The sequence below is a fragment of the Panicum virgatum genome, chromosome 1N (genome assembly GCF_016808335.1).
Source record: "Panicum virgatum strain AP13 chromosome 1N, P.virgatum_v5, whole genome shotgun sequence".
Taxonomy (NCBI): Eukaryota; Viridiplantae; Streptophyta; class Magnoliopsida; order Poales; family Poaceae; genus Panicum; species Panicum virgatum.
The window spans coordinates 20,489,806-20,550,958 of NC_053145.1; the positions used below are offsets into that span (position 1 = coordinate 20,489,806).

Consider the following 61,153-nt stretch of genomic DNA (forward strand, 5'->3'; position numbering starts at 1 on the left):
GTAAAGATGAGTATCTATAAGGTTTAGTATTCATAGGAGTAGTGTTGGGCAAAAGTGGAATAGTGTGGTCATAAACTCTAGCTTGTGCTAGCTTACCAGGTTTGTGAAAAACATCTTTGAACTCATGCAACAAATTGTGAACAGTGGTGGGTGGAGAATGAGCAGGTTCAGGAGCAAGGAGATTAATTATGGCCAAGGCACTGATATCATTACCTTTATGCAGCTTAACAAATTTGGGAGCAGGCACTTAGAGAGAATCATGGGTGTTGGCTTAATTCCCTGCAATTTAATGGGTCTTCTAGAATCAGAAAATTCCACCATTCAAAAGTTGTGGGCTTTTAACCAATCAAAACCCAAGATGGCATCATAAGCTCCCATGACCATTTGATTAGTTATCATAGTCTCTCTGTTGTCTGGTGGGGAAATTTTGTGGCTTGCCTTCTCTCCCACAGCCACTCTCTTCTCCTTTCTATTCTTTCACTTTACACAATAGCCCCTACATATTTACTTATTACAGCAACACACCAACACTCCCCCTCAAGATGGGCTAAAGATATTCAACATGCCCATCTTGTTACATGCTAACTCATTATCTTTAGGACCTAAACCTTTCGTGAGACAATCAGCTAATTGATCACAAGACCTGACATACTCTAGCTTCAAAGCACCACTGTCCATCTTCTCCTTGATGAAGAACTTGTCGATTTCTACATGCTTCATACGGTCAAACTGAACTGGATTATTTGCTATATTGATCGCTACTACATTATCACAATGAAGCACCATAGTCTCATTCTTCAACACTCTAAGCTCCTTCAGAAGACCCTTCAACCACATCATCTCACAAAGTGCTAGAGCCATAGCTCTCTGTTCGGCCTCCGCAGTAGACCGAGACACAACAGCCTGCTTCTTGCTTCTCCATGAAACAAGATTACCACCCACAAACACACAATATCCAGTTGTGGACCTCCGATCATCCCTGTTGCTAGCCCAATCGGCATCACAGTAACCTTCCAGTTTCAGGTGTTGGTTTGCTCTAAACCACAACCCCTTACCTGGGGCTCCCTTCAGATATCTCAAAATTTGATATACCACCTCCATGTGTCCAGTTCTAGGATTATGCATATACCTGCTCACCACACTTACTGCATAAGAAATGTCAGGTCTTGTATGGCAAAGATAAATCAACCGACCGACAAGCCTCTGGTATCTTTCACGATCCACTGGGTCACCTGACTCAGCACACATTTGATGGTTCCTATCAATGGGTGAACCACATGGACGACATCCAAGCATTCCCGTCTCCGCTAATAGATCCAGGACATACTTTCTTTGGGAGAGAATAATTCCCTTTGGTGACCTAGCAATCTCAATCCCGAGAAAGTATCGAAGTGGTCCAAGATCCTTTACCTCAAAGGCTTTACCTAGACTTTCCTTTAGTTTTCTGATTTCCTCCACGTCATCTCCAGTGATCACTATATCATCTACATACACAATCAAGATAGTGATACAAGAGCCCTAATGTCTATAGAAGACAGTGTGATCTCCATTGCATTGAGAGTACCCCATATCACACACTGCTCGCCTAAACCTATCGAACCATGAACGTGGTGATTGCTTCAGGCCATAGAGTGATTTCTTGAGTCTACATACCTTCCCAAGAGTTTGTTCATTAGCAAATTCAGGTGGAATTTCCATATAGACTTCCTCCTGCAAATCACCATGGAGAAACGCATTCTTCACATCCAGCTGATGAAGTGGCCAACCAAAGTTGGCTGTACATGAGATCGAAGTCATCAATGTGCCCATTTTTCCACTGGTGCAAAGGTTTCATTATAGTCAATTCCATATGTCTGACTATACCCCTTTGCAACTAACCTTGCTTTGTACCTATCAACTTTTCCTTCAGGGGTCTGCTTTACTGTGAAGACCCACTTGCAACCAACCGCCTTCTTTCCTTCTGGAAGATGAACAAGCTCCCAAATCTTGTTTTTTTGAAGAGCAAGTAGCTCTTCCTTTATTGCATCATTCCACTTTGGATCCTGTTTAGCACACCTCCAATCCTTCGGGATAGGCACAGTTTGTAATGAAGCAACAAAGGTCGTATATGCAGGCGAGACACTAGAATACGAGACATACTTAGCAATGTCATATTCAAACCATATCAAGAAGGAGGTTTTCCAGCATTAGGTCTAGGATCTTTATGCTGTGCAAGGGGCAATTCTACATGCTCAAGGGTGGAAGGACCATTACCAGTCAAGAGTGGCGAGCCTGATGGAGAGGAGTCAGGAGAGGGATGTGGGACTGGAGCTTCAACTTGTTCAGGTTGTGATTGCTCCCCCTGCTTCTTAAACCGCCTTCGAAAGTACACTATGGGTTGCTCCCCCTGCCTAGGTTGCTCCCCCTGCTTCTCATTCACTTTCTCCCCCGTTGGACATGGAATTGTTCCAACAACCACAACATCATCATCCCCCATCTCCTCCATACTATCAATATTTGGGTCATCATTACCATCACCATTTCTTTCATCATAATTTCCATCATTGCTTGGCATCTCCGGGCTTATCACCTCCACATCTTGTGGAGCCACACCACCAACAATCACTCTTGAGACCCCACTATCTAGGTCACTACCTTCATCAGTTCTTCCATCCTCCCCCTCTCTATGGTCACTCTCACTGACCAGAGAGAACTCTAGAAACTCATCCATATCATTCTTCTTTAGATAGTATGGTTCGTCCTCACAAAAAGTCACATCCATACTCACAAACAACCTCCTACCAATAGGATCCCAACACTTGTACCCTTTCTGAGTAGAGGCATAACCCACAAATACGCATTTAACAGCTTGAGGATCCAACTTTCCCACCATAGGCCGATGGTCCTTCATAAAGCAAACACAACCAAAGACCTTGGGTGGGACTTTGAAGTCATTCGCTCCCAATAGAAGCTCAACAGGTGATTTCATGCTAAGTATTCTTGATGGCATTCGATTGATAAGATATGTGGCTGTCATCACTGCCTCGCTCCACAAATACTTGGGTACATTCATTTGAAACATGAGTGACCTTGTTACCTCCAACACATGACGATTCTTTCTCTCAGCTACACCATTCTGAGGTGGAGTTCCCAGACAAGTTGTTTGATGAATGATTCCTTGATCTGAAAGATATGACCTGAATTCATTATTCACATACTCTGTTCCATTATCAATCCGAATAACTCGAACCCTTGCATTAAACTGATTTGCCACCAATCTATGGAAATCTTGAAAACACTTGAATACCTCACCTTTATTCTTAAGCATATAGATCCAAGTCATACGAGTAATACAATCAATAAAGGTGAGGAACCACTTAGCACCACTCACAGAAGTGACTGAACAGGGACCCCAAACATCTGAGTGTATTAGAATAAATGGTTCACAACTGCAGAGGCCAATGCTAGGATAAATGGATCTAGTATGCTTGCCAAGGTCACAAGCATCACAAACATGTTTACTTTTGTCTACTCCCTTAAACATAGCAGGGTACAACCGACTTAGGCTTTCAAAAGACACATGTCCTAACCGACAGTGGAGTAACTGAATTTTCTTCACATCTCCTTCAGCAGTCGCTGTCAATACTGACTCCTCATGGCTGATGAACCACAACCCATTACGCCTGAATCCAGTCCCAATCCTTCTCCCAGTCCCCCTCTCCTGAAAGGCACAAGAGTTTTCATCAAATGTTACTATGCACTTGAATTGGTCAATTATAGAACTCACAGAAAGGAGATTGACTGGAAATGATGGAACATGCAGGACTGATGATAGACTAAGAGATGGTGTGCACTCTATAGACCCTACACCATGAACTTGTCAGGATGTGCCATCAGCGATTTGAACAGACTCGGAATGAGTATATGGATTGTATGTTTTGAATGGACTAGACATGCCCGTGACATGCTTGGATGCTCTTGAATCTACGATCCATTCTATGTGATGCCTACATGAGGATGCAAGTGCCTGTGCCTGAGTACCTTCGCTCATATGGGCATAGTTGGCAAAGTTACCGAAGTTGGTGGTGGTGTTTCCATCAGGTGGAGTAGAGCTCTCAGGAGATTTGCCCTTCTGCCATTGTTTCCACTGCTTAACTTGTTCTCCGGTCAAAGTAAGAGTGGGAGTCTCTTCAGTGGTAGCTACATTGGCTCTAGGGCCTCCACGGCCTCTACCTCGGCCTCCGCCACGACCACCGTGAGCTCCCCCATAGAACGAGCCTGCTACCACGAGACCCACCTCGGCCACCACTACCTCTAGGATTGGGACAATTGTAACTCAAGTGTCCCTTTTCCCCACAATTGTAGCACTCCCTATCTTCCATTGCAACATAAGTCGGCTTCACAGAATTGCCACTACTCATCACACGAAGCCTGCTCTCTTCATCAATCATGGCTGAAACAGCCTCATCCATGGTAGGAAGGTTCTCCTGGTGACAGAAAGTAGCTCTCCTACTCCTCAGAAAGTGGGTCACTCTCCTATCCTCCACCCACTTATGAACAGCCTGAGCATCTCGTGGATCATACATTTGGAGAGGAGCATAATGATCTAACTCCTCCCACAAATACTGAAGCTCACTAGCATACTGCTCCACTGGTCTCCCAGCTTGTTTCACTGCATCTGCCTTGCCCTGAATTTCCATCATTATCATCACATTGCCCCTTCGTGAGTATATGTTACTCAAGGTCCTCCACATCTGAGATGAAGTACACATAGCTTCCACCCTCTTACTAACTGTGGGAGACATAGAAGCCAACAACCATGCCACTATAACCGAGTTTATCGTATGCCCCGTATGCCAAACTCTCCAATCAGTGCTGAGCTTATCAGCCGCCTCAACACATGTCTCCTCCAAATAGTGATCCACTCCCTTACCTCCTAGAAGCACACTCACTCTCCTGGACCAGCTCAAGTAATTCTTACTGCCTTCTAGCCTCACATTATTCGGCACAAGCTCCAATTTCAACTCCGCTGGACCTACATTCGCCTTGGCACTAATCAGACCTAACCCCAAGAGCTCCTCAATCATACACCTCATCTCACTTCTCATTTCACTCTTTGTAATCCCCCCTGCAGCCTCTTCTTCCTTCCTCTTCGCTTCCATCTCTTCCGAACTCATTCTCACCGCAACCTGCTCAAAAACCACACACGAACCAGGCTTCCTTCCCCCTTCTTCCTCCTTCCGCTGTTCAATCCTCTTCCTGCACCTAGCGCCTGGAGCACCAACTGCAACTAGTAGGCCAGCACCCGTGCCGCTGCACAGGTCTAGAAGCTCCGCCGCTTGCCTCCGCACGCGCACCAGCGGGCCCACACGCACCGGCCGCCTTCAACTCGCTTGCGCGCCCACACCGCCACGCGCCCGCCCCACGCGCCTGCTCGTCCTGCGCCTCCGCACGGTGCGGCTCGCGCGCCTGCTGCGCGCAGCCTCGCACGCGCGCCGCCAAGCAGCACGCGTCCGCGCTGGCCGCCTCCGGAGCAACAGCCTCACGCGCCGGCCATCTCGCGAGCTCCGACGATGGGTACCCTAACCCTAGCTCCAGCTCTGAATACCATGTTGTCTGGTGGGGAAATTTTGTGGCTTGCCTTCTCTCCCACAGCCACTCTCTTCTCCTTTCTATTCTTTCACTTTACACAATAGCCCCTACATATTTACTTATTACAACAACACACCAACACTCTCCCTTCATAGTTCTGACACATCTTGGAGCTATTGGAACAGATTGGATGCCCACTTAGTTCAAAAATGCAGAGCTTACAAAGCTGTCAGAGCTCCCACTATCAATCAAAATTAATATTTTCTTGTTCTTGATTTTGGCCCTGATCTTAATGGCATCTTCAAATTCAGTACCAGCCAATGCATGAAGAGATAACTGACAAAAATCTTTGGCTAAAGTGTCCTCTTCAACCAAGTGTTGCAAAACCTCCTCAGTTAGGGGCATATCCAAATCTTTTACAACTAGAGCATTAACTTGGGGTTGGGGCCTTTTAGTACACACAACAACATGAGTAGGGTCATACTACTCACCACAGTAAAAGCATAGATCATTGACTTTCATGTATTCCCACGCTTCCTTTCTTTCCAAAGAGGAGCAAACTTCTGTGCAACATTTCGACCATCAGGTTTAGCAGAAGTAGCATTACTCTCGTACTGAGAGTCTTGGAGGACTTGTACTTGTTTCTCTCCAATACTTGCAATTGCTGCTGGTTTTTGCCAACAATTTTGCTTTAATCATAGTTGGAGGCATATGACACTGTACCACATCTCTGATTTCTAGTTTCAGACCTCTGATAAACTGAGTAATGAAGGACACATCATCCAAAGTAGCGCTATGCATGGATATCTGGAATTGCAAGTTTGTGAATTTAGAGATATATTCCTCCACTGAGGCAGTCTATTTCAAGTCCTAGAGACCATTGATGGCTGAGTTGTAGTCTTGAGAGCCAAACTGCACCTCCACTGCTGAAATAAACTAATTCCAATCCCCCAACCCATGTCTGAGTTTGTACACTTTCAGCCACTTAGCAGAAGGACCATCCATGTTCATGGATGCTGTGGTGGTCCACAAACTCTCTGGTATCTCATACAAGTGAAAGAAATCAAGACACTTGTCCTTCCAGATGCGAGGGGTTCTCACCATCAAACTTGGGAAACGACAGTTTGGGGAAACTATGACGGTGCTGCCGCAAACCTTTTCCAAAACCCTAAGAGATGCCAGAATAAGCCTGAGAAGAATGTGGATCTAGAGGACGATGAGGTGGGATCTGTTGTGAGGAGTGATTGTGGAATTGCTCCTGGCTAGAGGACTATGCATGTTCCTTCTGCAAGAGATTTAGTTGAGCCACTGCCTGACCAGTAGTCTCCATTTTCTTGGTGAGTGTGGTCTGATCCATCAGAACTTGCTCAATCACTAACACACTGACATCAATCTGGGCAGCCAAGAGATGCTGATTATGTGCCATCTCACCCATATGTGCGTACAATAGGTCGAAGCTCTTTATGAAATGATCCCAATGTGTATCGTCCTTGCGCACCTCCCCCTCCATCGCGCTCAAGATGAACTATGTCTAGATAGATGGCTTGGGTGGTGCCATGATTGATCTCCTGCAAACCGACCTCATGTGATTAGGAATTAAAGGAGGCAGTTCACCCCGCGATGTGCTGAGGGAACTCTACTCACCAACCCAAATCATGTGCAAGGTCAAGGTCGACGGTGTACCTAAGATTGAATCCCGTACCAAATCCGCCATCGCCAAAGAGAAAACCAATCTTTCGCCACCAATATGCCACCAGAAGATCACCAGAACACCACAGTTGCATGCCGCTAGTCTACTGCCGCTCAATCGCCACCAATCTCCCGCCGCTTGCACCTTCGGCACCGTTGAAGACTGCCACCCCCACACGCCGAGAACCGCCAAATCTGATACCACTATAACTAACCTTGGCCGCTGATGATCGTCGGGACATGAGCATGAGAACAACACGGGGATTTGGGGATGGAACGAGGAATGGTTCCCCTTCCGAGTTCTTACTTTCTTCTCAAGTTCGAGTCTGAGTTCTCCCTTACACGTGGGTGGCTATATGCCTCGCGAGTCCGCGACTGGCCTTAGGCCCACATGACAGCTACGAAATGTTTTTACAACAAAAGTGTTAAGTAGTAAACATCTCTTCCTTCTTCACTTCTCGCTTCATGCCACGGTACCGGTCGTGACAAAATGGAGCCTAATAAACAACATGAGAGCTGAATGGAATGGAACACTTCAATTTCCACACATACACTACACGGGGCTTCTTGGTCAAAGCATAGGCATGCCGAGTCAAGCAACCAGTCAGCCAAGAAGAGTACAAGATGAATCTGACATGGCACTCACGCCTACTACGAGTCAAAATGGATCATCAACATAGTGTTTTTTTTTCACAATAAGTTACTGGATATACATGCAAAATCCCATTTGCCATTATTATATGAAGAATATAATAAAAAAACCTATTGATACCTATGAAGGATGAACAATTCATCTGGCTGCACTTTATATAAGGAACACACTCTGATATATGTGCACTGAAATGAAATATGTACTAACCATCATTAAAATCGTACAACTTTATATAATATATATGTGATCAGGAGGAAGTCGAATTTGATGTGTTAGCAATAGCTTGAAGCAATCTTGGAATGGGAGGCGTGGAGAATTCAACTAGGCCTTCGAGAATTTGAACAACCTCTCCCATTGTTGGGCGATCAAATTCATTATCTTGGATGCACCAACATGCAACTTTGCAAGCTCTTTCGACCTCATCAAGATTGATATCACCATGTAACATGTGATCTGCCAAGCTCCCAACATCTCCTTCAACAAGCTTTTGTGCTACATACACCGGGAAATAAACATCATGATCTTCCCCAGTAAAACTTGGTGTTTGTGAGTTCCTCCTTCCAGATATTATTTCTAGTAACACCATACCATAGCTGTAAACATCGACTTTTGGCGTTATAGGAGTGCCAGTGATCCATTCAGGTGCCAAGTACCCAAAAGTTCCTCTCATCGTCGTCAATGCTCGGCTAAAATCCCGTCCCATGATTTTCGCCATCCCAAAATCTGCGATTTTTGGGAAAAATGAACCATCAAGGAGTATGTTTTCAGGCTTGATATCGCAATGTATAATGCAGTGTCGACAGCTCTCATGCAAATAAGCTAATCCTCTAGCAACTCCTATGGCTATCTGATATCTAGTATCCCAATTCAATACCATAGAATTCTCTCGAAACAAATGAATATCAAGAGAACAATTTGACATGTAGTCGTAAACAAGCAACCTCTTAGAACCATCACAGCAGAAACCAACTAGCTTAACTAAATTGATGTGCTGGACGGTCCCAATGGAGCTTACTTCAGCTCTGAATTGCTTCTCTCCTTGAAAAGACCGATCAAGCCTCTTCACTGCTATGGCAATTGAGTCATTTAGAAACCCTTTGAACACAGAACCAAAACTGCCTTCCCCCAACTTATGTTTGAAGTTTTTTGTTGCCTTTTGTAAATCAGTGTATCTAAATGCAATGATCCCATTAGAACCTTGAGCACCATTTAATATGCGAGGAACGCCCTTCCTTTTGTTGCTCCAAATAATTAGGAGAATGATGAGTGCAGCAGAAATACATGTAGCAATAACAACTCCAATAACAATACGTATTCTATTGCTTTTCGAACCCTGAAGATCTTTAGTAGAAACACGAATGTATATAGTTTCTACATCTGAATTGTTTGTGCTATTACATTGTAGTTGCCTTATGTCGAGTAACCCATTATGCCAGATAGAGCATTCTCCATTGCTGAAGGAATATGCAGTGCAAGAGCAATTATTCAGGCAAAACTGTGCACAGTTTCTTATGCTTGTTGAATCTTCTACTTTTTGGGCATTCCTGGGTGGTCGAACACATGGCAATGTGTAGAATTTGTCTGTTGAAAGTGTTGTGCTTTTGTTGCTAATGCACTCTAACGAATTTTTTCTCATGCACCCACCACTCCGATCATCTAGCTCCCATTCCTGAGGAGATGTTACAGTGAACCCATCCATACAACTGCAGTGTGGAAGCACGTCATCGTTGCATATAGTGAAATGTCCACAAGCACCATAGACGTCACACTGAGCTTTTGGTTGGGCATAGGCCATTGCCCAGTCTTGTGATCCCTCGAACCAGAATAACTCCTTTGCTTGACCAGAAGCTTCTATCACAAGACGAAAAACAACATGTTCATCTGATATGTTAATTGCAAAGTACTTCTCCTGATCATTCTCGACCATAGCCATGTTATTCATATCATTGCTGATGGGGCCTAAATACCCAGGAGTTTCAGGTGAGGAAAAGTATTTGCCATTCCATACACCACTCGACCAGTATGGTACAGAGGAGTTCAATGGTGTAATCAAGATCTGATTAACACCACTTGGGTCTAAATCCAAACAGTACAGACCGGTAGCTGGGTTGATAGAGTTTCTCGAAGAAACAAGACGGCGCTTGAGGCCTGTGATCTTGTTCCATCCAATCTTTGCCCCAGGGAGAAGTGTATCAGTGGGGTGGTCAAAGCTTTGCCAGAATACCTTTGATGAGTTTGAAGAGTCCCTTAATATAAGATTTCCAGTACTCGAAAGAATAGCAAGGGTGCTATTTCTAGTGGCATTTGCTTGGGTAGACCAGATTATGGATTCAGTAGACCGGTTTAAGACAACAAGGTTGCCATTGTGGGAGATTGTGAGCTCTAACGAGTTGGTGTGGTTGAAGGGGCTATCCCTGTTTGCAACCCATGCAGAAGTGAACTGCGGGACTGTATTGAACCAGATACCTAAGTACCAGTTGAACGTGATTTGGGTAGATCCAGTGCTTGTATTGAAGAAACCAAGTGCATACCTGCCATTCTTCGAGATGAGCTTGTCGCTAGCGGCATGAACTTGGCCAGGTATGATGGTGTCCATCCCAACACACCTTTGAGGGATGCTTAGATAGAATAGTGAAGTGAACAAAATGAGGAGAGGCATCATGAAGTTGCACTTCGCAAGTACGATCGATGGATGGGTGCCCTTAGTGCCGTTGAAATAAATAGACATGCTGTGATATCAAGAAGCAGGGTGCTATCAGCGGCCAACTCATGTAGCATTGGAAAAGCACGGTCGAATTCCAAAAAGTCAAGCGCGTGGGTTGAGTTTGTCAAAAGATACTAACTCCACTAGTGACTTATTAAGACTAGACAGTGACCAGACCATTGACTTTGCCATAAGAATTAGTAATGACTAATGACCTCTGGTCATCTACGTGTTGATTACGTAGTCATAAGAACTAGTAGAATGCACCAGTCCGCCTTGGAAGAGCTGGCCAAATACAAGACGTCACTTGTACGTTGAGATAAAGAGATAGAGGCCATCGCTAGCACAAATTGATGAGCATCGTTCACAATTAATAATCTTAAGCTCAAACTTGATATTAACCAACATATGAAAATTCAAATAAACATACTAATAATATAAAAAAGTATAGGCTAACAAATAACACTAGCAAATAAGTTCAAATTCATAGCCGTTTGGCGACTCAAAATACAAATATATATATTTAAACTAAAGTATTTTGTGTGAAAATATGGGGTAAAAAACAACACAAATAAACAAATTCCAATTTTTATGTAGTACTTTCTGATGCACTACAATAGAAACTATTTGTAGGGATGGTCAAAATAGTATTTGTATGGGCCATTTCACGACCTGCTCCAACTTTTCGCATCTAAAAAGTATATTTATCGTCTCTAGAAATCGATTTTTAGGAGTGGATCACAATATGACCCTCATCCTAAAAATCAATTTAACAATCAGACTAATATCATAATAAATAGAAAATGTAAAATAAAAACTTCATGTATATACAAGGAGGCTCCATGGCTGCACCAAATATTACTAATTATACATGCAGAGGTCAAGAAGGGTGCTATCGGTGGTCATGTACTCACGTATCACGAAAAATCAATTTAAAAATCAGAATAATATCATAAATAGAAAACAAAAAATAAAAAAAAATTCATGTATAAATGTATATACAAGGAGACTCCATGGCTGCACCACATATTCACTTATTATACATGCTGAGGTCAAGAAGGGCGCTATGGTCATGTACTCATGTAGCACTCGAAAAGCATGCACGGTCAAATTTGAGTACCAAGTGTCTTTGGTTTTAAGAATGTTAAGCACGCTGCGTTGAATTTGTGAAAAGATATTAACTCCACGAGTGACTTATTTGCCATAAGAAATAGTAATGATCTCTTCTGGTCATCTACGTTTCGATTATGTTGCCATAAGAATTAGTGGAATGCATAAGTTTCGGAAGAGAGCCGGCCGGCCAATTACAAGGCGTGACTTGTATATGCTGAGATAAAGAGATAGAGACGATCCCACGCTAGGTCAAGCCTTAGCATCGTTCACCATTAATGTTAAGATCAAATGTGATACTAACCAACATATACAAATTTCAACATATTAATAACATCTAAATGTATAGATTAACAAACAGGGAACATATCTGGTGGAAACCGCAACATTCTTGAAAATCTGTGCAAATCACGGCAAAAAAGTCGTCTAAATTCACCAAAACAATCACACATGTAGATGATATGATGATACACATGTACGACATACCTAAATCATGAAATAAAATCATATTATCTAGTCACGTAGCTGTAGGTAGCTGGGGGGAAGACGACAAAGGCACTAGGCAGCAGCGGGAACCGGGAATGGTCGGTGAATGAGAGAGAGGTCTGGGGGCTTCCATATGGGCCGGATCGGGACGATCGAGAGGAGGGAAGGGAGTTAGCTGGTTGGGCTGGGATGGAAATGGAGGAAGCAGCCAGGCCGGATTGGGTTTGGACCTGATTAGAGCATCTCCAAGAGTTTGCCATATTTTACTTGGCATATCTTGTGTTTTGCCAACTTCTAAAAAGATATGCCAAGTAAAAAAAGAGCTTATCTCCAACAGTTTGGCATAATTCACTTGCCAAATCTAGATCTAACTTACATCAGGAACCCTGAGAGAGAAACAAAATTATATTTATGCCCTTCCACCTCTTGAAAACTTAAATCAGGAACCCTTCTCTGTTATTTATTTCTTTTTTCACCCTCCCACCTGACTAGAAACCACGATGCCAACCGCGCGCCTCGCACGTATATTTACACGCTGGAGGCTGGTTTTTCCCAAGTTGCCAAAAATTGCCAAGTCTTTTGCTAAACTGTTGGAGGAGTATTTTTAACGTTTTTGTCAAAAATCAAAGATGGCAACTCGATTTGCCAAACTGCTGGAGATGCTCTTAGATTTAGGAAAAAGAAAAGGTTTTCATTTTTTGTCTTGATTAGAATTCGAGTTTGAATGCATTTCGAATCTGAATAAGTAGCAATGACTAACTTATCATATCTATGCAACTAAGATATGGTATGGAAGAAAGACTCCTGCACTTTTTCCTAAGGGGTTTGATGTTTGGCATTTATATGTTCTTTAACGTTTACAAGCAAGCGCCCCACTTAGCGGTCTTTTTTTTTTGACTTCGCCCAACTTAGCCATCATAGTCCATTTAGTTCTCGCTCCAATGCACTTTCAAGTTTCATAGATATCTTGGAAATATGAATAAAAACAAGTAACATTATCCACACCGGGTCTAAATCCCTCTTCACCGCTAGTTTAAGGGGGTGTTGACTTTAGTTTGAGGTAATATTATTGATGTAGGACTGGCCCGATCTTCTGATAGGTATGATAGATTTAATTGGTGGAGAACTCAACGTTGGCAGTCTGGGCTTCTAATCGTACACGATATGAATCCCTGCAACCATTACATCGTGGCTCCGTTGGTTATCAATCAAGTACAACTCGATTGACCTCGATAAGAAGGCATTTTCTTTGAGCAACTCAAAGAACACAAGCAAGAAAGAGTAATGGCGCAATCTGAAATTGCAGATGTATATGAAGCAAAGAACAAGATGGGGTTCACGTTCTGATCACAAACGAACTAATCATCACAGTGGGTTGGAACAAGAATGGAGCACTAGATCACAGTTAAAGGACCTATCGCCACAGTTACAATAAATCAATCTCATTTTCTCGATGAAAAACTAGAACTAATCAAAACCTCCAACCCTAATATGGCAACTACTGCTGAATATATTCTCCAAGGGTCGACGTAGAACCCCCGGACACGTCCCTATTGGGCTCCAACACGATACACGGGCCAACAGCCCAAAAGATGGTGGTGCAACACCCTGACAGATTCTAGACATCCAATTGTTTCGACGATTCCTAATGACACAGACCTGATATTGAGATGGGACTGGTGCCATAGGAAAGCTTATCTTCTTAGATTTCCACACATGGGTAGAACGTCTAATTTGAACTCCGTATGCGACCTGAGCGTCGTTTTTTGTGAGACATGCTCCTGGACTCCAAGGTAGGCACGAACTTGAATTGCTTTGGTCATCCTCCTTGGCAACTCGAAGTGAATTAGCCTTGGACCTCCCTCTTTACTCGGACATCTTATCTGGACTCCTTTGCCATGACTTATGCCATTGATGGTCATATGCATCGGTTTCTAGGCATGACTCGTCTCTACAAATCGAATTCTAGGCATGTTACCCGCTTATGCAAACAGCTATTTGTATCTGCAAAAATTAGGTGTGGATACCACACCCGCCTCGACACCACTCTCTGGTCGGGGTTAGGTCCCGAGATCTGAGGCCTTATGTTAGCCTATTACATGTATGCATACATATATAACATGTGTCAATTTCACTTTTATAAAAAAATACTAAATAATCATGTGTAATTTTACCTCCATATGTGTCAATTTAACCAGTTTAGATCAAACCCAATGGTTCTTAACCTTTTCCTCCATCCGGCAGCAAGTGCTCATGTACTTTTACTTAATGACACGGAGCTGTAGCTCGCCTCCTAGCTTTTGCATTGTTTCTCATGTAGGAAAATTATTTGAGATAGCTGATTGTTTTTCCATAATCGTTGCCTTGGCCTTTTTATGCTTTTTGAGTTTAGCACTTCGTGATTTGTCCGTATGTTTTTTCAGTGCCCTTTTTTTGGATGCTGTAATATGGATTGGTCTGTACATGCAGCAACAATAAATTCCACGACTTGCAGAATAACAATACCTTCTTAACATTTTTTTTCTCATACCTCAGATAATTTTGCTTTTTTTTACTTTTTGTAGGCAACTTGTCTGAAAACAATAAGCATATTATGTATTTTGATTTAGTATTTTTGGTGTTTTGATTAGCATTTTTGGTGTTAAGCTGATCTGCCATTTGTCAACTAATTTAATTTGTTCTTGGTTGCTTATTGCAATGCATATATTAGCTTGAAAATAACACTTTCGGTGCACTTTTTGATCTCCAATATTGTGATAACCGGTGATAAATAACTATAGACAAATAACATGTTGTACTTCTGCTCAAACAACATGTTACCGCTGTTTTTTTTTGTGTGTTCATGTGATTTGGGGTTATGTGAAACACTTGGGCACATAGATCTTTTTGTTATTGGCCCAAACTACAGCATGCACTTGATGTTGTATCATTCTTTCATATTTGTTTAGTTTTTCCATTTTGGTTCTACTGATCAATTTCTGAAGGAGCAATTCATTTCACTATCTTACAATATTCACTAAGCAATTTGCAAATCTTTCTATGGATCTGCCATAGTATTTTTCTGAAATGCACATACTGTAGCTGAGATCAGTCTTGGGTCTCAAACCTCATCAAATTTTGCCCATTTCAGTAGTCATTTGGGTAAAAAGTTAGTTATCTCATCTCTTAGGAAGGTACACCATAGATTTTAGTTTATAGACGACATGAACAAGACTATGTTAATTATCTAATTATTAAATGTTAGAGAAAAAATGTAGCTATGGTTTATGCTTGTGCTGTCTTCAATGCCTTTTGGCATTATTTCTCTATCTGGAAGCAATTTGTACTGTCTTCATTTTTCTAGGCAACAATTTTTATTTCACCAGGCAATAATGTGTTAAGAACAAAGGCAACTCAGCGCATTTATCTAGGCAATTCTTCTAAGTTTATATACGCAACTCAATCCATTTATCTAGGCAATAATGTCTTAAAAATAAAGGCAATTCAGTGGGTTTATCTAGGCAATAAGTAAGACACCATTGAAATAACATGTATGCAGGAGTCTGTGGTTTTTCTAGTTGCAATAAGTCTTTTGCTATCCAGTTAGTAGCGTATCGTCGTCTTATGTCTATGCGTTGTCTAATGGTTTGTGAAACAAATCTGACTGCATCTGAAGCAGATCCACGAGATCAAGGACTTCCTTCTCACTGCAAGGAGGAAGATTGCCCATTTTGTGAAGATCAAGAGGAGCAAGGATGTTGCCAGGTTCAAGGTGCACTGCTCCAAGTATTTGTACACCCTCTACTTATTCGATGATGGGAAGGTGAACAAGTTGAAGCAATCTCTTCCCCCATATTCGCACAACATTAATTCATATGGCATTGTTTCTGTTATGGTATATGAAAAGTCAATGCTTCACTTAATATTTACTGGAATTAGTCATGCTTCTTATGAGCATTCCAGTGTTTAGAGTTGCTTCTTTTTTGTTTGAATTAATGCCATTTCTTTAGTTGTAACAATTATCTATCCCAGCGAAAATAAAGTTCGGTCCAAAGATGATTGAAGATTTGTTTTAGCTTCAAGCCATCGACATGTCTATTTGATTAACGAGTGGCTTTTGTGGCTTTAATTAGGACATGTGGCTAAAATCATTGTTATTAGTTGGGCAAAATAATATTTTTGGATAGGCAACTTTTCACTATAGAGAAAGCAAAATAGTGCACATGCCTATAGGCAATTTGTGATGAGCTTTTGAATTTCTGGTGTGTCTCTATTAAAAAATAGGATAAACAAGCTAGGTGTTTATCTTGTCCGACTTATTTTTGTTTGTTTTTTCCTTTTTTTGGTTCTCTTTTTTTGTTGTCGCATGGCAGGTCATGAAAGATGCTTACCTCGTATGAAGCACATGAACGTGCATTTCTGATTGTATGAGTCATGAATAGCTAGTTTTCCCTGTGATGTTCTTCATTTTAGGGAGGATGAGAGGCAAATCTGTTTGTGTAAATAGCATATTACAAAACCAAATTGCTAGGTTATGATCTTTTTGTAGTTCAGAATCTTGTCATGTAATCATATGTACATTCTGGAAAAAAAATGCATGCTTCGTTCATGAAGTTCTCTATTTTTTAAATTATTTGTGAAAATGTTTTTGAATTACAGCGACAGTTTTATCTAAATAAGGAAAGGGACAAAAATCTTATCGTAGTTGCCGAAAAAAGATAGGTCGTACGGCCGGCCTAAATTATGGCCGGCCATATGTTAGCCACCTCCATTGCTGTCCATTCTTTGCGTAGACCTCCATCGCATGCTCTCTGGACATTGTTCCTTTCCACCTTCTTTACAATCGCTTTGTTTGGCTGGTTGTGGCTGGTGGCTGATACTGATTTATTGTGACAGAAAAATACTGCTGACTGACTGGTGACTTGGTGATTGGTACTGATTTGTTGTGAGAGGAAAATATTGTTGGCTGGTTGATGCAAACAGAACAAATACCTTCTAGAATCTGAAACAATACGTTCACGGAATGATTGCATAAAAAATGTTATAGGTTTTTTTTTGTTAAAAATAGTATCATTGCGACATGGCCTGATAGAGCAAAACAGTACTCCCACTAAAATAGGGGATGGCGATGTGTAGAGCAATATTTACAATTTGCCTGGCATATATGTAGGGGATGCTTCTGAAATCCTCAACTCTGCTTGTCGTTGGCAATCTCCATGAGCAATTCTGAGAGCTCCCTCGGCTTGGAGAACATGGGCATGTGGTCAGCTCCCTGCAACCCCACGACTTCCGTGCCGGGGTTCCACGAGGCCATCAGCCGCTGCGTCTCCGCCGGCTTCCACTCGTCCTCCTCGGCGACGATATACACGCGCCTCACCGCGCCGTACCTCCCCGCCGTCAGGACGTCCCCGTTCATCGTCTCGTCATTCAGGAACCGCCGCGACGGCCTCACCATGGCAATTCCCAGGGTCAGATCCTGCACTGCATCGTGACATCAGAGGAATCGAAGATAGAGAGATATTACAGAGAGGGAAAACCCGATTGACTGTAACTGCAATCAATTGAAATCTGATCAGCTATATCAATTACTACGCGCTTGAGCATCGGATCAGATGGACAAACGGGCGGCCATTGTAGCATACATACCTCAGGAGGGCTCAGCTGGTACACTCTCCGGGCCATGTACTTCGGTCCGAACAGAAACGTCTTATCTGGATTGTGGGGATCACCGGTGGTTCCAAGGGTGCTATCCAAGAAGAAATCGGGCCCTTTCCCTTGCGATAGCTAGCAGTTTGTACAATCGTGCATGGTCAGAAATAAATGGGAGTTTTTCTTTTTTTTTTGGGTTGCAAGAAAGTGGAGTTGATTTACATATCCTAGCAATTCATACCTGCTTGAACGCGTACGTCATGGGCTTCCCGGCGGCGGGCATGGTGGCCGTGACGAACACGGCCACGGCGACCTTCTCCGGGTACCTCTCCATGGCCAGCGCGAGGCTCTGGCCGCCGAAGCTGTGGGCGACGAGGACGGCCTTCTCGCCCCCCGGCAGCGCGGCCACCGCGTCCAGCAGCGGCCGGCTGTACTCCTCGAAGGACGCCACCTCCTCGCCGCGCCCGGGGCTCGCGCCGCACCCGGCCATGTCGAGCGCAGTCACGCGGTGGCCGGCGGCCTCCAGGGCGGTGGCCACCCTGTACCAGCACCACGCGCCGTGGCAGACGCCATGGATCAGCACGAAGTGGTGTCGCTGCGTCTCGCCGCTCTCCGTCCCCGAGCTCGCGGACAAACTCGCCATCCGCGCGCTCGCTCACAAGAATCTTAGGAATAATCCTCTTGTGATTTTGGAGCTTCCATGATCTTCAATGTTTCCGCTTTAACAATCCATGCTGTCACATCAGCCCTTAGGTTCCGAAAATTAAGAATACTGAAAGGCGGTGCAGCAATTGGCTTGTCAGCATAAATCACATTTCCCACCACACCATTATTTTTTCTGATCGTGGATGTCCTGCTGTCGTCCATTAGAGCCGTCCTAACCCTCCGCATCATATAGTTTCTATAACATTAATTAGATTGTCATATCAGCATTTTGGTGATATAGCAATGGAGTAAATGAAGAAAGATACAAAAATCGTTTCTCAGGAAAGAAATGGCTCGCGCAGGAACCACCGAAATCCCGTTGAGCTCGACCTCATCTTTTCCAATCTCGTTTTCCCCCATCTCCGGATCTGCTATACGGTCCGCCCCCTCCTGCTCCTTCTCCACCACCGCCGCCGTGACCTACCCTCCCCCACGCGCACCAGCCTTGCAAACCAAGCTTCCCGTGTGCCCTAATTTTTCTACGTCACTTCCTCCTGCGCGCACCAGTCCACGCAGCTCCCTGCTCACTCGCCTAGCCCTCGCCGCTCGCCTCGACTTGCATGCTTCTCTCTTAAATAATTTATCTTGTTGGTTCAAAATTGAATAGAGATACAAGTATATAAAAACTTACTCAAAATAAGCTCTTTAAAAAAGTAATACTCCTTAATAAGCATTCTTTTAGCTTTAATTTTCTCTAATCAATTTTTCGGTTAGTTCCAAAAGGTTAGAGATAAAACACTATACAAAATTCACCAAATAAATACTTCTAAAAATAACATGCGAAACTTTGTCATTGTGCATTGCCAAACTCTCGGCCCAGCAAAAGATAATCGGCCCGTGGTCTACTTGACGTGCGACGCGCTTCTGCGCGTGGCTCAAAATCACCCGCTCGCGGGCTGGCTGCTCGGCCCAACAACCGCTTAGGCCCACACCCACCTGGGCCTGAAGCCGGCCCGCTAAAACTAGGTGCTGCTGGCCGTTCATCACGATGGACGGCTGTCCACCCTTCTCGGTGGATCAAACATCCAATTGGCTTCTCCACTGAAACCCTAGGGTTCCCTTTTCTCCCCCACCCGAGTGGCAGCAGCCACTGAGCGGTGGTTGGAGGAGCATGGCGGCGCCGCGGGCAGCTTGGAGCTGTGCCGCGCAACCGAGCTTCCTTTTCCCTTTCCTCCTTTCTCCCAGCGTCGCATAGAGGCAAGCACAGGCCGGTGGCCGCCCATGGCAGCAAAGGAAGATGGCTGGCGCCATCGTAGGCCCACTCGCCGATGTGCGCCTTCGCCCTCGCGTGAGCGCGTCGCCATCGAGCAGCCATGCTGCGGTGCCCGAGTTCACGCGCCGGCGATGCAGCAGTGTGCATGGCGGCGGCCCGATCTTTTCTGCATGGAGGCAGTGCAGTGCCAGTGAGCTGGTGCCTTGGGGTGCTCTATCCCACACGGCTACGACCGACAGTGGTGGCAGCAACAGGTGCACGTCCTGTCTCCTTTTTGCTAGGGTTAGGGTTTGCTCAACTTTTGATTCGAATCAAATTGAATCCTTTCTTTCTTCTCTGATTTGCATCAAAGTGATGCTATTCTTTCAAATCCGTCCCCGGTTTGGAGTTCGTTTCAATTTTTCGATCCGATACGACTTTTGTTTGATTCTTTCGATCCTAGTTCGGATCCATCCCAATCTCGATCTACTCAATAGAGTAGGCAACTAATACCATTGTTAGAATCTATTGAAACATCTAGGAGTAGATTGAGTGGGAGTAGCCTTTACAGAGGGGAAAACATTGCTGACTTCCATGGCACCACCGTGGAGGTCGGAGTCCGCCGGAGTAGTGGAAGCAGTGGTGGCGACAATGGTCGGTGTAGTTATCACTGCAGGGGACCAGAGTCGTAGAGGATGACAGCAGCATGACGCAGAGGTGGCGAAGGCGCAGTGCAGTGACAGCCAGTGGCGACGGAGAGCCGGTGACACTTCCCGTCCCTCTCAGCCCCCTCTATTGATCGGTCTAGGGTTTGAGGTGAGGAACACTGGCGGCAGCGGTGAACCTCGTACCCTGAGCCACCAGCCCCCATCCCATCTTTATAGAGTTGCGCGATGGATGCCCACCAACCTTATCTTGTGCTTGGCGCTCCCGATCAGAGCACGAGTCAAAGGCTCAGTTGGCCCAACTAGTGGAGATCAACCCAACACTGTTGTCATATTTGCTTGCGGACTTAAAAATTCACAACCTGGTAATGCTATCTATTTAGATATAATCTTATCTCTCCTAGGCACCCTAGGAAAATAGTGGTTGGTAACTCTCCCATTTGTCTGTAGTGCTCATCCCTGATTGTAACACACCACATAAAAATCTCCTGATCAGGATGATCAAGTAGAATGGGACTGCATACACACAACACACCAATTACACTTTCATTCTAACTTGGAGTAAGAGGGTTAACCTTATGGTGTTACATTTTAAACAACAAGGATTATAAGATGACCATAACACCGTAAAACTTCAAAGGTGGTGCTAAATAAACACAACAATAATTTATCCACGTGGCCTAACCGCTAGTACAAGAGGATATTGATCCGTGTATTAGGCTGTCCGCACTCATCATAGTCTAATTCAATCCTCTAAATGGAATTTTTATTCTGGTCATCGAGATTCTCTCCTCTATACCAACTTCCCCCACACCCATCATACTCTATATCTCATCCTCTATACAACAACCAGCTGGTGGACTCGCGGGTCAGATTGTTTTTCTTTTTAACCTCCCTCCCTCCCTCCTCTCTCTCTCATCGCCCACCCACACCGCCCCCTCCCCTGCTCCCTCTGTCGTCTCCCACCTGCGTCTAACCTGCACCCTCCGCCCGCGCCCTCCTCCGGCCATGCCACGCTGCCAGCTCGCCTCCAGTGGATCCACCACCCTCCATGCCCTCCAGTGGATCCATCCTGTGCCCAGCCAGCCTCTAGCTGATCCTCTTTCCACGCCCTCGGCCATGGCCCCCGCTGGCCGAATTCGACCGCACCATCGTGCGACCTCTCTCTCTCTCTCTCTCTCTCTCCCCCCCTCTCTCTCTCCGAGGTCGACGGCGGTGAGAGCGTGCCCCGAGAGGAGGTTCCCGGTGAGCGTGAGGAACCGCGAGGTTCCAGGCCCCCTGTGATGCGGCCGGGGATGAGGAGGGCAAGGCGAGCACGGGGCGCCGCGCATGAGCGCGACGACGCGGCTGTCATTGGAGGATGCAGAGCAGGACAATCCTGCGAAGCCGCAGGGGTCGGTGGTGAAGTCGTAGTACGCGAAGAAACGGGATGCCGGGAGGTCCTCCGGGTGCAGCGTCGCATATGTTGGCGGCGCCACCGGGATGAGGACGACAAGCAGCGTGGAGGAGGCGGCGTGGTGTGCGCTTGAGGCCCATAAGTTGAGCGAGGCGAGCGGCCCCCCTCCCCTTCTCCCTCCCCCGGCATGGTGGGGCACTAGCGGCAGCCAGCACGGGGCAGTGGCGGCTTCCAGTGGTGGTGGTGCGCAGGATGCGATGCTGGGCCCACCAGTAGCAGACGAACTCACCTCCATTGGGAATAGCGCATGGCAAGCCGTCCGCTTGCTTCCTATCCCGAATAGAGGACCCCGGTGCAGGCTTTCCTTGCACTATCGCATACTGGAGGATGGTTTACCGTCCCCTAGTGCGGATAGCATTACACCCTTGCTAGCTCAACACATTCGCAATAGATACCTAGAACCTTAGTACATGGTTGTGTTGGGAGTGTATCCACATGCACAAGCACATATAACACCCATGATTTTTTTTCGAAAGGGAAGCTTTATTAATTTCAAGACTATTACATTAAGGTGATAGAACATCCTGAAACCCTCCCAGCCTCTGCTAGAAGGCACACAACTCAACATACAAGACCAACAAAAAGTTCAAGGCACACTAATGACTATCAATCCGAAGACTAGACCGTCACCCATGTGCTCGGGTAAAAAACTCCTTGGCCGCCTACGCCAAATACTGAGAAGTCGCTACAATGACCTCCTGGGAAGAAGACTTCAGCAGAACAACCCAAGTATGTAGCCAATGCGTAGTTAAAGAGATGACCTGCAAAAAGAAGTGTGTTTCTTTTCAAAGATAAATGCATTTCTACAAAGCCACAAAGACAAACATAAAGTTGATGCTCCCAAAAGGATCATTGGTTTAAATTCTGACTGAATTCCATCTAGTCAGTGCCCAAACATATCATACACACTGTAGGGTCCAGGATGTCCCCAAGCTGCGTAATCTGTAGCCCAAACTAGACGAGCGAACCGACAATCAAAAAATAGATGTTGTATCATTTCATTCTCATGACAGAAGCAACACTGCTGGTTACCATGCCAGTTCCTTTTGGCCAAATTATCTTTTGTTAGAACAACACCTTTTCGAAGGTACGAAAGGAAAACTTTGATCTTGAGAGGGGTTTTTAATTTCCAAAGGTGCTTGTTAGTATTGGGGATGTTTTGATGAATCAAACCAAGATAATGTGATTATTGAAAAAAATCTCCCTTTTGATCTAATGTCCAAATAAATCCATCCTCCTCCTGACTTAAAATGACAATTGTAAGACGTGAAAGAAGATTATTCCACGTCACAAACTTGTCGCCAAAAAGATCCCTCCGCCAGGATACATTAGGTGGATACACACTAAGTACTACTTCCACCGTATCCTGTTTCCCTAGAGCAATGATGTAAAGCTGTGAGTATTGTTCTCTTAGTGGTGTATCTCCTAACCAGATTTCTTCCCAAAATCTCACTTGTGACCTGTTCTTAAACATGAAAGTTCCAAATCTAAGAAAGTCCCATTTTACCTTCATCAAGCTTGTCCAGAAATGAGAGTCTCCTTTTTTCCACTGGACCTGAACCAAAGGTTTGGTCACTAGATACTTGTTGCGTAGAATCTACTGCCATGTATCGCCTGTCTTTAACAGTCGGTATAGCCATTTACTAAGTAGAGCCGTGTTCTTCAATTCTAGATTATGTATGCCTAGACCGCCTTGTTCCTTTGGTTGACATAGTATATCCCATTTGGCTAAACGATATTTTTTTATGTTCATCACATTGCCAAAAAGAATCGAGAACGAAAGTAATCCAAGAGATTCCTGGCGAGATAGGGCAGATGGTTGGATTGGAAGAACTTTATCTTTCACACAACTTGTCTGGGTACATACCAGAAAGCATGGAAAACATGTCAACGTTGTACCAGCTGGACCTGTCGTTCAACCATCTGGTCGGGAAAGTTCCATCGCAAGGGGTGTTCAGAGGTTGTTTGGTTCTAGGGGCTAAACTTTAGAACATGTCATATAAAAAAGAATCTTGATATTTATAAATATTAAATGAAGTCTAATTACAAAACTAACTGCAGAACCCTAGGGCTAAACCGCAAGACGAATCTAATGAGGTATATTAATTCATGATTAGCGAATGGTTACTATAGCATCACTTTAGCAAATTGTGGATTAATTAGGCTCATTAGATTCATCTCGCGAATTAGCACTCATCTGTCAAAAATTTTTTATAAACAGATTTTATTTGATATCCCTAAATAAATAGGATTATCTTCAATGTGAAAAAGGCTTAAAAAAAAGCCTCTGACCCGTTTTTCATTTGAAGGGAATCTGGGGCTCCGTGGCGGTATTTACGAATTGCATTTGCCTCCATGCCTGCCAAAATCCATGGAGCATAACAGTAGGAAAATCTGGCTTATTACAAAAGTAATACTACCAGTTGTAGGCATCGTGATATGTTGTGCTTTGGTGCTCACTTCTATCTCATTGATAAAGAAAACAAAAAGTCACTCAGCAACCTTGGCAGAATTTCTTTTCATTGATGACAAATATCCTAGAGTTTCTTATGCTGAATTGGTACAAGGAACCAATGGATTTGGTAAAGATAATCTCATTGGTAAAGGAAGGTATGGAACAGTTTACAAGTGCAGTTTGCTTCTAAAAAATATGATGACTACAGTTGCACTGAAGGTTTTTGATCTTCAACAATCTGGCTCATCTGGAAGTTTCATAGCTGAGTGTGAGGCACTTAATAAGATACTCCATAGAAATTTGATCAGTGCCATAACATGCTGCTCAAGTTCTGACTCAAACCAAAATGACTTCAAAGCCCTTGTGCTTGAGTTCATGCCTAATGGGAATCTACATAGTTGGTTGCATCAAGATGTGCATGCATCACCGCAGCGCCATGGTTTGACATTGATGCAACGATTGAATATTGCAGTTGATGTTGCAGATGCAATAGATTATTTGCACAACAACTGTCAGCCACCAATAATTCACTGTGATTTGAAGCCAAGCAACATTCTTCTAGAACAAGATTTAGTTGCTCATGTTGGAGATTTCGGCCTTGCAAAGATTTTTCCTGATTTAGCGAGTAAGCAAGCGAGTAACTCAAAGAGCACGATTGGAATAAGAGGAACAATAGGATATGTTGCACCAGGTAACTCAAGCTTTCTCAGAAATTCCATACTCTCATAGCCAAGTTATTTAAATGTTAAATCATTATTGTCTGTATTTGCATTGTAGAATATGGGGGACGGTGGCCAAGTTTCTCCATGTGGTGATGTATACAGCTTTGGAATTATCATCCTCGAGTTGTTTACAGGCATGGTGTTGGGTTGTGCCCTTAAGCCAATCACTCGTGGGCCGGATATGATCCGAGTAAGATTAGAACCCTAATGGGCTTCCGGTGTGATGGCCCATTAGCGGGGTCTATAAATAGAGTGGCGGGGCTGTGGGCGCCATAAGCTACATGTGACAAGCCCTAGCCGCTGCCCCCTCTACCTCTCCATGAAACCCTAGCCGCGCGTGCGGTGCTAGCACACTGGCGCACGGCGTTCCCGCCCCGTACGTGTGGACTCCGAGGAGGTGCCGCTGCATTGCTGTGGTGTTGATCGGCGGGATTAGGAGGAGGAACCGCAAGCTGCGATCTACTTCCTCTTCATCGACGCGCGCCTACACTGGACAAGCCTACTCCAACGCACGTCGAGGGGTAACACCCCATGATCATCTACTTCCATGAGATCCTTATCGCTAGCGTAGCGTTTCCTAACAGTGGTACCAGAGCGATCATGTTTAGCTTTTGGTCTGGATATGTATATAGAGATATGCTTTGTTTAGGGCTTTGCAGTCTGTTCATATGATATGTATAGATTGATGCATGGTGTGGGATTGGTACGAGTTGAATGCATCACGATGACTGTAGATTGGTTCATGTTCTTTCTCTATTATGCGCACGACTTGCCCATACTGGCTGGAATCACCATCTGGGCTAACTGTGCAAACGAGAAGAGATTGAGCTGACATATCTGACTCGTGTGATGCGGTCTTCTCCGATGTACCCATCGCGATAGTTAATGTGATTGACTAGTGAAAATAAGGGACATTGTGAATGCCCAGATCGGTTTGATTGGATCAATCTGATGAGATTTTCATAGCGATTCTATAGATGTGATCTATGTTTTCCCGAAGACCTTTTGATAGTGGCTTTTTCATGCGATTCTATGAATGCCGTTGCAGTCTGTTGATAGCGGCTTTTTCATACCCCTACGGTAGAATACGTTCTACGCTTAACTTGTTTTGCAGGGTATGATGTGAATGGTATGGCCTCAATATCATCTGATGATCTGTGTGTAATGAATTTTGTGACCTGTGTGTCACCTGTTAACACAACCGGATTGAGGTTGTCCCATTATTGTATAACGGCCTGCGTGTTGACATGTGATGCTTGTTCTCCTCATGTAATTTACTTTACTAGCTATTAGATGTAGTAGCTTAGTATTCTTTTTCATGGAGGCTTCAAGCATAATGGCGATGATGATCACGATGGAGGCAAGAGAGATGGCGATGGAGATCACCGTGGAACCATGGAGATGGAGACCACTATGATTCAAATGGCCATACTATTCACAATATAATATGATTATATGCCTGTGATGTTTATTTTCCTGTCTTACTATTCTTTCATGTTTTCATATGGTCGATATGCTTTTGTCATGATAGAATAGCTTCCCTTAGAAAAGTTGAGTTCACTAGATGCCTTTACCAAAAGCCGCACCTATTAGATTTTGATCGTTGCGTGGTAGGTCTGCCAAAGTAGGGTGCCATCAATAATCATAATAAATGGGGTGGATGTTGGACATTCGTACGCATAGTTTTGGTTACTCAACATAGCTATCAAAACGGTTTTGGGCTATCGGCATATTGTTGGAGCCGGGGCATAGGATGCCACCCAACGAACAAGAGTCACATAGGGATGTGATTAACAAGTTTGTTGCTTACCTACGTCACTAACTTTCTAGCAGCGAAGCCAAAGCTCACTAGGAGTTTAGTGAATATGGATCTTCGTCCCCTATATGTCATTAGAGGGAAGACGATGTTGATATAGTGGGAGTGTCTTTTATTAAATTTGTTAATAGAAGAATTACATAAACTTAGTGCTGAAACTTTGCAGATTTGTGTTGTAGATTATGGCTGCTAATAACAATTCCAGTTTTAACTTGCAATCTGCACTTGAGAAAGAAAAGCTCAATGGAGCTAGTTTTATTGATTGGTATCGCAACCTGAGAATCATTCTTAGGAAGGAGAAAAAAGAGTATGTTCTTGAGCAACCATATCCTGATGACCTCCCTGATGGTGCAAATGCTGCAGCTCATAGAGCTTATGAGAAGCATTGCAATGACTCGCTTGAAGTTAGCTGTCTCATGCTTGCCATAATTTCCTCTGATCTGCAGAAGCATTATGAGAATGCGAATTGCGTGAGATGTTTGGGAACCAGGCGAGGGCTGAGAGATACAACATCTCTAGTTCCTTGTTTGCGTGCAAGCTGACTAAAGATAGTCCAGTTAGTTCTCATGTGATCAAAATGATTGGTTACATAGAGAGATTGGAGAGACTGGGTTCTCCCCTCAATGCTGATCTGGCTATAGATGTTATTCTCCAATCGCTCCCTCCGAGCTACAAGCAGTTCATTATGAACTTCCATATGAACAGCATGGAGAAAACATTGAGTGAGTTGCATGAAAACAACAGAGGAAAACATTAAACAAAATACCAATCATGTGATGATTGTATAGAAGGAGAATAAAAAGAGGAAGCTTTGGATGCCTCCTAAACGCAAAGCTAAGGGAAAGGTTCCCAATGAGCCCTCAAGCTCTAAGCAAAAGCCAAAGGTCAAATCTGGACCTACTCCTGATGATGAATGCTTCCATTGCCATGCCATGGGACACTGGTTAAGGAACTACAAGAAATACTTGGAAGATAAGAAAAAGAATGGAGGTTCGACTTCCGCTTCAGGTATTTATCTTACAGAAATTAATATTGCTATATCTTCTAGTGATTCACGGGTATTTGATACCGGTTCAATGATTCACACTTGCAAATCATTGTAGGGCCTGACAAGGATTAGAAGATTTGCAAGAGGCGAGCTGGACGTGCGAGTCGGCAATGGAGCAAAGGTTGATGTGTTAGCGGTCGGCACCTACCACCTGTCGCTACCCTCAGGCTTAGTTTTGGAATTAAATAATTATTATTGCATTCCTGCTTTGAGTAAGAACATTATATCTTCCTCATGTTTGGAGGAAGTTGATGGTTATGAGATTGTAATAAAGAACAAGCATTGTTCTATTTATTATAAGGATTTACTTTATGGAGTTTGTCCATTGGTGAATGGTTTATATGTTCTTGACCTTGAGGATAAAGATGTCTATAATATTAATGCTAAAAGGCTTCATCCTAATGATTTGAATCCCACTTTTATTTGGCATTGTCGTTTGGGTCATATAAACGAGAAGCGTGTAGAGCATCTCCGTAAGGATGGTCTGCTGAGTCCATTTGATTTTGAATCAATTGGCACATGTGAGTCTTGTCTGTAGGAATATGGGGTAGCAAAAACAAAAAATTTCTACCGCATAAACCAGGATTACTGCAGTTATAGATCACAGGATTACCACTAGACGTGCGGTTGCGGAACTTCTGTAGCGCGTCGGTGTAGTGTAGATGAAAGCCGGCAGTGCAGTTGCGTGAACCACCTCATGAACGGCTCGTCCTTGTGCAGCAAGCGCAGCACCTCCATGAAGTCCACACGTACGGGAAGAAGCATCACACTCCGGATTGCTAGATCCGCGAGAACAACTAGGGCTTGATGCACGGAAGAGAGGGCGGCGGCCAGCAAAGGGGGCTAGGGTTAGGGGGATGCCCCCCTTGCTTATATAGGCCTGGTGGGCGCCCCCTAGATAGGCTCTAGTGGGCCCCACCTTGGGCGCCCTAGGTGGGCTGCCCTTGCCCCCACCTTGGGCACCCCTCTTTGGTGGGTTGCTATGGGCCCCACCAAGGGTCCAACCTTATGGGCCTCTTAAGACCCATTAGTGCATCAAAGCCCACTCTCATTTGGATCTCATCCTCATTAGGCTTCTGACCCTAAAGTGTGTGACCCTATGGGCTCACGCGTGAATTGACATGGCCCGGTACTTGTGGCAGAACCACCAGAATTAATCCGGATTAAATGCGTTAACCATCATTAATACCGATAAAAGGGTCAATACACATTTAAAACAGAGTAATTTGACAGTCTGTCGGGTAAAATGCCGATAAAACCACTGAATTTCGGATCGAAACAACATACCTCACACGAAGGTGAGTCCAGAGATTACAATAACCATAATATAACTTTAATAGAAAAAGAGTTATTATAAACTAAGTTTGAGAATTCAAACGGAGTACCTCAGAAAATTTAAAAGCAGAAAATGACAACTAGCGACGATTTATGACATCATGATGAAGCCCGTACATGACGTCAATCTCACCAAGTATCCCAAAGAATTACCTAAAAACAAAGTCACAAGCAAAACTGAGTATACTAATACTCAGCAAGGCTTACCCGAAGAAGGGTATAAAATATCCATTTAACTAGACATACAAAGGCTTGTAAAAGCTCTGGGGTTTACTTTTGCTGAAAAGCCACAAAGAGTAGATCCTTAATTTCAAGTTTTAGCTTTCAGATTCTAGTTGTATTAATCATTCTAGGTTTACACCTATCTATACAAACATGGTAGAGAATTAATTTCATCCAACCGTATTGAAATCATCATTGTTCCACTTCTTACTCTATGCAGCAAAGGGATTAAGCAGTCTCAATCTTCATGAGAAGCGGACGATTCTGAATCGAATTTCAACCTTGCAAGGATAAACCTAACTCACATGCTTGGAGCACTGTCGAGTCACTCCAAAGCAACCTTTGGCTTCTCATTCCGATTCATTGACAGGACCACTCTCCCCGACTATAGGGCACCCACCTCGTCCCTCATAGCCGTGGTGTTGAGCAACTTAATATAACTTTCAACATAAATTAACTTCCTATCTTTACGAGAGAGTGGCAGATATGTCCATTTGCCGGGCCGAGGAGTTACTAGGCTTGCCGCGTACCATATTTACGCATGTGGCTAGTACTTTCAAATGCTTAACCACCGCTACTACACACTGCAGCCTTAGCAGATTTATCAACACAGACGGATTTCAATGAAGTTGTTGACCAAATATGTCCATGGTCCTTATAGTGATTGCAAGAAAGTAAACAATCAACTCCTATAAAGCTCGCGAGTGACAGGAAATCACTCGACTTTTACCGGTCTTATTAGCATAGCATCTGAACGGACTCATTTCTAGTGTTCAATCAATAGGTACCTAGAATTATGCATCTAAGATTTTCATTCAACTCCGATAACTTAAATGCACAATAAATAGTAATAAGTTGCGTAAAATAATAGAATTATGCACCACGGCTTGCCTTTAGTGACGTCAATAGAGTCAGTAAATCTTGATTCTCCCGAATCGAGTTCGGGTCTTTAGTTAATTCCACACTGTTGGTTTGGGCTTCAGAATATCCCGTTTGATTCCTAGATGAATCCGTGCGTTTCGTCGACTAGCGATATTATTTCTATATGCAATGCAATAGTTGGAATTAGTGAAGTGCTTGAGTATAGCTTTCCTTCACTAAAAAGTTGTTATTAAATAAAACTCAAGTCAAGAAAACAATCATTTCATTTTCTACTTACTGGGCAGTCATTTATGGAGTAAAAGTAAACATAAATTAGTTCATAATAGGAATGGGTGGTTTTCAAAACCAAGTTAAGTCACATAAAATCATACCACAAGATTAAATTATACATGCAAACAAAATGCAAGTAATGGTAATGAAATTTTAATTAAAAGTTGGTGATCCAATAATGAGCCTACTGAACATTTTTTAGATTTAAAGAAGCACTAGACCAGTCATTAAAAAAAGCAAGTTATAGTGACATAAATGAAGATTTAATTAAAACTAGAGCTAAACATGAGAAATGACCAAGAAATTTATACACTAATACTAGAATCATATGTATATGCTACCATAAAAGAAAATTTTAAAGCATGACTTGGCTCCAAACATTAGTTATTTAAAAGGATAAGAACAACCAGTCTTTATATATTATTAAACATAAATCTATTTTTGCAGCAAAATTTTTAACTAAAACATGTCATATTATGGTTCCAAAAGGTAGACATTTTGATAAGGATTCCAAAAAGTATTTATTTGCTAATTTATGATTTTTCTACAATTTCTAATTGAATTTCAAATTTCACTGCAAAAGGGGTAAAAACAAAACTAGAAATTAAGTTTAGGTCCCTGGATTTGCAGAAAAGACCCTAAGAAGTTTTAAATCAAAGCAATCCAGTCCTTGGGGCCATGGCCGGCCGTGGGAGCTCTGCTTCGGCCATGTTCCGGTGAGCTGAGGCCATGGGGCGAGGGGAAGTTTGGGGAAAACGAAGAGGGGGCTCGTGCGCACCTGCCGGTGGTCTCAAGAGAGGAAGTGGTGGCCCGAGGCAGCTTGTCCGCGGTGAGGGGCGGTCGGCGGTGGCTCTGCGCTGGTGGAGATGGCGCTCCGGTGAGATAGGGTGGAGAGGGTCGGGCCGAGGAGAACCAGGGTAGCAAGAGGAGGGTGCTGGGCGGGTTGATTTGGGTTGAGACATGGCGGAGGGGCGGCTCCACATGTGAGCAGGGGCGGCGGTAATGGAGCTCATCGGAGCTTGAAGGGAGAGGCGGCGGGTGTGTATGTCGGAGAAGAGAGGCAAGGCCGGCTAATTATAGCCAAAGGAAGGGAAAGATGAGCGAGCAAAATAGGGGATAGGCTTGCTGAGTGCTGTGGGCAGAAAACAGCGGCGGAGGAGCTTCTCCAGGGGGCGGCCGGTGGTCGTGGCATGTGCGGCGGCGTGACACGAGAGCGAGCAACCAGCAGAGAAGAAAATAGGTGGCGGTAGAGGGTGTTGGCGATGCGTGGAGTTGGCGCGGGACAGCAGGCGGCCGAAAATTGCTGCAGCGAGGCAGACCAGCGGCAAGGGGGCGGCGCCCTTGTTTCGGACAGAGAGAGAAGCAGAGAGGAGGAACGAGAAGGGTGGTTTTGAAATTTTCAAGAATCCCAGGTGTAAGGATCACTGGGGTGTCCGACCCTAGAGGGGTAGGGGGTGAATAGGGTCGCTAATCGCTTTCTATCCTAGGGCTCAATCTATTTGCATTAGATAAACCTAACACGTCCTACACAAGCTAGTTATGACTAAGATTTATCTATGCTACTCTGTACTTACCCCTAAAAGACTTGCAACCTATAGCCAATCCTAATCAAACTAACTAGGAAAGTAAAGGCACGCAAGATAGAGCAAATGCGGAAACGTAATACGGTAAGTAAAGAGGTAAGGGAGAGAATATGCAAACTCCCGTGAAGACACCAAGATACACGATTTAACATGGTTCGGTTAGGACACCAAGTCCCTCCCTACGTCCACGGCCACTTGTCCAACACGAACAAGTGTGATGCCAAGTCTCTTCGCTTGATCACCGTCTTGCGTTCGCCACCAAGGCTTCCGGCAAGCAAAGGCTAAGTGGTGCCAAGTTACCAAGACAAGGCCACCGCCACCGTCTCTCTCAAAGCGTCACCAACAGCACCGTCTTCACTATCGGAGCTTCTCACCAAGAGGGGTGTCCTTCCCCGCACAAAGTGTCGTTGCCGCTCCACACCAAGTCGGAGGGTCACACGACGAATACAATGATTGCTTGCCGCAGCAAGACTTCTCTCAAGCTTGCTCTCTCAAGAACTAAGCCTAAACAAGCACTAAGCACTCTCACAAGTGTGCTTAAGCCTATATGATGTACAATGAAGCTCTATGATGGTTGGAGATATTCTTCAAGTGTAGTATGCTTCCTTAGTCTCCAGCAACCTCAAATGACCCGGCCTTGGGGGTATATATAGCCCACACACCCCAAAAGAGCCGTTGGGAAAGACTGACAAAATTCCTTAACGTCGGTTAAACCGACGCTCCAGTTTTGCCAACACCGGATTAACCGGTGAGTGTACTTTCCCTTCTACTAGCCGTTACAGTCTTCCAACGGCTACTTGATCAATCGACCGACACTCTCAAAACTAACGTTGGTTCAACCGGTGCATGTAATCTTCAATCGACCGACGCTCTCAAAACTAACATCGGTTCAACCGGTGCATGTAATCTCAGAAACCCCCAAAAATGGAGTCTCTGGACAACTACACCGACGCTTCAGAAACCAACGTCAGTTCAACCGATGTACTTTGCTGATTTCTCTGAGTCTGTTGCACCGGTGAGTATAATTTCCCTATCGTCGGTTTAACCGGTGGTAGTAAATTGTCCCTGTTTTGATCTTTTCGACTTGGATTTCTTCACGGTCTCTCCAAGCGGAACCACCGTAGGGGCGGCCCTTCGGGCCTAGCTACGCCTATCTTTTCTTTGTCATCTCTTGAACCTAAAAGCCTGAGAATGGTCATCTCAACAATCATATTAGTCCAAGTGTTGTGTTGTCTATATCAATCACCAAAACATTATATTGAAATATGGCTTGAGAGGCCATTTTCGCTACACCAGGGGTCTAACTATAAGGTAAAATTTTCCGTTGATCTAGGGCTCAAATGAAAAAGTGTTCAACATGAAAGTTGTATAACTTGTTGTGCGAAATTTTACTAGATCAAAGGTTTTGAAAATATTTTCAGAGATTCAAATAAACTTTATTCTATTAAGGAAAAAATACTTTTGATAGCAAAATTTCAACATTTTTGGGCTAAAATGCAACAATGCAGTTAAAGTAATTATTTCAAGCATATTTGCAATAAAGCCCATAACAAAGTTGAAATTACTCCCTAAGTTAAAACTTTTGCACAAAGGGACTTGTAATTTTCATAATTACCACAATACCCCTACTTTTACACTACAAATCTTTAGCAATCAAACAAGAATTAACACATCATTCACATACTAAGCTTTAATTTAGTAGCTAGACACCTGAGGTGTCACAGTACTCCTATTCGCCAATAGTTGATGGCGGTCTCTAGCAAGACGTGTCAACTCCTAAGCACGCGCAAATCATATCTGTCGAGCCGTCACAATCTTATACATGCTGTTCCCTTTGCCTCACGATATTTGGTCTAGCTTGAAGCTGACCACTCTTTCTCGATCCTGTGAATTGGAATCCTTGGTTAGCTCTTAACCCTAGCATGGCCATGCATTTCTTGATCTGAATCACTCGAGGGGCCTAGAGATATCTCTCTCTTGTAGAGAAGGGCAAATCCCATCTTGACCGACTATGTCTCACAGCATGCTTCTTGACAGACCCGAAAACCACCTTTATAACTACCCAGCTACGGTGTAGTGTTTGATGGCTCCTAAGTAAGTCGGTTCACATCTTGAGTACATACGACGATCTCAGGTCTTAGGACACAGTGTACATATTATGTAATGAGAAGTTATCATCTCATGTTGGGTCAGTTCTGTCTCATGTCTCATATGAACCCACATTATTAGTTTGACATCCCCATGTCCATGACTTGTGAAACGTAGTCAATCAACTAATACATGTGCTAGTCTAATATTCATGTGTGTCCTCACATGAACTCCGACTAGGAACATTTTAGAATATCCATACAAGTAAAGAGTTTCACAAATACTTTACATAAGCATTAATCAATACAAGTTGTCATCCATGGATATTCAAGGAACACTATTAATCATGAATACAAGAAAATATGATTGTCTCTAGGGCATATTTCAAACAGTCTCCCACTTGCACTAGAGTCAATCTAGAATGTATCTAATACCCAATGCTCTTGTGTGCCTCTCATGCTTGGGCTGTGGAAGGGGTTTTGTCAACGGATCTGAAATGTTCAGGTTCGTGTGTATTTTGCATATCTTGATCTCACCATGATCGATGAACTCTCGAATGAGATGAAATCTCCGCATAACGTGTTTGCTCTTCTGGTGATTTCTTAGCTCCTAGGCTTGCGTAATAGCTCCACTGTTGTCACAGTAGAGATCCAGCGGGCTAGAGGCATTAGGGAACACACCAAGCTCAAAAAGGAACTTCCTTATCCAAACACCTTCCTTCGCAGCTTCCGAAGCTGCGATGTACTCGTCTTCTATTGTAGAATCGGCCACTGTCTCCTGCTTGGAACTCTTTCAGCTAACCGCACCACCATTTACTTTGAACACGAAACCGGACTGAGACTTTGAATCGTCCTTGTTGGTTTGGAAGCTAGCATCATTGTAACTAGTTACAACGAGCTCCTCCTCACCTCCATAGACTAGAAACACATCCTTAGTTCTTCTCAAGTACTTGAGGATGTTTTTCACAGCTGTCCAGTGACTCTCACCTGGATCTGACAGGTACCTGCTCGTAACACTTAGAGCATAAGAAACATCTAGGTGTGTCCTTATCATTGCATACATAATTGATCCAATTGCTGAGGCATATGGAACTTTGCTCATGCGCTCTCGCTCATCAGTCGTCGTAGGACACTGAGTCTTGCTAAGATGTATGCCATGTGACATAAGGAAGAACCCTTTCTTTGCCTCTTCCAGGTTGAACCGCTTCAACACTTGGTCAATGTAAGTATCTTCGCTTAATCCTATAAGCCTCTTTGATCTATCTCTATAGATCTTGATGCCCAGTATGTATGCTGCTTCTCCTAAATCCTTCATCGAAAAACTATTTTTCAGTGAAGTCTTTACGGACTCAAGCATAGGAATATTATTTCCAATCAGCAGTATGTCATCTACATACAATATTAGAAATGCAACAGAGCTCCCACTTTCCTTCTTGTAAACACAAGCTTCTTCGTTCTTAATAAAGCCAAACCCTTTGACTACTTCATCAAAATGAATATTCCAACTCCGAGATGCTTGCTTTAATCCATAAATGGAGTATTGAAGCTTGCATATCTTTCCAGCATTGGTCGGATTGACAAAACCCTCGGGCTGCATCATATACACGTTCTCGGTCAGATTTCCATTAAGAAAAGCTGTTTTGACATCCATCTACCAAATTTCATAATCGAAATATACAACAATAGCTAGAATAATCCGAATAGATTTAAGCATCGCTACGGGCGAGAAGGTCTCGTCGTAGTCAACTCCTTGAACTTGTCGAAAACCTTTTGCAATAAGTCGAGCTTAATAGATGTGAATATTTTCATCCATATCTTTCTTCTTCTTATAGATCCATTTGCACTCAATGGTTCTCACACCATCAGGCGGGTCTATCAAGTTCCAAACTTGATCTTCCTTCATGAATTCTATTTCGGATTTCATGGCATCTTGCCATCTCTCGGAGTCAGGGTCTGCCATCGCCTCTGCATATATCGCAGGCTCATCATTGTCTAACAATAATAATTCCCGCACTGCGCGGAGCCTTGCTGACTTCGTGGTTGCGGAGGTGCTTCTGTTGCCATAGGCATCTCAACTTGTTCAGCTACATTAGCGTCACTTGTAGAGTCTTGACCTATTGGCTCATCTCAAACTTCTTCGAGTTGCACCGTTCTTCCACTTTTCTCTCCTTTGAGAAACTCTTTCTCTAGGAAAACTCTGTTCCGAGCGACAAACACTTTGGCCTCAGATCGATTGTAGAAGGAATACCCTAAGGTCTCCTTTGGGTATCCCACGAATATGCACTTATCCGATTTGGGTGCAAGCTTGTCAGACTAGAGTCATTTGACAAATGCTTCACAACCCCAAATTTTTAGAAAAGACAAACTGGGAGTCTTGCCAGTCCATATCTCATATGGTGTCTTTCTACGGATTTTGACAGCACCCTGTTCAGTGTGAAAGCTACTATTTCTAGAGCATAACCCCAAAATGACAATGGTAGGTCTGATTGGCTCATCATTGATCGAACCATGTCCAATAGAGTTCGATTACGTCACTCGGAAACCCCGTTCCTTTGAGGCATTCCAGGCGGCATAAGTTGTGGAACAATTCCGCAACTCTTCAAATGATCGCTAAATTCGTGACTCAAATATTCGCCCCCACGATCAGATCGCAAGGCTTTAATCTTCTTGCCACACTGATTTTCAACTTCATTCTGAAATTCTTGAACTTTTCAAATGTTTCAGACTTATGCCTCATCAAGTAGATATAGTCATCAGTAAAAGTAATGAAGTATTGGAATCCTCCTCTAGCAGTCGAGCTCATTGGTCCACACACATCCGTATGTATGAGTTCCAGCAAATCCGATGCTCTCTATGAAAAACCTATGAACGACGTCTTGGTCATCTTTCCCAGCAAACAAGCTTCGCATGTCTCGTATCATTCAAAATCAGACGAACTTAGAAGTACATCCTCATGGAGCTTCTTCATGTGTTTCTCACTTATATGATCGAGATGACAATGCCACATGTAGGTAGGATTCAAATCATTTAGCTGAGGCCTTTTAGTTCTTATATTACAGATAGGAGAATCATCAAGATTTAAAATAAATAGCCCATTCTTAATGGACGCCAAAGCCACAAACATATTATTCTTAGAGATCACACAACTATTGTTTTCACTCGCAAAAGAATAACCATCCTTCATCAAACATGAAGGAGAAACAACGTCTCGACTCAAACTAGGAACAAAATAACAATTATTAAGCTCCAAGACAAATCCTGACGGTAGGTATAGTTGCATCATCCTGACGGCCAAAGCAGCAACTCTTGCATTATTGCCGACGTGGAAGTCAACTTCTACTCTTTGTCATCCCCTGCATCGAATTGCATATATGAGCAACCGATCCGATATCAAATACCCAAGAATTAAGATATGAGTCAGCGAGAAATATTTCTGTAATATGAATGACAAGCGTACCTGAGGTGGAAGAACGATTCTTCAGTGTGGCTAGGTATAGCTTGCAGTTCCTCTTTCAGTGTCTTGGCTGGTGACAACGAACGCACTCCTTGTCTGCATCTGGTCCAGATTTCGCCTTGGGTGTAGGGTTTGGCTTGGGGTTCGCAACCTTACCCTTGCACTTCTTCTTCTTCCAAGAAGAACATTTCTTCTTGAAAGTAGGCTTATTCTGGACAGCCATCACATGGCCGCCACCTATGCTTTTCTTGATGTCACTCTCTGCCATTTTGAGCATGCCACACAGCTCATTCAAGCCCTTCTCAGCCCCGTGCATGTGGTAGTTCGAAATGAAGTTTCCATAGCTTGGAGGTAAAGAGGCAAGAATGAAATCAGTGGCCAACTCTTGGCCAAGTGGGAAGCCTAGCTTCTCCAACTTCTGTGTGTAACCAACCATCTTAATTACATGCGGCCCTACTGATGCTCCTTCTGCTAGCTTAGTTTCAGCAAAGGCCTTGGACACATTGAACCTTTCAGTCCTGGCCTGAGTCTGGAACATGTCCCGTAATGCCACGATCATATCGTGCGCCACATGGTTATTCTCAAACTGCATTTGCAGCTCAGATTCCATGCAAGCTAGCATGAGACAGCTCACTTCACGGTCGTTATCAACCGCTCACCTGTAAGCATTCCTCTCGGCAGCAGGGGCATTCGCAGCAGGCTCTTCTGGCAGTGGGTTATCTAGAACATCTTCCTTGTTAGCTGCCCTGAGAACAATTCTCAGGTTGTGGATCCAATCCGTGTAGTTTGTCTCAATCAATTTGTTGCTCTCAAGTACGGAACGTAGAGCAAATGGTTGGTTTTGAGCCATTGATCTATAACAAAATAAATACAAAATACTAAGACAAAAGTATTCATGATGGAGTAAACGACATTAAACAATTTAATAGAATTTACTCCCACTAAAATCAATATCCCTCTTTTGATTCTTAGTGATTCAAGACCACAACTAACACGTCCACTAGTGAGCTTTTGCATCACCGCTAGAAGACGAGGTAGATCGGTAAGCAACTCTTGCTAATCATATCTCATACGACTCTTGTTGTTGGGTGACATCTCTATGTCATGCTCCCAACTTTTATGTCCCAAGGTCCATAACTGTTAAGATGACCTTGTCAAGCTAACCAACCCTTTATGCGTGCATGTATCCGATACAGCCTATCTAGTTAAGGAAAACCAGTGGCAAGGTTTAGTTGGTAGGGCATATTGCTCGAAATTAATGAGGGATCGTTCTACTTCTACTATGACGCACGTAGTAGTAAAACGTCAAGAACGGTAAGCATATAATTGTGAATCAGTATGGCCCTTGTTCCATAGAACTTGTTCGCCATGTAGATCTCCATCTTCATGGAACTTGTTAACCATGTTGATCTCAATATCCATGTACATGTGCACCATCCTTCATGTGATGAAAACTCCAAGAACTAGAACTTGCTATTACACCTAATAGCTAGTAAATAAAATTACATTCACGACTTGGATCATCACAGGTTGGCACGCAGGCCGTTATATCAAATGCAACAATTCATATGGCTCCGGCCGAATTGTTATAATCACGACACGCAGGTCATGAAACAATTACACACATGCATCACATACACATAGGGGCCATACCGATCACAAAACCTGCAAAACAGAGTTATGTGATTCCGACGTCCAAACTTAAAATGCCAAAAACCCTATCTTATGGGCCGAATTTCGCAAATCTAAATTTCGCAAAAACAGCATAGCTGTTCTGAACCAAGTCTAACGTTTTTGGTAGATACAAATCGATATAAAATTCGCCTCAATCCGAGTACGTATGCAAAAGTTATGACTGTTTTACAGTAAAATATGCTTTTGCAACAAAACAGAACTCGCAGTAGATCTAATCTACTGCCCTATACATCTCATGCATCTGGCTTATGCCCTAAATTTCGATTCGACCAATCATATTGATCTCCAATTGCTGCGACTGGGTTTATGTGCATCACTTAACTCCGATGGCGGAAAACCGACCGGTAAGAGTATGTCGTTGCACAACCTTCGCAGCAAGTTTACGAAATTTGGTCATAGATCGATCTGAAACTACGTATATCTCCATATGCACATATCCGAATCTATAACAAGACAACACTGCCTCTTGATACCGCTGTAGGAATATGGGATAGCAAAAACAAAAATTTTCTACCGCATAAACCAGGATTACTGCAGTTATAGATCACGGGATTACCACTAGACGCGTGGTTGCGGAACTTCTATAGCGCGTCGGTGTCGTGCAGATGGAAGCTGGCAGTGCAGTTGTGTGAACCACCTCACGAACGGCTCATCCTTGTCTAGCAAGCGCATCACCTCCACGAAGTCCACACGTACGGAAACGTATGGGAAGAAGCGTCGCACTCCGGATTGTTAGATCCGCGAGAACAACTAGAGCTTGATCCATGGAAGAGAGGGCGGCAGCTAGCAAAGGGGGCTAGCAATAGGGGGATGCCCCCTTGCTTATATAGGCCTGGTGGGCTGCCCCTAGATGGTCTCTAGTGGGCCCCACCTTGGGCGCCCTAGGTGGGCTGCCCTTGCTCCCACCTTTCGCGCCCCCCTTTGGTGGGTTGCTATGGGGCCCACCAAGGGTCCAACCTTATGGGCCTCTCAAGGCCCATTAGTGCATCAAAGCCCAGTCTAATTTGGATCTCATCCTCATTAGGCTTCTAGTCCTTAAGTGTGTGACCCTATGGGCTCACGCGTGAATTAACATGGCCCAATACTCCTATTCGCCAATAGTTGATAGCGTTCTCTAGCAAGACGTGTCAACTCCTAAGCACGCGCGAATCATATTTGTCGAGCCGTTGCCTCAAGATATTTGGTCTAGTTTGAAGCCGACCACTCTTTCTCGATCCTGTGATTCGGAATCCTTGGTTAACTCTTAACCCTAGCATGGCCATGCATTTCTTGAACCTAATCACTCGAGGGGGCTAGAGATATCTCTCTCTTGTAAAGAGGGGCAAATCTCATCTTGACCGACTATGTCTCACAGCATGCTTCTTGACAGACCCGAAAACCACCTTTATAACTACCAAGTTACGGTGTAGCATTTGATGGCTCCTAAGTAACTCGGTTCATATCTTGAGTACATACGACGATCTCAAGTCTTAGGACACAGCGTACATATTGTGTAATGAGAAGTCATCATCTCGTGTTGGGTCAGTTCTGTTTCATGTCTCACATGAACTCATATTATTAGTTTGACCTCCCCATATCCATGACTTGTGAAACATAGTCAATCAACTAATACATTTGCTAGTCTAATATTCATGTGTGTCCTCACATGAACTCCGACTAGGAACATTTTAGAATATCCATACAAGTAAAGAGTTTCACAAATACTTCACATAAGCATTAATCAATACAAGTTGTCATCCATGGATATTCAAGGAACACTTTATTAATCATGATTACAAGGAAATATGATTGTTTCTAGGGCATATTTCCAACATTGTCTACTTGGGAAGATGACTAAGACACCCTTCACTGGTCAAAGTGAGAGGGCAATTGACCTATTGGGATTAGTACATACTGATGTATGTGGACCAATGAGTTCGATTGCAAGGAGTGGTTTTCAGTACTTCATTACTTTTACCGATGGCTTCAGTAGGTATGGGTATATTTATTTAATGAGGAACAAGTCTGAATCCTTTGAAAAGTTCAAGGAATTTCAAAATGAAGTACAGAATCAACTTGGCATGACAACTAAATTCCTACGATCTGATCGTGGGGGTGAATATTGAAGCCACGAGTTTGGTGATCATTTGAAACAATGTGGAATTGTTCCACAGTGGACTCCGCCTGGAACACCACAGTGGAATGCGGTTTCTGAATGGAGAAACCGAACCTTGTTGGACATGATAAGGTCGATGATGAGCCAAGCTGATCTTCCAATTTCTTTTTGGGGTTATGCTCTCGAAACTGCAGCGTTCACACTGAACCGGGTTCCAACTAAGTCTGTGGAAAAGACACCATATAAGATGTGGAATGGGAAATGTCCCGGATTGTCTTTCCTCAAAGTTTGGCGATGTGAGGATTATGTCAAATGTTTGATGTCAGACAAACTCACTCAAAAATCAGACAAGTGTTTCTTTGTGGGGTATCCGAGGGAAACCAAAGGATATTATTTTTATAATCAAGCGGAAGGCAAAGTGTTTGTTGCCTGCAATGGTGTCTTCTTAGAGAAAGAGTTTCTCTCAAAAGGAGTTAGTGGGAGCAAGGTGCGACTTGATAAAATTTGGGATGTGCCTGAAACGGTTTCAGCCCCCACTGAACCTTCACGGGATGAACAAGAAGTTGCAGAACCCATTGTCGAAGAACCAGCCCCACGAAGGTCTGTAAGGGCACGTCGCACACCTGAAAAGTTCACGCTCCTAACCACGGAGCAGTGCGATGTATTATTATTGTATAATGATGAGCCTAAGAACTAACTGAAGCAATAATGGGACCAGAATATGAGAAATGGTTTGGAGCCATGAAATCCGAAATAGAATCCATGCACGACAATCAAGTTTGGAACTTGGTTGATCCAATTGAAGGTGTTAGACCTGTGGAGTGCAAGTGGATTTTTAAGAAAAAGATAGACATGGATGGAAATGTTCACATCCATAAAGCGTGATTGGTGGCGAAAGAGTTTAAACAGATTCAAGGTGTTGATTATGATGAAACATTTTCGCCTGTCGCAATGCTAAAGTCTATTCGGATTCTTCTAGCTATTGCCGCATTTTATGACTATGAGATATGACAAATGGATGTCAAAACGGCTTTCCTGAACGGAAACCTTAGTGAGGATGTGTATATGATACAACTTGAAGGTTTTGTCGATCCTACAAATGCTAGAAAAATATGCAAACTTCGGAAGTCCATTTATGGACTGAAGCAAGCATCTCGGAGTTGGAATCTTTGTTTTGATGAAGTATTCAAAGGGTTTGGCTTCATCAAGAATGAAGAAGAGCCTTGTGTTTACAAGAAGGCTAGTGGGAGCGCACTTGTATTTCTTGTTCTATATGTTGATGACATATTACTGATCGGAAATAATATTCAAATGCTCGAGACTGTTAAATCTTCATTAAGAAAGAGTTTCTCAATGAAAGATTTAGGAGAGGCAACGTATATTTTGGGCATAAATATCTATAGGGATAGATCGAAAAGGCTAATTGGATTAAGCCAAGATACATATATTGACAAAGTATTGAAAAGGTTCAATATGCAGGATTGCAAGAAGGGTTTTCTGCCGATGTCACATGGTGTTAGTCTCTGCAAGAGTCAGTGTCCCTCGACACCTGATGAGCAAGAGAAGATGAATGCGATTCCATATGCCTCGACTATTGGATCCATCATGTATGCCATGCTTTGTGCACGCCCTGATGTAGCCTATGCTCTAAGTGTTGCAAGCAGATACCAGTCAAACCTAGGAGAGGCTCACTAAGTTGCAGCTAAGAATATCCTTAAATACTTTAGAAGAACTAAGGATAAGTTTCTTGTCTATGGAGGTGAGGAGGAGCTCGTTGTAAATGGTTACACCGATGCTAGCTTCCAGACTGACAAGGACGACTTCAGATCGCAATCTGGATTTGTATTTTGCCTTAATGGCGGAGCGGTGAGCTGGAAAAGTTCCAAGCAAGAGACGGTGGCAGATTCTACGACAGAGGCCGAGTACATAGCAGCTTCGGAAGCTGCAAAGGAGGCTGTTTGGATCAGAAAGTTTGTTTCTGAGTTGGGGGTTGTACCTAGTGCATCCAGTCCAATGGACCTCTATTGTGATAATAGTGGTGCCATTGCACAAACCAAGGAGCCTAGATCACACCAAAAATCCAAGCACATACTGCGGTGTTATCACCTGATTCGAGAGATAATAGATAGAGGTGATGTGAAGATATGCAAGGTGCACACGGATCTAAACATTGCAGATCCGTTGACGAAGCCCCTCTCACAGCAGAAGCATGAGGCACATATGAGTTCCATGGGTATTAGATACTTGCATGATTGACTCTAGAGTGAGTGGGAGATTATTGTAATCATGTCTAAGTTTGTGTTTTAATAAAATGTTATTTGTTCCCTGAATGATAATTATTTACATTGATTAACAAGTAGGTGACTTGTTTGTGAAGCTCTCTTGTTTTATTGTTGTTCTAAATGATACCTTGTTTTCACTATTATGAGGAACAATAATAGTTCATAAACCAGCACATGTATTGATTGATGATCACATTTCACAGATCATAGATATGGAGATATCAGATCAATAATGTGGACACATGTTAGGGAACATGGTGTTGGATTGACCCACCTCGAGACACTGTAGAGGTAGTTATCTTAAATGTGCCATTAGATGGTCTCGAGTGATATACCTGTTGAACCCTTAGACCTGAGATCGCCATTGTTTCTCACTATGCGTAATGGTGGACTTTAGAGCTGCCAAACACCACTCCGTAACTGGGTGACTATAATTATAAAAGTAGTCTCTGGGTGTATCATGAAACATGGAATGGGATGTGTGTAGATCAAGATGGAATTTGCCTCTCCTAGATAACGGGTGAGATATCTCTGGGCCCTTCGATGCGGTTGGATTAAGAAAGCGCATGGCCATGCCAAAGTGATTAAAGAATTAATCACAAAGTGACTAAAAGGTTAGTCACAAGTTGTAATCCGCTGAAAGATCGAGTTAAGTGATCAAGCTATCACAAAGGTGGCACAAGACTCGCCTTGAGCTTGACTGGTATCTTGAGGCAAAGGGATTAGTGAATGCATCTATCAAAAGGTTCTGCCGATATGATCTTTTACGTGTGCGTTGGAGTCAGTACGCCCTGCTAGGTGCTTCTATTGATTAGTGATGTAAGAATGGTTCTTGCAACACAACTACTCACACATAAACCTTACGGGTCACACACTTGACAGGTTGGAACGAAAACTTACCTATGTGATTGTCTCTAGTGCAAGTGAGAGATTGTTGGGTTGTGCCCTTAAACCAATCACTCATGGGCCGGATATGATCCGAGTAGGATTAGAACCCAAATGGGCTTCCGGCGTGATGGCCCATTAGCGGGGTCTATAAATAGAGGGGCGGCGCTGTGGGCACCATAAGCTACACGTGACAAGCCCTAGCCGCTGCCCCCTCTACCTCTACACAAAACCCTAGCCGCGCGTGCATTGCTAGCACACCGGCGCACGACGTTCCCGCCCCGTACATGTGGACTCCAAGGAGACGCCGCTGCGTTGCTGTGGTGTTGATCGGCAGGATTAGGAGGAGGAACCGCGAGCTGCGATATACTTCCTCTTCATCCACACGCGCCTACGTTGGACAAGTCTACTCCAACGCATCTTCTGCTGCACTGCGCGTCGAGGGGTAATGCTCCATAATCATTTGCTTGCATGAGATCCTTATCGCTAGCGTAGCGTTTCCTAACACATGGCACCTACTGATGACGAGTTCAGAGATGTTTAAACCTGCAGAAGCATGCTGAGAATGCATTTCCTGGGATGCTAATGAAGATCATTGATCCAGCCCTACTCACCATAGAAGAAGGTTATACGGAAAATATGCAGGCTGGAAGAAATCGAATGGAAGATATCAACCAGGTAATGTTCTCTATCACAAAACTCGCAATATTATGCAGCAAGCAGGCACCATCAGAGAGGATGTGTATTAGGGATGCTGCCGCTAAGATGCACAGGATAAAGGATCACTATGCTAAAAGAAGACAATTAAAAGAAGTTACCGTGAAGTGATGCGTCGGCAAGCCGCCTGAAAATATATAGAATGTCACCTGTTTAAGCTTTCTTCTTCTATAAGAGCAACTCCAGTAAGGAAAGTAAATGGGCTACCAAACTAAGATTTAGATGGTGGACACCAAAAATCAATTTCCAGTAGGAGAGCAAATGAGCTGACATTTTAATAGGCCTTCCAAATTTCTCTTCCTACCCCCGCAATTTGGTGATCTTCTATTTGGGCTGACAACTGTGGGCCCAACCGATTTTTTTTCTTCGTTTCCCTTGACCGAGCGGTCTTGAACCCGATCCCCAGCGGCGGCCCCCGCCCCGCCCCGCCGACGCCACACCGCCGGCCGCCCTACCGCCCCCGCCCCAGCCCCGCCCTAGCCAGGACGGCGGCGGATCCGGCGTCCGCGCGCCCCTCCTCCCTCCTCGCCGGCGCGGAGGTCGCGGGGCCATGGTGGGCGCCGGTGAGGACGCCGGGCCTCAACCTCCGCGAGCATGCCGCGCGGCCCTGCCACGCCCCGGCCCCCGCCCTAGCCGCCGCGCGGCCCTACCGGCCGAGGAGCCGCCGCCACCGGCCGTCCGAGCAGCGCCACCGGCCGAGCTGCACCGCGTCTTGAGTACCCCGCCGGCCACGGCCTCGGCCCCGATATCCTGCAGTTCATCGGCCTGGGCTTCCACTCTGGCGTGCTGCCCTGCTCAGACACCTCTGTCTACTGGTACTGCCCTGCCCTGCTCCGGCGTGGCCAAGATGCGGAGCTTCGTGCTGGCCAAGCTACGCATCGCCAAGATCCCGGCCGCGGCGCTGGGCGTGATCGAGCGGAGCGAGGTGGTGTCCTCACCGCTGCGGTTCCGGTCGCCGCTCGCGCTCGTCCGGGGCAGCATCAGCCGCGGCGGCGTCTGCGTTGTGGGCGACGCGCTGCACCCGATGACGCCCGAGATTGGGCAGGGCGGGTGCGCGGCGCACGAAGACGGCGTCATCCTCGCCACGAGGCGGTCGCGACGGCGCTGGGGAGGTACGCCGAGGCGAGGCGGTGGGAGCCCAGCTGGCGCCGGGCAAGAGAGGCGAGGCGGCGCCGGACGGTGGCGGTGGCGCGGACGGGGGCAAGGCACGCGCGGGGGCTCGGACAGCAAGGGAGGGGTAAGAGAATGACAGGTTGGGCCCAATTGTTAGGGTAAAAAATAGAAGCCTGTTTACTCAACCCTGCCGGAGTGGAGGCCCGTATGAGTGAGCAAAATTTAGAAGTGGGTTTCTAAATAAACGTTTGCTCACCCAAATTTAGCAGCCTTACTGGTGTTGCTCTAAGTGGGGCCAAAAATATATGTATTCTGGTAGTACTTGTCATTTTTAGGATACATCTTCATGGTTTGCTTGCTATCTTAAAGCTTTCAGAAATGAACATTGAACGTCTGTGACAGGTTACAGTTATTCCAAGAAATTTTCAATCTTATTGTACAGGTGAATGGTTAGATTAGACCTGAATGGTGGTCAACCTATGCGTGTAATAATTTGTCATGTATAGAAGATGTCCTGGGTTGGTGCTAAATACACCATTTCTCTCTTTTTGGTTGAGCTGGCACATATACCAAGCATCACAATCTGTGGCATACTGTATGTAGTTTGTTTTGAACACAAAACATGGACAAAGCAAAAAAAAAATATTCGCTTAATCTTTTTGTTCAAATGCAATTTTTGTAGTGCTGCATATGCCCACACTGTTGTCTTCGCACACCCAAAAAAATCAATGTTTAGTACTTTAATTACATTTGGCCTCGTACTGGTTGTTTGCATCCGCAAGGAAGAAATCAATTTGAATACGCTCCCAAGCTCCTCCTTTACTCATTATAATGTTATTCGCTCTAGTCACAAATACTTAGGTTTCCAACAAGATAACAGTCAAATTCCTGTGATTCTCACATTCGATAACTTTTCAAAAATATTTCGATTTAAAACATCAAAAATATTATCTTCAAGAAATATCTTTTACAAAAGCATTTATTGTAAGCTAGTACTATTCATTCGTTTGCATTTTGAGTAGGTGTACAGGGGAAAATTGCTACAAGTTAAGATATGTTAACTTAGAACAATAATACAAATTCAGATACAAATCCTCCCTATCCTGACAACACAGGCACCAATAAATTTGGTGCATACTAGGTAAAAGACATTATCATAAATGTCTATGATGGAAAATATGCACTTGTCTATGATGGAAAATATGCACTTGCAGGGACCTCTACTCATGTAAAATTCTAAACCATGCATACGGTCCACAGAAAATGACCTAGGGAAAAACAACGTGAAAACAGATAAATGGATAAGCACGTCATATTAACAAATGCTGCTGTCAAGATCATCCAACAAGGATTTTCTGTATAAAATCAATGCTTCAAAAAAGAAAGAGGGCATTTATCCAAAAACCTGTCAAAATTTAGTACACAAGGATAGCTTATCCACTTGCGTAGGAAAATGCAACATAGGTTGCAATCATTTTCTCAAAAGGCAACGGCAGAGTACCAAAATATTACTACCATTTAACAAACTTCATAGCAACAGCAATGTTCCTGAGGAACCAAAATACTCGAACAAATTTTCAAGGACGCGTTGCAGCACCACAGCTTCCACATCTTCAGGCCAACAGAACTACAGGGGAAAAACAAGGCAACTACTCGCTGAAAATACCACCTTGAAGAGCAATTAAACAGTGTCTTCAAGTAACAGCTACAGACCTCCAGGGGTTTCCTCTTAAGAGTGAGCACGAGACCCACAGGAATCCCTTTGCAATAACCAAACATAGCTAACCGCATAGATGCAAAACATCTGGCTTCCTACAAAGGAATCAATACAAACATGTTGTGACACTAAATTTAAATATTGTACTACCATCAGTTCATTGATGCTCCAGCCTGCTTTACTGTTGTTTCTTGAGATTCATATTACTAACCACAGATTTAACCTTCTCTCCTTTCAAGGAAAAGCATAACAGACCTCTTAAGGAGCCACTTTTATCGAGTAGTGAGTACCATAACGAAGAACTTGCTTCCTCTCATTTGGTCTGAGCATCTTAGCTTTGGACAGAATCTGACATCATGGGTCCACTACCAGACCCATGAGAACTATGTGTGCCAACAGGCACAGTACGCTGAGCAAAACTGAGCAACTGCTTGCGCTGGTCGGCATTGGTATGGGGGAGGCTAGCACGCAAAAGCTCTACTGGCATTTCCCTGCTTATAACAGCTGCTGCAGCAGGTTGCAATTGTGCAGTATGAACCACACTATCGAATTTACTCATGCAATACTGTGTAAGCAACCCAAAGAACGCGTCAAATGATGCCTGCCATAGAGCTCTATTTTGCATACTGTAGGTAGAAGCCACATGCTGATCAGTGAGCAGAACTGTTGCTCTGTCCAGTACAGACTTTATGATGACAGAAGCCCAATCACCTGCTGGGGATCCAAGGGGTCGAAGAGGTGGCTGCAATGACGAACAAACAATAGCTGCAAGGCAAGCACTCAGATCACTCAACTCCATCCGAACAACACATGTGGATATAGCTCTTGCAAGTCTAGTCATTGTCTCAGCTGCACTGATATCAGAGGGCATATTTCCAAATATGGTTCTTAGATGCCGGAAGACGGCCATGCAAGCTATCCTTGCAAGCTCACTGCCTGAAGTCACAAGTTCAAGGTAACGGGACAGTAGTTTCCGGCCCTTCGGTAAAGTGACTATGCGGAGAAATACCAAATCATCATATGAAGTCAGAGGTGCAGTCTTATTAGGTGCAAGGGGATCAACTAATTGCAGTGATTCTGCAAGCTGCTCGAGTAGGGCCTGTCTTCTGTTTCTCAGTTGCAAACCACCATCTTGCTGGTGGCTAAATTGCAGCAGACGATCAATATCATCAACATCAAGTAGTAGGCAAAGTCCGTCTTCAATTGTGATCCTAGCAGCCAGCATAGGTTCTTGGTCAAGAGGCTTCGACACAGATTTTTCAGTGTTCTCATTTGGTGCCGATGCTTGTTCAACATCAAGAAGAGGACGAGGCCTGCGGATCGAAGAAAATGGGAGCCTGCCGAGAGCATCAACCTGTAGGTACGCATGTGGTTCGTCCTTACTGCGTGCACGGGAAGATGGATCCCTAATCAAGGTAGGACAGAAGTGGTGCTTCAGTTGAGCACCTTCTGATTTTTTTGCTAAACAAGCTTGATGGTAGTAGTCATCAATATATGGGTCATTGATGTGCGTGGCAGCTTGCTGCATCCTTGCAATGTTCTCAATTTCACCAGTCGACATGTACCTGGATCTAAACCGTGGCCACCCATTATCCGTCCTCATATTACTGAGCTCATAACCTTGGTGAGGATATCGCTGTCCCAGCCTTCCATGTTGCAAAAATGATCTTGCTCTTGGATCACTCAAGTCAGGCATGCCAAAGTTTACATCAAATCTACTCATCACTTGCGGAGGAGGATGCTGAGGACCAAACATTTGCATGCTTTGTGGTGGGGAATGATGGGGACCAAGCATTTGTGAATGTAGTTGTGCGAAATGTGGTGGAGACTGTTGTATTGGTTGCATTCCATACTGTTGACGAGGTGGCTGCATTTGAGGTGGCATTAGTCCATTGGGACGTTGCAATTGATGCTGCATCAAACCTGGCATAAACCTGGCACCATTCCCATGCATTTGTCCACTATTTAAAACATGATTTTGCTGCACATTTTTTGTTGCACCACCCATTGGACCCATATGAGCCAGCTCCCTACCAAATGGAGGTCCAGGAGGCGTACCTCCATGGTGGAATTGGGAAAGGGCTTGATCATTTTGTGCAGACATAGGCATTTGGAAAGCAGTTGGAGGAGATGGCATGTTCATATGATGTGGTTGACTAGGTGAAGAATGAGATGCTGCACCAGATGGAGGGTATGAAATGAATGATGATTTAGGCACAGGAATTGGTTCAGTATTATTGTACTGAGGCTCTTGTTGTGGGTATGAAGATGTTCTCTGCAAAGGAGATGATTTTGCTCCAAGAATAGGTTCAACAGGATCGTACTGAGCATCTTGATGTGGGGATGAGGATGTTCTGTGCAGTCTAGAATCAATGAAGTCGACTGAATGGGGTGGTTGGGACCACCAATTCTTCTTATCCAGCCCGCGATCAGTGTCCAATACAGGCTGCATAGGCCAATATGAAGAGCCAGTATCTTGAGCCCAGTCTGCATTAGAACCTATATATTGCAGCATAAGAATAAATATTAATTAGAAAAGCAAAGAAATGACTACTGCCTAGAAACAGGCTAGAACAAAGATTATCCAGATCACTGGTCAAATGAAATCGACATTCTATCAATAATAATGGATTAGTACTCCCTCCAAATCTATTAACAAGGCGTATTCTGGTTCAGCAGGAGCATTATGGTATGAAACCAAGAAAGTGGTGGAAAGAATGGTTAGTTTTACTGTCTTGGGAACAAGAAAGGACTTCGTCGTGTATGCGTTCCACTCATGAATGTTGAGGGAGAGAAGATTAATGAGGCTAAAGCATTGAAATTACATGCATGGCATTTTTTTTAAAAAAAGAGGGAAAAATCTACAAGCCATAACAAAAACAGTGGTTGTTGTAGAAGTTGCAAAGAATTCGCAGAAATCTACCATAGTGTGTGGTATTGGATGGCCATGGAATGGGAAGAGACAGTCCTTTCAACAAATTACATACACGTTCATTATTGAAACACAAATTTGCAATTTCATACTACATGGACCAAGCATATCCACAAAAGATGAAAATGAAAAATGAACCCTGAAACATATGGACTGAGTAATCATATCAGCAACAACTGACGAATCTAGAGGCAATTCAACAATACAAACAGCTACTTACTTTGTCTAGAAACAGATCCCCTATAACCCACTACTCCTGGTTGCTTTGGATCATCGACAATTCTGGTCAGCTGAAAATGAATACATGAACTCAGCAAGGCATTGATTGTGGGAAAAAAAAGGAGTAAATGCAACAATACAATGCAGATGTACAATTGAGCAAATATTCACAGCTCATTTGAGGCTAAAATACTTAAATCTCTGTGCTACAATCTTTTGGAAAGAACTCAAGTGCATCATCATTCGGCCAAATGAATCACAAGAGCTATTTACTAATGCACATACAATATATAGATGCAAAAGCATTTGACATAGATGGCACACCTTCGAGAATGTTCCAGCAAGATCATCAGCATCAGTAAATGAACCTACCCCTTCATCCTGCAAAATAAAGTTTGATCAACATGACTAGTATATATATTCCTATGTGACATAAAGAAATGATGCGCAGGTCTGCAGCATGATATCTTTTAAACAATTAAACAAACAGCAGTACACCATGTCATAAACATTAATGAATGCATATTCAGATTCTACAGGTAATACACAAAAGCAGAACAAGAGCGAACACAGGACGCAACCTAATTGATAATTTGGATTATTTCCTTCCTGACACAACATATAACTAAAGTTGCTTAAGTGGGCATATAGAACTAACTCTAGTGCAGTGTGTTCACCATCATCATAAGCTGCATGAATCCTATAATTGTTAACTATTGTATTATTGCAAAAGGCCTAACGCCAACTTCCTACATTTCAAGGCAATATATTGTTGGTGATGTTAATAGCAACCCCCTAAAGTATATTGTTGGTGAAACCAATAGCACCTCCCTAAAGTGTTTTTCAGAATCATAAAAAAAGAAGACAATGCTCGCTTTCTTTGTTTACATGAACCATTTGACTATCATGATGCATGAGTTTCCTGAACACAAATTAAATTATATATCCTCTACCAGGCTCTGATGACAATAAATATAAGGGGCAAAAGCATTTCTACCCCTGTTTTGGAACGTAATGGTGATTATGCCCTTACTTTTTTAACTTTGTGATTTTACCCCTGCGATTTCAAAACAAAGGATGAGTTTACCCCTAGTCTATTAAGTCCAGGTAACGGTGTTAACTTTTGGATAAATGGACAACTTTGCCCATGCATTTTTACCCCTGTTTCTTATGATAATTGTGTTTATACCCCTGTATTAGATCAACAAGTTTGACATTTTGAGTACAGGAATTGTAGAAAATCTCGACAGCATTTCAACTGACAATCCATGTAAATAGAATTAGATATCACACAACAAACTAATTTGACAAATATTGCATTAACAACAACAAACCAAATCGATATAATAGGGGATGGATATTTGACAAATATCTGTTCTTCTATGGTGGCTGACTGTTCTTCCAAGGTGATTGACATCCAAGAGGGGGCGAGAGGTTACTTGGGGCCGGAGTGGAATCCGCAATGGAGGAGCTTCTCCCTGCCGCGCACAGGGCCTGGCGCCCCTCCCTGTCGCCGCGCGCAGGGGCTGCGCACCCCTCCCTGCCGCGCACGTAGGGCATGTCGCCCCTCCCTGTCGCCGCGCACAGGGCCTGGCGCCCCTCCCTGTCGCCGCGCGCAGGGGCTGCGCACCCCTCCCTGCCGCGCGCGTAGGGCCTGTCGCCCCTCCCTGTCGCCGTGCGCAGGGGCTGCGCCCCCATCCCTGCCGCACGCGCAGGGGCTGCCGGCCCTCCCTGCCGCGCGCACAGGGCGCCCTTCCCTGCCACGCAGGGGCCGCCCTCCCTGTCTCGAGGCTTCCGGACCTGGATTCCGCGCAGCAGGAAGAGCAAGATGGCGCGCAAAGGGAGCAAGATTGGAGTCCGCAGGGGGAGGGTCACGGGGAGGGGCAGGAAGGGCGCCGCCACAAACCCTAGGTGAGCGCCATGGAGGGCGATGGGGAGAGGAGTCGAGCCAGGGAGGTGTTCGGGAAGAGAGGGCAGGTGAAAGGAGATAAGGGAAGGGTATTTCTGTCTTTTGCCTCTATGTGTTTTTTATTTCCTTTTTTTCGACCGTTTAATACAAGAAACACTAACGGTGTCACAAAACAAGGGTAAACGGCAGCTTCGTTTTGTAATCGCAGGGGTAAAATCACAAAGTTTAAAAAGAAGGGGTAAAATCACAATTACGCTTTGAAATAAGGGTAGAAACGCTTTTTTTCCCTAAATATAATGATAACAAGAGAGCAAGAACAGAATGGTCAATTTATTTCTTCAATAACCAACCCTCAAGTTCTCAACTCAAAAGTGAGATAGCTACCTTCTCATGTAAAATGAAAATTTATGGTGCTATCTAACATTTATTTGGCTCATAAAGTAAAAAAACACAGTTCATTGCATCATCTTTTTTTTATCAAAACACAGAAATTGCATTGCATTTATCATTTCAAACATATATGAGCTTTCTCAAGCATAAACGACATATATCATCTGCTACCTCCAACATATTATCCCTCCCATAAAGAGGGTAATCCTCATTGCCATGCTCAACGAATGCAGTGTCACCATCATCATCATCCAATCCACCTAGCTCGACCTCCTCCACGGGATTGTTGCCGAAGAAATCATACTGTGATGCATCAAATTTAGTATCGCCTGTACAGGGATATCAAAGAAGCAAACAGTAACTGTCAGATACCATAGGACAGGAATCCACAGTATGACACCTTAAAATGATCTCATAATCACCACAAAAAAAAATATCCATAGAAGAGGTGCAGCTAAGCAATCACGAAAATCAATTTATTGCAACTTCAAGTCCGTGCAGCTAGTAAAGGATAAATATGTAGAGGCCCCCCAAAAGACAACATCTACTCAACTCAACAAGACTTCCCAACTACACGAAACAACATCACAAATCAAACCAACAATAGAACAACCTGTTATCAACAAGTACAGTCCAACTCAAGCTGCAGATTTTTAAGCCACTGATTAATGAAAATGTAAGGACAGCAGAATCATTGGGGATTCGCAGGCTTTACTGATTCCTTTGCACAACTAATAGGAAATTCAAATAGCAGCGAACATCATAACTCGAACGGATGTTACTAAGTCAATTCAATAACGTTAAATCCGCTGTACGAAAACCAAGAAACTCAGCTGATTGATTTCAAAGTCATTGAATATTAACACTACAAACAAACTGAAATAAGGAACCCACGAAGTCAAGGGGAAACGAGCCTGGTTCACCAGAGCAACCCCAATCGCAATCACGAGAACCTCTTCCCAGCTAACGAATAATAATGTACTCCTATCGCAGGAATCTCAACAAAGATGGGGACAGAATTGATGAAGCACCTGATTCCATGGCGGGGGCGGCGTCGAACCCCGAAAACTATCTGGGAAAAAAGCCGCTACGGGCAGAACATCCCCCAACAAGATCTCCACGAACCTAATCCACCCCCAGATGGGTCGGATTAGCACCAGACCGCAGGCAAATCCGAAGCTACCTGCGCAGAGAGCAAGCGAGACACGGATCTGAGCGCAAGTTCTAGCAGCGAAGGGAAGACGCGAAAGGAGGCTCCTATACTAGAACAGATCCCTTACCAGCAAAAACAAATCGCTCCGGATGGATCTCCCGTCCGCGCCACGCAAATCCTGCGGAGAGGGGAGGAGGTGGAGAGGGGGAGTTCGAGGTGCCGCGCTGCGGTGGAAGGAGGACGGTGTGGTGAGGGCTTGTACGGCGGCGGGGCACGATGGTATCCTGACGTGGGAAGGAGCCCCGGAGGCGGAAGGGGAGGAGGCTTTTTTTTTTCCTTTTTCTTTTTTTTTAAATCCTTGACGCACCGGCCCTAGGATAGGGGCATTATCTCTGGATTTTTTTTCCAGTTAAAAATAAAAAAATGGTGGCGCGGCACGTTTTTTTCCGACCATTTATTACAGGCGGGGGAAATACAACGGGGAAGATCGTGTCACATAGAGTATCTATACTATAATCTATATTATAAATAAAAAATAAAAGATGACAGAACTAAAAATAATTATTATCAACTCAAACCCACCCACTCTTCTCACAAAGTACTTTTCTTAGACTCACATAAAAAAACATTAATACTTGACCAAGAACTTGGCTAACGTACGGCCGGCCGTAAATTGGGCCTGCCGTAAATTGGGCCGGCCGTACGGCCTATTTTTTTATGGCAACCGGAGTATCACGTTTTCATCTACTTTCCTTTTTTGATAACGCGCCCAACAAAAAACACAAAAAATATATTCAAACCTCAATTTTACTCTCGAATAAGCACATCTTTGAAAAACAATAAACAAATTAGAATATATACAAATGTATTTACAACCCATCTAAATTCTAAGCTTTAACAAATTTCCAAACTAACAATATTATGTGATTGTCTAATTGCCTCCACTGTTATACCGATGAATAAAAAAAATCTAGAGCTACAGCAACTACCAAGATGCTCATGAATAAAAAATGAGGTTTGCTACAACTAAAACGGCTACCAATTGTCATCTGATGAACTTTTAGGCCACCAAGCACCAAGCTGAACAACATGTTATGTTGCTGATTCGATGAGAAAACTTGCAAGCAAAAAAATAATGCATTTCGAACCATTAAGGGACTGTCATCTAAACTATAGAAAACAAGTCTTCAAGCCTCCTCCAGAATCTAGAATAAAACAAGAATTGAATCAGTAGAAATAAGAATTGGCAGGTAGTCTGAACATAAAAAAATGCTAGATTAGAATACAAATGCTAAACTAAAAATGAAAAATTTCAAATATTCATATTCTCTAGACACGACCATATGACCTGAAAATGCAATGATCATAACTAGTTCTTGTCTTGCAAATAATTAATTCAAATGTTAAAATACCTATTGTAACCCATATTATTGCCTATGAAGAATAATATTATTGCACAATTCCTACCAATATTATTGCCTAGTTCTGAAAATGCTTCTAGTATTTGATATGTTTGCATGCTGGAAAGTGTTGAAATGCTTCTCGTATTTGATTTATTTGCCTACAGGGAAGTAATGAAATACTTCTAGTAATTGATATAATTCTCTATATGAAACTCCTGAAAATGCTTCTACCATTGACAAAAATGCGTATTGCAAAGTATTGAAATGTTTATGATGATGTGAAAAAAAATGAAATAACCATTTCACATACCGGAACCGAACTGAAGCTCCATTCCTGAAACCCACATTAACAGCAACATGAATACATCACCCACCCACCCTAGATTAAACCCCCAGACAAAGGAAGAGCACTGATTGAAAAGCCCAAAATCACCCACTTAGATGAAGATGATGTCGGGATGCACTCAAAATTGCCCCAAAACCGCCCAAAAGCGACATGAATTAGAGAAGAAAGAATGCTATAAAAATTGCCCAACGAATTGTAGTGTTTTTCCTTGACCTTACAATAATGTAGTGCATGAGTAGAATAGGAGGGGGGAGAAGGTGCTCACAATTTTCACAGGGATGATCTCGAAAAGTTGTGGGCATGCCTACTGCAGTAGATAGAAAGGCCAGCAAAAGCAACATGGTGGATGCTGAGTGCGAGATCTGCTTACATATACAACACAAAAATGAAGTCAAAATCCACATCAAAACTAAAGAACAACAGATACTACTAGTGAGGCATCAATTGCAAAGGAGAGCAACTAGATGGTTTCAGTACAACCAGAAAGCTCGAACAGACACATAGTGCATATACAAAAAGCAAATTAGGACATAGACAAAGGTAAATCAGAACAGATATATCAAAATTCAGAGGGGCGTGCAGGGCATGCGCGAGAGTGGGTGAACTCATCTGATCCAGCCTGCAGCTTTTATTTCCCCTCCATTGGGACCAACAGATCCCTCGCCGGATTCTAGAATTGCACGCCTATGACCTCGGCGAAACACAAGACATGAAACGAAATCAGGAATTGGTGAGAGAAAAAAATGTGCAGCACGCTGAAGGCTGAACCGCATGGGGATTCATCTCACCTTGGCCTGGTTTCTGCGCTTATACCCTCATCCTTTCTCCTCCACTTCAATCCTGCAGATGCCTTTCTCCAACCCTCGATGGGATCCAGGAATCGCTAGTGAACGCGAGATGAGAGAGAGGAACTCTAGAGAGAGAGGAGGGAAATGTGAAACCACATTAGGAATCGGCAAGAGAAAAAATTGTGCAGCACCCTGAACACATGAGGATTCATCTCACCTTGGCCTGGTTTCTACTCTCCCCCATCTCCTCCTCCCCCTTTGCTCCAATCCCACTGATCTGTCCTCCAACCCTCGACTGGATCCAGCGAATGAGAGAGAGAGAGATAGAGAGAGAGAGGAGGGTATCACGATGAAGAGGAACTCACTGTGCAAAATCCCAATGAAAATCTGGAGGAGCGCCCATGGGTGGAATGCGAGAGGGCAGAGAGAGAGGAACCCTACAGAGAGAGGGGGAGATGAAATGAACAGACGGGAGGGGAAGCGGTGGAAACCTAGAGAGAGAAAAGGGGAGAATGAAATGAACCAGTGGGAGAAGGGTTGTGCACCTGCCCTCTAGTTAATTAATGATGGATGACAAATCGAGCCGGCCACTCCAGTGGACAAAATTAAGGCAGGCCGGAAAGAAGTCATTACCAACCACAAAACAGCATAAAAAAATGTTTCACCCTGTCGGGTATCACAATTAGGGTCACCCTAATCGGGGTACTAAGACCGCTTTTAAAAACACAAGCACCTGTTAAGGCAACTAGGCCCACGGCCTCCTTCCAATCTGGAAGAAAGGAAAGGACTCAATGAAGCCCAGCACACGGCCCATTCACATCCCCCTCGAGCGGGTGACTCATTCTCTGCCTCGCTTGAGGGTCCCTCTCGGGCCCGCTGGACAATCTCCGCCTCGCTCGAGGGTAGCGGATCTACCCTCGAGCGGGTGACTCATTCTCCGCCTCGCTCGAGGGCTCCCTTCGGGACCCTCGATCACGCAACACACCTCCGCCTCGCTCGAGGGTAGCGGATCTACCCTCGAGCGGTGACTCATTCTCCGCCTCGCTCGAGGCCGTCTCTCCGCACAAGGGACAAACGGCCCCGCCGCCCAACCGCTCGCCGTACGAAGGCATTGAAAGCCAGCCACTCTGCCACGGCTCAAAGGACAGGAGCGTCAGGCCAGCACTCCCACGGTGGATGTGATCGGGGTCCCATCCGCTGACTTCGGTCACCGCTCCGCCATCCAAAAGGCTGTAGCGACACTGTGGGACATGTAACGCGAGACAAGACGGGCCCAGCACGGTCCCCGTTCCTGTTCTGCCGACACCGACCATCCGGACTCCCCTCCCACTGGGGAAGGGGTCCGGTAACGTCACGTGTCCTCCCAAATGGAGCGCTCAGCGTACACGGACGGGGCCCCGGACCTCCCCTTTTTTCAGGAGCCCGGGACCTCCACGTGTCCCCCGGACCTTCTAGTGCGCACGACCACACTCCGACCAGGGGGTCCGGGGCCGTCCCGCGCCATTTCTGCCGCCGGGACACTACCGGACGACCGGCGTCATCTTCGCTGTACCAAGGACGAAATCCGGGACGATAACGACGCACGCCGCCTTCCCACAGTGTACTTCCTACAGTACTTCCTACAGTGTCCAACCACTGTACCCCACGATTCAGGGGAGGACGGCGACTTCCATGCCCCACTCATGTACGCCGCCCCTCCTTGTGACTATAAAAGGAGGAGGCGGGCTCCCCTTAGACGGGCTGGACTCTAGTCTGCTTGGTCTCTCTGGCTTCTCTCTTCAAGAGGACGTTCAGGGACTACTGAGCTCCAATCTCAACCGACTCCACTCCTAGCTGAGACTTGGGAGCTTCTCTCCCTCTCTCGCCTTGCTTATACCCCCTACTAAAAGCACTCCCGGTGCAAGATAATACAGTGCCCTCGCACACCCCCTTTGCTGGACGTACGGCCCCGCGGCTGGAACCAGGATAAACCGTGCGTTATTGTGATTGCCTCTTGCATCATCATCTGGGACGAGAAAACACGCAGCATTTACTAGTTGGGATCCAGGCCCCCAGGTCGGGACACCGACAGTTGGCGCGCTAGGTAGGGGAAGCCGCGTGACATTTTCTCTCTCGTTCATATTTTGATCTTTAGGGATGGCGAGCAGATCCAACCCGCACCCTATGGGTGTTTTGGATCCGCTCCCAGCGGGACGCGTGATCTCGTTCGGGAGTCTCGAGTTCAGGGCAGCCGGCAACGGTTACCTCATGCAGCTCCTTTCCCCCGGACGCAACCCCATCGCTCCGACTTCGCCAGCCCGGCGCAACAAGCGCTCGGGTCCGCGTTCGCGACAAGCACGCGCGGAGCGGCGTCGTGCGGCACGCCACAGCTCCCCCACGTGGGTCGAGGCTGGCATGTCGCAACTCAGCATCACGGCCAACGGGGCCACCGTTTCGTCATCGCGTGCCTCGGCGTCATCTGCGCTGGCACCATCGCCTGCGGCAGCACTAGTGCCTCCCAGGGGGAACTCGACTTCGGCGTCGCCCTTCCCCTTCGGGATGCGCAACGCTGCCGCCCGCGCCTCGTCAACCAGCGCTAACTTCATCGAGCATGAGGATCTGCCGGGTCATCATCTTCGGTCGATTCGCAGCCTCATCGCGTCGTCCCCTGACGAATCCCACCCCGAGACAGCGAGCTCGATCGCCGACGACATCGACTTCTTCATGAATAACTTCACGGCCGAGGAGGCCGAGGACTACACCGGGGTTCGCGACCCCGACGCTCTTCGCTCGTTCCAGCTGGCGACGGCTTACTGCCTCACCTTCTCTGAAGACTCCAGCGAGGGGGATTTCGATCCTTCCCGGGAGTGCTTCATGGCGGACCTTGCGGACGGACAGGACGACAATGCTCCAAGCAACGACGGGGACGGCGGGGCGGACGTGCGGGCAAAGCAACCGGTGGTCCCGCCTGCAGCCCCTTCCTCGTCAAGTTCAGCGGCACGACAAGCTCAACTGGCGCAGCTCAACGAGCTTCAAGCCAAGCTCGACGAGTAGCGTCAACAAACCCAGGAGCTACGCGCCGCACTCGAGCAGCAGCATACCGTGCGTGGTGCACACGCCCAGGCGGCGGGACGTGTTGCCCGGGAGCGCATCCTGGCCGACGACAACGTTGACAAATCTCCGGAACTGAAGACGGCGGGCGAGAAGCTCGTCGCTGCGGCTTACCTACTCCAAGCTATGCCCGAGCCATCGATACCTTCGGGCCGCAACCTGCGCCGCGAGGCAGAGGAGCTCATCGAGCAAGCTGCCGTGCAGCAGGTCGAGAGTTCTGCGTCTCGTATGCACTCGAAGGCCCCGGAGCATCGTGATGGGACTGCGCATCAGGACCGCGAGGTTTCTGTGCACACACCCCCAGCGGGGAAGGGCAAGGCAGCCGTAGCGCCCGGTGCGAAGGCGCCCTCGGTGCACGAGTGCATCGGGAGAGTTCCCGTAAGGGAGCGAATCCGTGACACTCGCGGGCACGCTGGCGACGGTGACGCCCGCAACGTCATCGACGGCAGGAGGTACACCCCTCGACGGGGTGGACGGTTCGACCCTGAGCACGACAGGGGTGAGTCATCGGAGCCTCCGGGCACCCGGGTGTTCAGCCGGGAGATTCGAACTGCATCTTTTCCCCCGCGCTTTCGACAACCCAACACCCTCGTCAAATACTCGGGCGAGACTGACCCTGCAGTCTGGCTCAATGACTACCGCCTAGCGTGCCAGCTAGGCGGTGCGACGGAGGACGCGGTCATCATC

The 61,153-nt window shown here is 44.8% G+C and overlaps 4 protein-coding genes across 5 annotated transcripts; 1 reads left to right on the forward strand and 3 right to left on the reverse strand.

Annotated features, from left to right (window-relative positions):
* Positions 1-7,924: 7,924 nt before the first annotated feature.
* LOC120655486 (G-type lectin S-receptor-like serine/threonine-protein kinase At2g19130) lies at positions 7,925-10,589 on the reverse strand. The gene is made up of 2 exons (XM_039933333.1): positions 10,444-10,589; positions 7,925-8,635 (listed from the first exon to the last, which is right to left on the reverse strand). The coding sequence occupies exons 1-2, from the start codon at positions 10,478-10,480 to the stop codon at positions 8,160-8,162; spliced, it is 513 nt and encodes a 170-aa protein (XP_039789267.1). The 5' UTR covers positions 10,481-10,589; the 3' UTR covers positions 7,925-8,159.
* A 6,605-nt stretch (positions 10,590-17,194) lies between these two features.
* On the reverse strand, positions 17,195-18,700 carry LOC120655487 (probable esterase PIR7A). The gene is made up of 3 exons (XM_039933334.1): positions 18,082-18,700; positions 17,838-17,975; positions 17,195-17,667 (listed from the first exon to the last, which is right to left on the reverse strand). Exons 1-3 carry the CDS (start codon positions 18,481-18,483, stop codon positions 17,380-17,382), a joined length of 828 nt encoding a protein of 275 aa, XP_039789268.1. The 5' UTR covers positions 18,484-18,700; the 3' UTR covers positions 17,195-17,379.
* Positions 18,701-24,229: 5,529 nt separating this feature from the next.
* On the forward strand, positions 24,230-25,128 carry LOC120653410 (probable LRR receptor-like serine/threonine-protein kinase At3g47570). Its single transcript, XM_039931160.1, has 2 exons — positions 24,230-25,004; positions 25,091-25,128. Exons 1-2 carry the CDS (start codon positions 24,230-24,232, stop codon positions 25,126-25,128), a joined length of 813 nt encoding a protein of 270 aa, XP_039787094.1.
* Positions 25,129-47,965: 22,837 nt separating this feature from the next.
* LOC120655488 (protein PAT1 homolog) lies at positions 47,966-55,180 on the reverse strand. Of its 2 annotated transcripts, XM_039933335.1 has the most exons (6): positions 54,967-55,180; positions 54,718-54,869; positions 53,858-54,015; positions 51,712-51,768; positions 51,389-51,458; positions 47,966-50,735 (listed from the first exon to the last, which is right to left on the reverse strand). In XM_039933335.1, exons 2-6 carry the CDS (start codon positions 54,725-54,727, stop codon positions 48,568-48,570), a joined length of 2,463 nt encoding a protein of 820 aa, XP_039789269.1. In that variant the 5' UTR covers positions 54,728-54,869; positions 54,967-55,180; the 3' UTR covers positions 47,966-48,567. The 2 variants fall into 2 exon arrangements, with proteins under 2 accessions (XP_039789269.1, XP_039789270.1); XM_039933336.1 differs by lacking the exons at positions 53,858-54,015; positions 54,718-54,869; positions 54,967-55,180 and adding an exon at positions 52,827-52,886.
* Positions 55,181-61,153: the final 5,973 nt, after the last annotated feature.

Bases quoted from the DNA above. Each gene is read 5' to 3' on its own strand.
- LOC120655486 (XM_039933333.1), bottom strand. From the start codon at position 10,480: ATGCCGCTAGCGACAAGCTCATCTCGAAGAATGGCAG. The intron at 8,636-10,443 runs GTATGCACTTGG...CAAAAATCGCAG, and splicing joins CTCATCTCGAAGAATGGCAG to ATTTTGGGATGGCGAAAATC.
- LOC120655487 (XM_039933334.1), bottom strand. From the start codon at position 18,483: ATGGCGAGTTTGTCCGCGAGCTCGGGGACGGAGAGCGGCGAGACGCAG. The intron at 17,976-18,081 runs GTATGAATTGCT...ACAAACTGCTAG, and splicing joins TGACGTACGCGTTCAAGCAG to CTATCGCAAGGGAAAGGGCC. The intron at 17,668-17,837 runs GTATGTATGCTA...GATGCAGTGCAG, and splicing joins ACCAGCTGAGCCCTCCTGAG to GATCTGACCCTGGGAATTGC.
- LOC120653410 (XM_039931160.1), top strand. From the start codon at position 24,230: ATGGAGCATAACAGTAGGAAAATCTGGCTTATTACAAAAGTAATACTA. The intron at 25,005-25,090 runs GTAACTCAAGCT...TTTGCATTGTAG, and splicing joins AATAGGATATGTTGCACCAG to AATATGGGGGACGGTGGCCA.
- LOC120655488 (XM_039933335.1), bottom strand. The intron at 51,769-53,857 runs GTAGCAGATGAT...TTTATTTTGCAG, and splicing joins GGAGGGATAATATGTTGGAG to GATGAAGGGGTAGGTTCATT. The intron at 50,736-51,388 runs GTAAGTAGCTGT...TGCAATATATAG, and splicing joins GGGATCTGTTTCTAGACAAA to GTTCTAATGCAGACTGGGCT.